Consider the following 72,089-nt stretch of genomic DNA (forward strand, 5'->3'; position numbering starts at 1 on the left):
TAGAGTTACCCCAAGATATTTTATATTGTTTGTGGCTATTGTGAAGGTTGTTGTTTCACTGATTTCTTTCTTAGTCCCTTTATCATTTGTATATAAGAGGGCTACAGACTTTTTTTATTTAGTCAATCTTGTATCCAACCACTTTGCTAAAGGTGTTTATCAACTGTAGGAATTCCCTGATAGAATTTTGTAGTCACTTATTATATCATATCATCTGCAAATAGTGATACTTTGACTTCTTCCTTTCCAAATTGTATCTCCTTAACTCCTTTTATTGTCTTATTGCTCTAGCTAGAACTTCAAGTACTATTTTGAGAGTGGACAGCCTTGTCTTATTCCTGATTTAACTGTAATACCTTTGAGTTTCTCTCCATTTAATTTGATGTTTGATGTATATTTAGGTATGTTCTTTATATTCCTGATCTCTCGAAAACTTTTATCATGAAGTGGTATTTGAAGGCCTTTTTTTTTGCATCTAATGAGATATCATGTGGTTTTTCTTCCTTTAGTTTGTTTATATGGTGGATTACACTGACAGATTTTCTTTTGTTTAATTATTCTTGCATCTCTGGGGACAAGCTGACTTGATCTTGATGGTAGGTGATCTCTTTGATGTGTTCTTGGATTTAGTTTGTCAGTATTTTATTGAGTATTTTTTTTTTGCATCAATGTTTATGAGTGAAATTTGTCTATAATTCTCTTTCTTTATTGAGTCTTTGTGTGGTTTGAATATCAAGGTAACTTTAGCCTCATAAAAAGAATTTGGTTCCTTCTGTCCTTCTGTTTCTGTTTTTTAGATTAATTTGAGGAGTACTGGACTTAGTTCTTCTTTGAAAGTCTGGTAGAACTCTGAGCTGAAACTATCCAGCACTAAGGCTTTTTTTTTTTTTTTTTATTGAGAGACTTTTAATGATTGCTTCTATTTAGGGGTTATAGGTCTGTTTATATTGTTTATCTGGTCTTGAACTCCAACCTTAATCTATGATGATCTGATAAGACACAGGGGTTATTTAATTTTTTTTCTTTTTTTCTTTTTGTATCTGTTCCAACTTGCTTTGTGACTGAGTATGTGGTCAGTTTTGGAGATGGTTCCATGAGGTGTTGAGAAGAAGTTATATTCTTTGATGTTTGAATAAAATATTCTGCTAGGTTCATTTGAGTCATAACATCTGTTAGTTCTGAACTTTGTTTAGTTCCTGTCTGGACAACCTGTCCATTGGTGAGAGTGAGTTGTTAAAAGTTTCCCACAATTAATGTGTGGGTTTTGATGTATAATTTTAGATTTATAATTTTTTTTAATGTAGGAGCCATTGTATTTGGGGCATAGATATTTTGAATTGAAACATCACCTTGATGGATTTTTCATTTGATGAGTATGAATGTCCTCCTCTATCTCTTTTGATTAATTCTGGTCAAATTAGACATTAGGATATATAGCTAGACCAGCTTGATTCTTAGGTCTCTTTGATTAGAAAATATTTTTCCAACTCTTTACTTTGAGGTAATGTCTATCTTTGACACTAAAGTGTGTTTCTTGTATACAGCAGAAGGATGGATCCTGCTTTCATATCCATTCTGTGTCTTTTTATTGGCAAATTGAAGCCACTGATATTGAGAGATACTAATGACTACTGCTTATTAATTTCTGTTATTTTTGTTGTGTTATTATTGTTGTTGGTGATGGTGGTCATGATGGTGGTGGTGGTGGTGGTGGTGGTGTGTGTGTGTGTGTGTGTTTCCCTCAGCTGTGGGATTATCTATTGTTTGTTTTCATAGGTACAGCTAACTTCCTTGAGTTGGAGTTTTCCTTTTAGTACCTTCCATAGGGTAGGGTTTGTGGATAGATATTGATGAAATTCGACTTTGTCATGAGATAATCTTGTTTTCTCCATTCGTAGTGATTAAAAGTTTTGCTGGGTATAGTAGTCTGGGCTAGCATCCATGTTTTCTTAGAGTCTGTAAGAGGTCGGTTTATCCAGGCTCTTCAAGTCTCAATTGAGTTGGGTATAATTCTGATAGGTCTGTTTTCATTCTATTTTGAAACTTGTAATATTTGGCTTGGCTTCCAGTAAAGCTTGTGTCTTCTTCTGGTGTTCCTAGGACCAGCCTGGCCTACCTATGGTGGAGCTGCTGGGGCTGTTTTTTTTTTTAAATGATTGGACTGTATATGTGATGATAACCTGTTTGTCCAACTGCTATGGATTGTGTCTGGGCCTATGAAATCTGCTAGACACCAGTGAGGGTAGTTTTAGCTGGTGTGGCATGCATCTCAGTGACTGAGTTGGGGTTGGAAGCAAGGCCCAACAGCAGCAAGCCCAGGCACAAGCTTGGATGGCCTTGGCCTGGTGAAGGGTTGTGGGGGACAGACTCCAGAGAAGAGTACAGTTCCATTGGAAGGCAGATCACTCACATAGTTTGACTTGTGTGGCCTAGGCCTGCTTAGTAGAAGTCTTCGGAGGGTTTGTGAGAAGGTCCCAGCCACAGGACTGGGGACTAGTTGGGACAGCATGGGCATGGGAAAGGGTCACCAGGGGCAGAATTTAGGGAGGGGTGCTGCTGGTGGGCGGGTCACTTACCCATTCTGGCTAGTGTGGTCTATGTCTCAGTGATGACATCTGCTGGGATTGGAGATTGGAACCCAGCAGCAGCAGCAGCAGTAGAACTAAGGACATGTTGGTCTGGTATTGGCCTGGTGAATGGTTGAGGTGGACAGAATCAGGGAAATTGGGGGTAGGTCTATTTCTGTTGCTAGGCAGGTTATTCAGTCATTCTGGTTGTGTGACATGGACGTGCTTGGTGGAAATCTTCTGGGGTTGGGAGTAGGGCCTAGATGTAGGCCTGGGGTATAGCTGGGATGGCATGGGCTTGGGGGAATCAGCAACCATTTTGTACATGCAGGAAACAGTATTTGTTGTCTATCAATAGATTAAGGCATGCTCTAAGCTCTTTAAATATATTGGAAGTTGAAGGAAACTTGAGGTGAGTAATAGATTTTCTGTCCTCTGATAATTTTCTCCTCTGATACACTACGCCCGATGAAGCAGAACTGAAAAGTTTAACAAGGTATTTTGAGGGCAAAGCAACTTCTGGGCAGGTTCACTGGTCTCAGAGATGGAGACCAGAGAAGTTTTGCACCAGAGCCAGGGCAGAAACGTTTTAGAAAACTCAGCTTGTGTCCAAGTGTGGTTAAAAAAAAAAAAAAAATCTGAGCGCTCACACAGAGGCATGGATGACCATTGACATCAGGGAGGAAACTGACATAGCTTCTAAGGATGCAGAACTGGGCTTTTGGTGCCTTTCCTTTGTTTGGAGACTCTCTGAGCTGGCAGAGTTTGGAGAGAAGGAGGGAGCGTCCTGGACCATGCAGGAGAAAGCTAATTGAACAGTGAGTCCTACTTGGAGGAAGAGGAAGCAGGTACTTAACAGACATGTTCTCACTTCAAAAAGAACAAAAGATACTATAATTTTGTTTGTTTTTTTGTTTTTATTTGCTTGTTTGTTTGTTTCTTGAGACAGAGCTTCTCTGTGTAGCTTTGGAGCCTGTCCTGGCACTCTCTCTGTAGACCAGGCTGGCTTTGAACTCACAGGAATCTGCCTGCTCTGCCTTCTGTGTGCTGGAATTAAATGTGTGCACCACCATCACCTGGCTAAGATACTATATTCTTATGCCAAATATGGGTGATCATAGCCTCAGGATTTGCATTCAGGTTGTCCCAGATAACCTATTCCAATGTGGAAATATTTTCTTGGATTTTTTTTTATAGTGACAGAAGTAAAGAAAGTCACAAATCAACATACTTTCCAAATAACTTAATGGAAACACCAGGTAAGCAGATTACAACAAAGAGAAATGTACAATAGATCCATATGATATCTGATGACATCCTTAGCCTTTTCATTAGAGGAAGCTAGTTGTCTGTTAATACATGTAAAAAGGATTTAACTGATACTCACAAGGCTGTTGGCTCAGACACAAAAGTAGGTGCATTGAGAGCCTTTGGTTTGCAGTATCCCAATTCTTCATAATCACAGCCATTCAATCAACTACTCTGTCAGCAGAGGAGCAGGATGAGGCAGCCTGGACCTGGTGCCAGAAGCGATGCACTGTCTTGTCCTTAGGTGCTTCTATTCAGACCAAGCTGGATCCTTAACTTCCCTGCAGAAGAGAATTTCATAAAGCAAAACTGGAGTTTGTTGATAAGAGGATTTTTAAAATATAGACTTAAGTGCAGGGGTTGACACCTAGGTGCTCTGGGAAAGACTAACACATATCCAAGAGCATGGGTGTGGGCTCCTGAAGAGAGTTGCACTTCTGAAGTGTCTTCTAGTGATTGTGTATACAGTTACATACGTCTGTATATACATATGTATACTGATCTTAAGCTACACCTGAAAAGCTGTTAAGAATTTTTTTCCATCAGGTGGTGGTGATACACACCTTTAATCCCAGCACTCAGGAGGCAGAGGTGGGTGGATCTCTGTGAATTCAAGGACAGCTTGGGCTGGTCTACAGAAACCCTGTCTCAAAATGAAAAAAAACAAAACAAAACCTAGAAGAATTCTCAATTGGGCATGGTAGTACACACATTTAATCCTAGTACTCTGGAGGCAGAGGCAGGTGGATTCCTGTGAGTTGAAGGTCTGGTCTACATAGTGAGTTCCAGGACTTCAGGTCAACCAGGGTTATGTAGGAAGACCCTGTCTCAAAAAATAAATAAAATAAAAAAAAATCATTTTGTGTGTGTGTGCGTTGTAGGAAGGATGTACATGCATATCTAAGAAGTCCTTCCTTTCCATTTTTACATGGACTCCAGTGATCAAATTCAGGTCATAAGGCCTCTATGACATGGTATGCAAACACTATTGCTAGCGGAGTTTGGGGGGGGGTTCGGCAAACACATTAGGTCAGCAGAGTGTCAATCTGTGTGAGGCAAGAAGGTAGTCTGGTTCAACACAATTCAGTAGATCAAATTGGTTCAAACTTCTAGAGTCTGACACCAAACAGTTTATTTCAGGCATATTTAAGCACAGCACAATTTGGAAAAGTTTCTTGATGATAATTAACTCAATCACAAGAGTCCAACAAAGCTTGAGGTGTGACTACATCAAAACTTTTTTGCAAAGTATGTGTAACATCTTCCATAAAGACGGGTTCTATAAATGTCCAGAGACCTATAAGGATGCTCCCAACTAACAATATGAATGACAGTGGAAAGGCTACATTAAATTCCCTTCCCTGATAATGAGATTGATAACTAACTTATGCCATCATAGAGCCCTCATCTAGTAGCTGATGGAAACAGAAGCAGATACCCATTGCTAAACACTGAGCTGAACTCCTGGAATCCAGTTGCAGAGAGGTAGGAGTGATAAGAAAAGGGGTCAAGAGCAGGCTACAGAAACCCACAGAGACAGCTGACCTGAACAAGGAGGGCCCCCAAACTGATAGGTGGGAAACCAGCATTGGACCAACTCAGATCCCCTGAACATGGGTCTCAGTTAGAAGGCCTGGACAGTCTAAGGGACTTCTGACAGTGAAACCAGGATGTATCTCTAGTGCAAGAAAGGACTTTGGGAACACATTCCCCATGGAGGGATACTCCCTTAGCCTAGAGGCAGGAGGGAGGGCCTAGACCCTACTCCAAATAACTTGACAGATTTTGATGATCCCTCCTGGAAGGCATCACCCTCCCTGTGGAGTGTGTGTGTGTGTGTGGTAGGATGGGAGGCGGGCATGGGAGGGAGAGGGATCCATATGTAAAATAAGAAAACAAACAAATAAAAGAATTGCTTGGTCATGGTGTCTTTCTACAGCAATAGAAACTCTAAATAAGACTGCCCCCACAAAGGACCCAATAACCCACAGATTGAGAACTGCTGCCCTAAGATTTATCTATGAACACAAGGACCTCATGCCCTCTACAACATGGCATATGGGTTAGCATCCATGAACACCTGGTCCCACCCCCTGGGGGACCTGGCAGAGCGTGTCATCACTGTGCACATGGTAGGCAATATCCTGGCCTTTGTGGCCTTATATGTGCTGCACCCCATCCCTTTAAAAGGCAGAAATCTGCCTATTCTTCCTCTTTCTCTTCTTTTTCTCTCCCACCTGCCTCTCTCTCTGTCTCTCCCTTCCTCCATCTCTCTCTTTCTCTCTCTCTCTAGTTCTCTGCCTCTGCACCTCTTTCTGTTTCTCTCTTCTCTTCCCAGGAGGCCACTTTGAACTCCCTTTCTCTCCCTCCCCAACCCCCAATAAAATTTCTATATGAGATTTTGCATGGTGTGTCTGCCTCTCACCTGCTTGTGGTTTGGATCCAACCTGCTGCCAAGGTCCCTCCTACTCCATATCATGACACTATAGTCATCTTATTTTTCTTTCTTTTAAAAACACACATACACACACACACACACACACACACACACACACACACACACACACACACACACACACGAACCAAATGTTCAAATCTTCTGGGGCATTACTCAATGTCACCACATTTCATTACATTGTATGCCCAGATTCCAGTCACAAAGCTGAAGGATTTGGTTCTTGCCCTGTTGGATTTTGGCTTTGTTCTGGTCTGATTATTCATTGTCAGATTTGTTAGGTTCCAAAGAAACTCAGGACAAATAGCTAATTGTGGTGCCTACTTAACACGAAAAACCTTCCTCTGGCCACCAGGCTCTATCAGCATTGCAAGTACCTGCTACAGAGTCCTAGCTTCTCTCAGAAATCCTTAACCCTGGCCTACACTAAGCCTGTGAGGTCTCTGAACTTCCTTTCCCTCCCCGAAGCTTCTCTTTATTATATAACCTAACCATTGTGTTCATTCACTCTCTTTGGCCATGCCCTTTCTTGATTCTCTTGGATTTTCTCCCTATCCTGTCTCTTCTCTTGTCCTTCTATTGTCTTTTCCTCCTGCAATTCCCCCCAGCACATCCCTCAGGGCTTGGTCTATTCTGCTGGCCATTTTTAGTCTGGGCTCTTCCAGATGTCCCAGGCTGTTTTCTTTCTCATATCAACAATAAAAACCTTCTCCTCAACCAACCTAGGAGTGGTCATGTCTTCATTTTCATTCAATATTATATATTGGTTTTTCTTATTATGTGTCTGTCTTATATTTTGAGCGTTTATAACTTGGATTTGATCTGAGTCTTTGGATTTTTGAAGTGTCATAATTGTTAAAGACCATGGGGACATTTAAATTTAAACTGAACACAATTTGCAATATAACCTGGCCATGAGTCTATGGGGACAAAAGTTATGACTTCAAATTAATGAGTTTAGGTGTCAGGTTGACAAACAGTGGATTTATGATTGTTAATTGTGAACTTGAAAGAATCACATATGGCAGGACTTTTGAGGAGTGGCAGTTATCTTGATTGTGTTAATTTAAATGGAAAGCATCTTCATTTTTGACAGGACTACTTCTTCAGCTGGGGATACTGGACTGTACAAAACAGAAAGAGGCCGGATTACTAGCGAGTTGAATTTCTCCTGACACAGCTTCAGGCTCCTGATGTTTTGACTTCTCATGATGATGGATCTTGATCTGCCAGCTCAAATAAACACACACACACACACACACTCTCTCTCAAATGTTTAAAACATCTAAATGTATTTATTTGTGCAGAGCTCAGATGAAAACTTGCTGGAGTTGGTTCTCTCCTTCTAGAACTATGTGGGTTATAGGGATGGAGCTTAGGCCTGGCAGCAAGTTACTTCACCTGCTGAGCCAGCTCACTCTCCACAGTCAGTATCAGAGTATTTTATCCCAGCTATGGGAAAATAAAATAAAACTCTTACCTTTAAGAATTTTTTTTCTGAGCTGGGCAATGGGGGTGCACATCTTTACTAAATCTCAGCACTTGGGAGACAGAGCCCAGCTTGGTCTTGGTCTGTTTAGTGAGTTCCAGGACAGCTAGAGCTGTTATACAGAGAAACCCTGTCTCGAAAAACAAAACAACAATAAAAATTGCAAAAAAATTTTTTTTGGATAAGGTTGCACTGTCTGCTAAGTTGCTTTTTTTTTTTTTTTTTTTTAGATTTCAAGTCTGAAAAACCATCCTCTTTTATAGTGGCGTGCACATTTCAAACCTGTTGTTCCAAGTCATTTATATTTTAATCGTGTATGCTTTTAAAGTGTACTTTAGTTCCAGGGAGAGAAAAGCAAAGGCTTGGCGGCTAGCCAAGCTTTTCGTGATAGGTGGTGTTGTGCTCACCCCTCCATCCCCCACCCCGATAATTCATGGTTTGCTTGGCTTTAGGAATGAGGCCACGCTTTAAATCCAAACTATTATTTTGACAGTGCGTGATGGGACTTTCCATGGCACATAGATTTACACACTTGAGGAAGAAACACAAACGACCGAAAGGCATTCGGTAGACTAAGTGTGTAGGTTGCGTGTTTCGGAAAACTTCTGTATTGAGCAGGGGTTGGTCCTGAGCCCATTCCCTGGGAGACAAAACTCTTCATGAAAATAATGGAGGAGAGTGAACACCGATGGGACTTGCACCCTCCGCCTTAGCCTGCCGGAGGTCGCAGCTGGGTCCCAGGCCCTGAAGCCAGACTTCCGGCAGGGCGGGGGCGGGGCGGGGGTGGAGCGAGGGCGGGGCGGTCAGGGTAGTTCTGCTGGAGACATGGCGCAGCTGGGTCGCGCGTTCTTGGCTCGGGTGCCCCTCCTACCCTGCGAAACCGGGCCTCTGAGGGTAAGGCAGTGCGGGGTGGGTGAGCGCCAGGCTCGCTTCCATAGGCGAAGGGTCCCGGGCCCAAGGAAGTGGGAAGACCCGGCCTCCTGGGAGAAGGGAGATGTAAAAGAACACGGGTGCTCCAGTGCAGGGAAGTGGGGAACGCCAGGGATTCCCGGGCACTGGCAGGTGAAACAGGCCTGGGGCCTTGGGGTTCAGGGTCAAGGCAGGCAAGGAGAGGTGTGAGGGGACAGAGGTTCCAGGACCTGGGGGGAATGTGAGGAGAGAGGAGGGGGCTCCAGGGGCTCAGTGAAGGGAAAGAGACCCAGGGTTCCCAGAACTCAGGGAGATGAGAGGGTGGAAAAAAAAAAAAAAAAAAAAAAAAAGATGCGACTCTGCTGTAAAGGGACTTTCATTTGTAAATAAAGAAGGCTGAGTGAACTCTGCTTTGTCCAATGTTGGGATGAGAAGTCAGATATTATTTTGGAAGAAGTCCCTTGACCTTTTACCTACTTTTAGCACTGGCAAGCCCTTCCTCAAAGCTAGCCTGAAGGGCATAGGTCTCAGTTCTGTGGGTAGGAAAGACAAAGAGTAGGTTAGCAGGTAGGTTCCTTTGCCTCCTCACTCACAGTGCCTTGTTTTTGTGGGATGTGACAGGATTGACTTCATTTTGTATAATGAATTTTCACAAAGCAAATGCACACAAAAATGAAATAAACCAAAAGTCAAAACCTTGTGGAAGTTGGGTCTCACCTTCTACCAATGATTCCCAGGATCCAACCCTGTTTGTCAGTTTTAGGCCTTTCTCCCACAAGTAAACAAGCACAGTGTAATAAAGTGATTTGAAAGAGTCAAAACCTAAGGCACATTGAGATTCACTTTCTAAAGGGTCATCTCATGGTGGGATCCATTTGTTTCCCAACAAGTCCCAATGGAAATAAAATATGCAAGTGAAGAAACAAGACAGGGAAAGGCGGAGAAAGAAACAAGCAGTATTTCAAGGCAATCCTTGCCCCTGACTAGCTTAAAAATCTTAAGCTAAAAAGTAGAATTTCCTTATCCAAGTAGAAAAGTCAGGCCATCAGTTGATACCCTCACACTCCCTTCAAGTTTGATAGACTGGCCATGTAGTGTTCACGTAAGAAGAATGTGGGATGGTGTGAAAAAACAGGGTACTGGGAGGCAGCAAGATGGGAAAGGCCAGGGGTCCCAGGGGTTCATAGAAGCATAAGAGGGAGAATAGGGGTCAGACATAGGCTAGAAGGGGTCAGACATAGGCTAGAAGGGGCTCCAGATGTAAAGGCAGGAGTAGGTGTGGTGATTCTTTCAAGACGGAGAACCTTCTGGAAAGTGGTCTGTTCATTTCTAGAGTTGTGTTGACACTGTTTAAAGACATCACAGTATTGTACATACAGACAAAACCTCCATGTTATTTTCTTGAGAACTTGTCCTTTCATACTGGCAGCACCTCTGTGACCTATCGATGCTGTTAGGATGGTGGTGCCAGAGTCACAGACCAGAATCCCACTCTTCCGATACCACTGGATAATTCACTTCAAGAAGGAAATTCATTTGCTTAAGAAAAATATTACGGCATAGTGGTGCACACCTTTAGTCCCAGCATGTACACGATGGGGGTGGGGTGGGGGGGTAGAGGCAGGTGGATCTCTGTGAGTCTGAGGCCATCCTGGTCCACATGGCAAGTTCCAGGACAGCCAGAGGCCATCCTGGTCCACATGGCAAGTTCCAGGACAGCCAGGGCTATATTCAGAGACCATGTCTCAAAAAAAAAAAAAAAAAAAAAAAAAAAAAGTTGTGAAGTAATAGAGGTGCCTGTCTCCTTGACACATGAAGTTTGAATTCTCTGGGGAAAGAACGACATCTGTGAACTAGGAGCTGCCAAGAAACATTATGCTTTTGAGAGTAAATAGAAGATGTTATAACTGAAACCTCTTGTGTGAGAGAAATGCTTCAATTCCTATAAGCACTATCTGTGAATGCTGTTTTAGACTGAACCTTGACATAGGTAGGCCTCAGTTCAATCCAGTGAAATAGCTAGGACTCCTGCTTAAGTGCCAAGAAAAAGAAAAAGGAAGGAAAGAAGGAAGGAAGGAAGAAAGAAAAAAAGATCTTGCCCTTAGTTTTTGTTTTATTCTCCTGGGAAAACATTTAATGTAATCAGTTCTTTATCATGAGAAGTAATTGTTGGGCTTTCTTTAGAGACTCCCTGGTTGAAAAGATAGATGGAAGTGTGGAAATAGATACAATTATGTTTCTGGAGCAATGGTTAATCACTCATGATAAGCTTTGAAATAAATTTAGTGCCACGAAAGTATGTGTATCAAAGAAATAGAATAAAAAGTCAGTGCTGTTGTATCTTGTAGTGAGGTTAAATTTCTGTAGGGAAAGTGTACAAATCACTCGTGTTTGTAGACTTGTTCCTCGTTGTTCACCACATGTCCTTTGGTTTTCATTTCAAGCAACCACTTTATTATTTTTATAAAAGTGATACCTGGTTGGTATTCATTTAAGCAATTTATATAGTTAAATAAAGTGCAGAGTAACAATTCTGTAAAAAATGAAGTTTTTCTTTATCATACTTAAAATTCTATTATTCCATCTATAATTCTGTCACATCTGGTTAGCTCACTGATTGTCCCCAGCACAGGGTCTGACACAGAGTAAACATGGAAGAAGCATTAACATGAGTGACTGTGCGCATCATGTTGTAGAGTTGGAGAATTTATTACTGTGGTTCACATAAAAATGTGTGAAATATGATAATGAGTTACTACCAGCTCCAACAGACTAAAAACATGGTATATTATAATGCACAGATGAACAAAACTGTGTACAAGGCCAAGCACACCTCCTAATCCTTGTAATCCTTTCAAGTAGTACCACCCCCTGATGACTAAGCATTCAAATATATGAGCCTATGGGGCCATTCCTTTTCAAACTATTCAAGCACATATACACAGCTGTACATACACACACACACACACACACACACACACACACATACACACACATAAATTAAAAAGTAAAAAAAGGTAGTTTCATCCTGGAGAATAACATGTATCAGCAAAGCAAAGGTCATTTCCCATTTCTGCAAGTTGAAATGATTTGATGTAGTGGTGTTTGTGTCTTAGATCATGGAAAGAAGTGCTGGAGGTTCCTGATCTAAGAATGTCGTGGTAAAATCCATCCTTGTCTGCTTGGTGACCTTGATGTTGGAGAGCTTCAGAAGAAATGCTGTCTCTTTCTTCCATTCTGAAGAAGGGAGATAACCCCAAAGTGTCACTGTTTTAATTTTATTCTTTTTAAAAATATTTACTTATCTTTATTTCATGTGTATGGTTGTTTTGGCCTTATCTATGTCTGTGCCCCAGATGTATGTCTATGTCCCTATGATTACAGATGATTTCAATCACCACATAAGTGCTGGGAACCAAACCCAGGCCTTATAAGAGTAGTATAGCATCTCTCCAGCCCTCATTTTTAATAACTTTTTTGGGGTCAGGCTTTTGCTGTGTAATCCCAGGTATTGTTTTAATATTAGGATAAAGTTTGGGGGGCTCCCACATGGGGGACCATCTTGGGCTCCATAGCAAGTGAGGGTGATGTGGCCAAGCTGGGCATGTGTGTCCTGCCCATCCTTAGGGGGCGGGCAAGCAGATTGCCAGTTTCCAACATCAAGTAGCTTCAGATTCATAGGTTCTTCTGCCTCACACTGCAGAGTGTTATAGTCCCTTGCATCTCCTGTCTTCTAGTATCTCTTTTGGAGTTTGCTCTAAGATCAGCTGTGTCTGCTGCCTAGGCTTCCTGAATCATGCTTACTTACCACCTCAGGGTGGGCTTCCAGTGCTGCCCAACAGGGAAGCTAGGTCCCAAGAGGAGGTAGGTCATAGAAGTTTCTACCCAGTGATTGTCATATGGTTTACCAGACAAATACAGCACTTCTACAGAAACTACCTGCCTAAGAGCAGAAGGGAGTTTCAATACAGCCCCTGAGATGTCCTAAAGTTGTAGACAAGAGTTTAGCCTGTATGATCGTTCAGAATGGAGGTAACTGGTGTAGTGTGAAGAGGCAGGTGGTGGTACCTAGGTTACTGGGCAACCTTTGAAGGACTTAGAGCTTCTCTGGAAGGCAGTGGAAGAGTGGAGGCCAATTATCAATCTTGCCTAATCTTCCCAGAAGAGAGGTGATGCAGGGTCAGGTAGCGACGGATACAGAGACTAGAAGTAGAGTGGTGTTCAGGAGGTTTACTGAGAGGCCTAGGTGAGTGGTTAGGGTTGGGGATAAGGAAGATGGGGCTGCTCTGAGGGGGGACTTCAGGTTGGCAGCAACATTGTCAACAGGAAGGTAATGTCACTGAAGTAAAATGAGATAGGAGGATATCAGAAGTCAGAGTAGAAGGGATGAACTGAAGGCAACATTAGTTATAGAGTGTTGATGGTATGAACCTGAAGATTTGAATATGTGGTGATGATGAAGTCCAGTTTTCTCTTTGGCCCCTGAGGTAATGCAAGCAATGAAAACACCAGTCTTCAGTGAGGACATTGGAGGGTGGATAAGAGTTAAGAGTCATTCCTGAAAAGTGAATACACTCCCTGGACTCTAGGTAGTTAAGGTACCTACTTGGAGGGGAGGTGTTAGTTCAGTCTGGGGAGGTACCAACACTGTGGGAGCTGGGTTTGAATAATGGTAGGAAGCCATTCATGAAACAAAAGGAGGCAGTAGACAGTTTGTTTTGCAAGGCTCAGCACTTTCCCTGAGTGTCAGTTTAAAAGGGAGATAAGGCACAGGGAGGGCCCAGAGGACTGACAGTGCTGAGTCTATCCACTTCCTACAGCCTGGGGAGCCATTGTAGAACCCCAAGGAAAAAAGGATGGTCTTCTCTTTAGATCCCAGGAGAGCCACACTGAGTGGGTTGGGGTGAGCAGATGCTGGAGGTTGGAGACTGTAAAGGTGACACAGAGATAGCCATCAGTATCTGAACAATTTGGAATATGAGCCTTTGATATTAGGTAGTGGATAGAGGAGAGGCAGTATGAGTTCAAACGCCTTCTCCATTGCTGGGACGAGGAAACAGTGCTGCCCTTTACCTTTTGACCTGACAGTGACTCTCCTATCGAAAACTCTTCCTTGCTGTGGCTTAGATAGCCCCACTGCACATTTCACAGCCACCCTGAGTATAGCCCTGGCCCCTTCTACCTGTGGCAATGTCCTACCTCCATTCTGTGTTATCCTATAACATGCACCAACGTTTAATATACTGTATTTGTTAATCTTAATTTGTTTATCCCATTCCCCAAAAAATCTAATCTAACCAAGGGTAGACTAGTGTATCTTTTTTCGTTATTGTTGTTCACTGTTATATTGTCATTGCCTAGAATATTGTTTGGGGCATAGTAGGTACTCAATTAAAAACTTGCTAAAAATAAGTAAGCAATGAACTTTACCATAATGTCTGTTTTCTGTCTAATAATTTTCCACATAAGCAAATTCTGTAATCCAAGCAAACCTTTTTTTAAGAACCAAGATTGTTGGTTCAAAAATGAGAGTCATGTTACTCTTGGCTGATATAATATGGAGTCAAGAAGACATATGTCAAGGGCAAACAGGAATGAAGACTCCGTTGGAGCACCTCTGACCACTCCCTAACACGTCTTTGTTTCATCTCCCTTTACTATGCAGCGCTGGGAGATACCTTGATCTGCATCTAACTGCAGGCAGATAAGAACTGTAGTAAGGATGGGAAGTATGCCCCCTAGCACAGAGCAATAACTTCTTCAAGGACTTTGGTTCATTGCCATGAAATGTGTCATTACTCAGAAATGAAATTTCTGCCTTGCTCCTGGCAACTGCAAGATTCAGCCTAGCCTTTGGAGTCTGGTGTCTAGCAATGTGTTTTCTTTTACATCCAGGCTAGTTGCAATGGCGACAAGATCTAAGCTCCTCAGAAGTTCAGAATCCCAGCACTCTGCAGTACTGTTGTAAGGTTTAGAATGGGTAGGGATGCTCAGGTGGTACACACAGTTACAGAGTGTGCTTTATCTAGCTGTGGAGATCTGGGGTGTGGGGGACACAGAGTTTGAACAATTCAGTTCTTTAAGTTTGTAGGGTCATGGTTGGCATATGGGGTGCCGGGGCAGTTCTTACTGTCTAAGAACCTTGCTTTCTACATTGGAACATGCAGAAGAGCCGATCCTATGTTACCACATATCTCCTGCTAAGAACTGTAGGTGCTATACTGAAAAGGCAGTGTCTGGACACAAAAGGACATGTGCTTGCATACAGGATTCAACTTTGTGTTGGACATTTCAAATGAAATGGCATCTAATGAATGTGGGATACTCAACCAGTGTTAAGATGTGTCTATCTCCGCAGTCTTTTTCTGATACTTTACTACAATGAGTAGTTTCTTGTGGATTGTTCCAGAATCTTTTGTGTTTGTGCCAACACAGAGGAAGATAACCTCTTCTGAAAAACACATGGTAGAGATTATGCATCACTTTCTTTGCATCTTCCTCTTAACACATAAGGCTTCACATTGTTGGCATTCAAGAAATGTTGCTGAGAAGCTGGACAACTCCAGCATGTGAGTTGTGTCCATGTTTTATGAATAGCTTTGGCTATTTTGAGCTTGTTGTAGTTCCATATCAAATTAGGATAGTCTCATCAACTTTTGTAAAAAGTGAAATAGGATTTTGATAAGGATATAATTTGTTTTCAATGTTAGCAGTAGAACCCAGGGCCTTGTACATGCTAGGCAAATCCTCTGCCACTGAACTACACCTCTTGTTCTTTGAAGAGAATGCCCCTTCTCCACTGTCTACTTAATAAGGGGGCATATTTTTGAATGTCAGGTAACTCAATCTAAGGATATTACATGTAACATTTTGATAAGTGTTGCCAAATTGATCTCCAGAGAAATAGGCACCGATGTGGGGTGGGGGGTGGATGTTTACACTTTCTCCTGGTTTTGACAGGTGATTCTACTGAGTTGAAAAAGAGTAGTTCAGGCCATTGAGAAAAATAGAGCAAAGGTTAGGAGGGGAAGGTTCTTGACAAGCTTTAGGAATGCTGCAGCAACAGTAACTCTAGGTTTTATTGTTGGAACTGGTATGAAGTAGTTTTAGAAAAGCAAGCTGAGGCCACACTAGGTGGGTGGCTTTGAAGACCTGAGTACAGTCTCCAGAACCCATATAAATCCAGGTCAAGTAGTATATACAATTCCAGTATTGGGGAGGCAGAGGTAGGAAGACTCCTGGAACATGCTGGCCCACTAGTATAGCCCAAGCAGCCATTTCCAGGCCAATGATGGACTCAGTTCCAAAGAACATGGAGGACAGCCACTGAATAATGATATTCATGGTTGATCTGTGGCAGTTGTATGCACACACTGTCATATTCACACACACACATAGAGAGGAGAGAGAGAAATGAGGTGTGTGGTTTTGTCTTTTTGGGTCTGGATGTGCCCATGGTTCTAAGGTATCCAATTTGATTGTGGAGGCCTGGTCAACAGCCTCAGTGTTAGTGGTGGAATAGCTGAGCCAATAGTTATTAATTCTAATGAATACATAATTAATTATTATTATTGATCTGTTTAACCCCAGAACTTCCCTGGGAAAATCCATTGCTTAATGAATTTTACAGATTTGAAACTGAGTTTTCTTAAAATATAATCTAGCATGTTTAGGTACTATTTTTAAAAGATAATTATTTTACATGAACTGTCAGAACCAAATTTGTGGTGCAAAAAGCAGAATAACACCAACAGTGTCCTCAACAAAAATCCCAACCCGTCTCACCTGTTTTTGTACTGATGCTTAGGTTTTGTGTAGACAAGGGCTCATCACAGGCCTTCAGGGCCCTGTAAATGAAGAAGCACCCCCAGTGAAAGGGGCATACTTACACTGTATGACTGGATGTGGGGGTGGGCAGCAAAACTTACCTCAGGTGAGCATGGCTCAGGGTTGTACTGACTCATGTAGTCTTTGTATGACTTCTGAGTTTTATGTGAATTCTCCCAGCATCTTAATATTGAGTCAAATTTCAAGACTTTGTGGTAGCTGTTAGGGTCCTTGAGAAGCCCCATAGAAGACTACCAGTCAGTCATGTATGCAGAAAGAATGTTTATTAAGATCCCAACATGTTGGGATGACAATTGGTGATGATGAGAGAAGCCCACAAACTCCTTTTAAGTAAGATTAGGGGAATTTCAGGGAGGGGAAGTTAGTCTGGGGGCTGGTTGGTGGGTTTAAACAAAAAGTTTATAGGTTGCTATAGAATTGGTTGGTGGCTTAGTTCTCTTAAGCTTGCACAAGGCTGTGGGACACCCACTCGATTGCTTGCTCCTGGGTTGCGACTTTCCCAAGAACTGCTTGTTCTATCAGTGGGTTCCAGTAAACTGAAACTAAGGCCTTGTCTGTGGAAGGGTTACTAGCAGGGTCTGTCATGACTCCTTGGTTCTTTCAGTAGCCTCATAATATACATTTGGCCTAAGATGACCACTGTGTGTATATTTTAGTTAACCTACTTACCTTAGGCTAGCAAAAAAAAAAAAAAAAAAAAAAAAAAAAAAAAAAAAAATCTTTACATTATTTAGGAATGAATCTCATCTATGGTTTTTAATGCCCTAGGGAAAGAACAAAGACAAATACTTTTGCAATTTTGAGGATAAGTGTGATCACTCCTGGTGCACGTGCTGGGTATGATATGGGAGGCTGCTGAGTACAGAAGTGGAGGGGGTGAAAGCCAGTCTTCCTAAGGCAGATTTAGAGCTCAACATGTAATAAGTAGACATTTCCAAAATATGAAGACTTTAGAAAAATTTTCAAAGTTCAGGACACCAAAGACCTACAGGGAAACCAGTGCTTATGAGAAAGGCATTATTTCTAATTGAAGAAAAAAAAAAAAACTCACTTCTAAATGTAGAAAAATCACAATGTAAAATTTGAAGATCATTTAATTAAGGCTTATTATTGTTGCATCCATTTCTCATAATTCAGAAGGACATGGGAAGATAAAGTTTTGAATTATTCAGAATTTTTCCTTGTAGAAAGAGGCATGGTCAAACCTTGGTCCTGTGAGATCCAGTTACTTTGTGAGTCTTCATAGACAACTTGTGACCAAGCAAAGAGATGGATGACTTCATGCTCACACATGTGCTGTGAGTTACAGAGGATGGTATCAATTACAATAGGAAGTCAGGGCTTTCCCTTGCAGTGGTAGGAAAGGCATTCATAAAAGTATTCTCAATCAGATCACATGAACTTACTAAGACATATATTGATGCTTCATTAACACAGTAGCGTTGCTATTATCAAATACACTTTTCCCTTTGTATGCTTCCTTTGTCAGTTAGATGGATGATAAAATGTTTTTAAATATATTTTAAATGTTTTTATTTAAGTAATTAATTATCCTTCACAAAGCATCATATTTCCTGCACAAATTAACCACAAATAAATAAAAATTCATGGCAGAGCCTTTTGAACATTGCAGTACATTTTTTTCATTATTCACAGATAGTGACAAATTTGCCAGCCCACATGTGCAGATTTTCTGATTCATCATCTTAATGGAGTCATTGTGGAGGTGGGTCTTAAGCAGATCTGCCATTTATGAAGAAAAAGATGATTGTAGGTTGCTTGGATTGTTGTGTCATAGCAAAAGGATACAGGGAAAAAAAAACAAGCCTTGTCTATTGAATTCTATAGAATTATGATGAAGAAGATGATACATAACCAGATTTGCAAATCTTGACCTTTGGTGATGATTTTTCCTGATTATGAAATAAGATCATGCTGCTCAGTAGATCTTGGAAAGGAAAAGAAGTTATCTGTAACCCCATCACTTAGCAATAATAACCAAGTACAGGGAGACTCTGAAGCCAGAGTCATTTTCATCATTTGAGTCATCTTCACTTCTTACTATTATTTTATTTACAGACTTATTATTTTTAAAAGTTTTATTTATGCATCTATGTGAGTATATGTCATGTGTTAGGGGTGCTCACAAGGCCAAGCAAAGATTGCTGGAGGCTGAAGTTACAGGTGGTTATGAGCCTAATGATGTTGGATGGGGAAACTGAACTCAGGTCCTTTGCAAGTGCATGGGCAGGTGGTTCATGGTGTGTAGCTGTTGTCTACAAGTGGCATGGGCAGATAGCACCCAGTTCACTACTTATTGTTCCCTTCTTATCTTTGTCCTAACTGTATTTTTATGGAGACTAGGTAGCCTCAGACTTGCTATGTATTTGAAGATGATCTCTTTGGTACTCTATGTATGCACTACCAAGCCTTATTTTCTGTACAGTACTGGACATTAAATCCAGGGTTTGTACATGCTAGGCAGTACTCTTGCCAACTGAGCTAATCCCCACCCCTAAGCATAGCGTCTTATTTATAATTAAGAAAATAATGTGTGTGTGTGTGTGTGTGTGTGTATAGACTTAACATCATAACATCATATCATAAATGCTGTTTTGCATAAATGCAGCTAGACATCCTTATTGTAGTCTGCTCACAATTCTAATTATTTCTTTGGGGATAAATTTGAAGATACCATGGATTATCTGATTACAGCTATGTGGCACACAGAAAAACTCTGGTAGGCAATGATAGGTCTAGAATTTTGATCTTTCCACCATGACCTACCTGGTGGAAATGTCACATCCCTCCCTTGTGTATGAATAAAACTTAAGAGAAACTTAGAAGAAAGCCAGTGACAGAGTGCCAGGGTGTTATAGGAACAGGCACCAAAGTTGGTAAACCTGTATTTGAATTTGGTTCTGCAACTTTGTTAGTAATCATAATGTCTATGAGCCTCTGCTAGGCAATGGGGTAAAAATTAACTATTTCAAGCCTGTGGTGATTAGATGGTTTGTTATCTAATCTTAGCCCATAATAACCACCACATGAATGTTGGCTTATTCTCTGTGTGTGTTTTAAATTTATTTTTATTTTATGTTCATTGATGTTTTGCCTGCATGTATGTCTCTGTTGAGGGTGTCAGACTGGAGTTACAGATAGGAGCTGCCATGTGGGTACTGGGAATTGAACCCAAGTCCATTTGGAAGAGAATGTAACCTCAGGGCTGTAACCACTGAGCTATCTCTTCAGCTCCTTCAGTGTATGTTTTGTCCCATACTTAAAGCTTGTTTTTATAATGAAAATGTGTGAGAATAGCAGTGCTTTTCACAATTCATTTTAAATTGTGAAATATAAAACTAAGTAAAATAAATATGTTTTAGGTTAATTTGAATTATTTACCCTTCATTTCAAACATAGCAGGAATAAGAATTTTAAAATAACTGTCTTCAGTAATTTAAAGGCAGAATGTGGTTTTCATCTAAATTATTATTTTCCTTTTGTTAATGGGCTGGCCTTGAACTTGTGATCCACCTGCTTCAGCCTCCTGAATGGCCATGGTTACACTCTGAAGACCAGGCTGACCTTGAACTGAGATATCAGCCTGCCTCTGTTTCCCAAGTGCTGGGATTCTGCCTGGCAAGCTGCATTGCTTTTTATACCTGAATGTAAACATAACTTCTGCAAGTGATAATGCCATTATTTACACTGGAGTACTATGTGCTGTGAACGACATTTTTTCTTTTTCCCTCTAAGTACTACTGTACTCATTTTACTTTACGACAACTAGTGAAATCCTTACAATGTCCCATGAAGATGCTTTTGTTGATCTCATTTTATGAATGAAGAAACTGAGACAAAAAGAAGTTTAAGAACTTGATTATGATTATAGGCTGTGGAGGGATTTCTTTAACTGTGTTGTCTCAGTCCCGGAACCCATGATTTTTAAACCACCTCAGTATAGTACTTAATAATTATATTCATTTAACATATTTAATTATTCAGAAAAATTACTTAAGTGCAATAATTATGGACAGTTAGAAGATTTCATCTCATTTGTAAGTATACAGCTGTACAAGTCTCAACTCACTTTTTTTTTTCCTTTTAGTTTTTCAGTCATGGAACAAAAACACTGTATCAAAGCATCGATGCTCCACAGTCTAAATTCTTCCCTCCCCTTTTAAAGCCTATGTTACCACCTAATACTTTTCAAGGAAAAGTGGCTTTTATTACTGGAGGAGGTACGGGCCTTGGCAAGGCAATGACAACTTTCCTGTCCAGCCTGGGTGCCCATTGTGTGATAGCTAGCAGGTAAGTGTCACTTGACAGTCTGTGAAGAAACTAACAGTGGTGTTCCAAAGCTATTTGATTGCATTTTGTATAAAACATTCTGTAGATTGATGAAATAAATCTCCTTGGAAAAATTCAGTTGCAATTTGAGATGTAAAAATAGTAAAAATTATGAAACTGCTTGTGTTAACGGTTTTTGTTTCCTGAATATAAAGGTGGAGTTCAAAAGGACTACATTGAGGTGGTTTTGATTTCTGTTGGGCTCCTTATCCTTATTACTAGTTCAACTGATAATTTACATTTGCCAGAGTAATGGATGCATCCCTTAGGTTTGCTTTAAGGTGGACAAGAGTTTCAAAATACATATTATGATGGACATAAAGCCAGAGGCAGAAGTTCTTATATAGGTGTTACATTTGTTTATGCTGCATTTGTTTAATTATGTAAAAATGTGTTGCTGTTTGACCTTGCCTGCCTAAGGCACCTGACTGGTCTAATAAAGAGCTGAATGTTCAATGGATAGGCAGGGATGGCAGGCAGAGAGCATAAGTAGGAGGAAAAATCTAGGCTTGAGAGTAAAAGAAGGAGAGAATGAGGGAGAAACTGAGGGACACATCCTGGGCCTAGAAGCCAGGCAGCTGCCAGCCAGACATGGAGACAGTAGGAAAATAAGATATACAGAAAGAAAGGAAGGAAGGAAGAAAGAAAGAAAGGTAAAAAGCCTTGAGGCAAAATGCAGATATAGAGAAGCAGGTTAAATTATAAGAGCTAGCAAGAAACTAGCCTAAGCTAAGGCTGAGCATTCATACCCAATAATGTTTCTATGTCATGCTTTGGGAGCTGGTTAGTGGCCAAAAAGAACACTCCTGGTACATTTGGCATTCCAATGTGGGGATGGAATTTCCACACAGAGCCTGAATCAAAAAAAAAAAAAAAAAAAAAGAAAAAAGAAAAAAGGCTTGGGTGTTCAGTAGAAACAGTGTGCTGGGTAGGGATACCTGCTGCAATGGGCATAGGCATCCCAAAGCTAGGGAGAATTGAATGCAGTTCCCATTTGAACGCAGCTCTTGACCAGGCTACTGGGCATAAACCTGATTTCTCATGGACCCGAGGAGGGGATGGGGCTACCCCCTTCCTGGACCTTAACAGTTTAAAGTTTGGTGTAGGTGTCAGAGAATGCTGCAAGTGAGCAGCTGTGGGCACTTAGTAAAGCAGGTCCAGATGGACAAAAAACCTCTAAACAGGTTCTGGTATGTTTAAAATGTGTGTAAGTTTAAGAAAGAAAAGAAAATGGGTACATACAGTCATAGAAAAAATAGTTTAAAAGTAATGAAGTCTTTAAAGAAAGAGTAAACTAATATAAAAAAGAATAAAGGTGAAAAATACACAGGGAGTCTGACCATGTGTGGTGGTATGTTGACTTTGAAGTTTTTGAATGCTGATGAGCCAACAACAGCTGCCTAGAGACATGGGATTGTAAGAGGGACTGCTGAATTAAACCAGCCTAGCTACTTTAGGGATGTCTTAACTTTAAAATGGAAGTAAAAAAAAAAAAAAAATGTATTGCATTGGGGAAGTGGTTATGCTTTTGTTTCCAGAAACAAGAGGCCGTGGATTCATTCAAAGTTATTCATTCATTCAAAGAAAGTCATTCAAAGTTAATAGAGATCAGGTTTGATGGGGGGGGGGGGAGCTCCTTGAAAATCCTGGCTACAGACATAAAGAAATAAACATAGAAAAAGCTACAAGATAGGTGATGCATATTTTTCCTGCTCAAATATAAAACAAAAAAAAAAAATCATCTTTGGCTAGCTTCTGTACAACACACAGTTCATACTTGTATTAATGTAGAATATGTATGTTACCTTTGAAAGTTTATGTTTTCAGAATGAGGAGACCAGGCATCAATGAAACAGGTGGCCCAGGTGATCCAGCATCTCAGAGTGCCTCTGTTGAGTTTTTTAGAGCTCTGCATCCAGAACAAATTCAAGGCTGCTGGCTGAGAATAGGTCTAGCCTATTCTAGACAGGACTGCAGTGGCATAGGCATCCCAGAGCTAGGGAGAATTGAATGCAGTTCCCAATTGAACGAAGCTCTTGACCAGGCTCCTGAGCATAAAGCTGATTTCTCATGGACCCGAGGAGGGGATGGGTCCCATTGTACAGAGAATGGACAACGAATGTTACAGCTAGTTTTCTGGGGACTTGGCAATTATCTCAATTTTCTCAGATTACCTAAAGATGTCTTCACCCACAGAAAACAGGAAACAGTCTAGAGAATACAACACCCCAAGAGGTGTTTTTGTTATTTCTTGGGTTTTGGGTGATTGCCATCATTTTGGGGGGATATAGGAATATAGGACAAAAGGACAACTATTAGTATCAAATATTTGACATTGATATGGATTTTGGCACATTGATACAAATTTTAAGTTATTTTGTTATACCGTATATATATTTTTCCTCTTATTTGGGCTATTGTGCTTATGCAGCTCATTTAAAAATGCAATGTAATAATTAAGAAATGCAGGTAAGTAGTTAGTCATATATAATAATCAAACTTGTAGTCATATATGGTATGTTTTCAAGGTTAATCAGATATATTTAGATAGATGGTCTTCAAACACTTCAAAGACTTACAGAATATGACATTTAAGATGTTTAATAACCTAAGGCTTTTCATAACAGTGAGACATTTCTGCTTCTGGCAGCACTAATCTATTTCATAAAATAATCATGGGCATTGAAGAACCTCCATATGGAGTTTGCTTTCATTGGCAAAGCTAACCATTTGGGTAAGAAACTGCTCTTGTCTTGGCTGCTGACAATATGTTGTACAAACTGGATAAGCAAGATACAAAGGAAAAAGACTGTCGACTTTTGCCAAGAAAAGGCAGGACAGTCCTTCAAAAGTCCTGTTTCATAGAAGAGTTTGCCAGATATTCTAGGCCCCAATATTGGGATGCCCCAATATTGAAGAGGAACTTTGGGTGACTGTCCAGACAGCCAGATATCTCTGTTGTTTTGGAAGTGGCTTGCATTGCACTTCCTGTTTGCTTAGGTAATATTACATCCTTCTGGGGTCTTTGATGGAGTTGAAGACTAGATAGTTATAGTTACGGTTTTCCTAAGTTATGATAGAAGGTAAATTAGGTACAAAACTTTGGACTCACCAAGAAAGGATAAATAATGGAGTATTTTCACTGAATTTGCCAAATACAAATGGACTTGTTATTGTAAATCTAATTTTTACTTGATAACTGTTCTTATTGTATTTAGTTTTACTATGTTAAAGTTAAAATCCCTTTTTTATTTAGACAGAATAGGGAAACGTGAAATATTTGATTGGTCTAATAAAGAGCTGAACAGCCAGTAGCTAGGCTGAGAATAGATAGGCAGGGCTGGCAGGCAGAGTGGATAAACAGAAGAAATCTAGGCTTGAGAGAGAAGAAGAGAATGGGGGAAAATAGGGATGCACCCTGGGCCAAAAGCCAGGAATTTGCCAGCCAGTCAGCCAGCCAGCCAGCCATAGAGATAGCAGGAAAGGAAAAAAATACAGAAAGAAAGAAAAATAAAAAGCCCTGAGGTAAAATATAGATGAAGGGAAACAGGATAAGTTATAAGAGCTAGAATGAGAGAAGTTGCAAACATGTGTTGTGATATACATACCCAAGAGCTGAGCATTATGGCATATACCTTAACCCTGATGCTGGGAAGGCTGAAGCATGAAGACAATGCCAGCCTGAGCTACAGGGTGAGGCCTGGTCACAAAACAAGGGCTGGAGAGATAGCTCAGTGGTTAAGAGTGTTTGCTGCTCTCACAGAGTACCTGGGTTCAATTCCCGGCACTCACATCAGGTTGCTCACAACAGCCTTTAATTCAAGCTCCAGGAGATCTAGTGCCATCTTCTGGCCTCCAAGGACACCCACACTTATGTACACATAGCCACACACATAGACATAATTAAATATAAATGTTTAGAAAAACAACATGCCTAAGAAGGTACAGATGGTCAAGGGGAGTTTTTTAAAAAGTGTTGTTAAGGAAATGGGTGATGCTGGGGATCTGAACTAGGCAGAGTTTGATTGATGGATATCAGGGTCAGGTTGCCTGGCCATCTCTCTTTGGCAGGGACATTGCGGCTGGAAACAGTCTTCTAACTGGAGACTGAAGAAGGGGGTGTGAACCCATCAAATGGAGAGAAAGCCATCTTATCCTAGCTGGGGCAAAGCTACCAGAAAGAGCACCCAGAAACCGTTCAGACGTGGGCTGGATATACAGTACCGGAATCAGTCCATCCAATTGACTTGGGGACTTAATATATCAAAATATACCAGGGAGGAAGAAAGGTTAGATCTGCAGGGACTTCCAGACACCTGGATTGGAGGAGCAAAGCATGTCACAGACATTAGATAATTCCTCTTGTGACGTGATGGTTGAGGTCTCTTGGTGACCAAGTAGAGGAGAGTGTAGGGAAGAAGACCAGAAGAAGCTGCAACTTTGGGAAGATAACACAGTATGTCTCCAGAGGAAGTTGTAGCTAGTCATCCTAGGGGCCAGGAGAGAGTGGGTTGAAGACAAGGCCTGGAGGTCAGCCTTGTCCACTTCTCTGTGTTGCCATGGAGCCAAGTGCCTATGCTCTGAAACCTTACAGTTGCAGATGTTGTACCTTCCGTTTCTCAATAAAGTTCTCTGGAACAAACAAACAAACAAACAAAAAACAGTTGTAAGAGCTAGCAAGAAACTAGCCTAAGCATTCATAACTAATAATAAGTTCCCATGTCATGATTTTGGAGCTGGATGGCTCAAAAGCAAAAGCTTGGTAGACCATCTTACTATGAAGTCTGGGTCTTTAGAGTCTTGTTAAAAACTTTGCCCAAGGCAATCAGCATGTCGTTCACAAATGCACATTTATTATTTTCTTAATGTAATGTTTTTTTTAACAATTTTAAAATATTATTTTCACTTTAATGCTATACAGTTCCCCTTCATGGATTGTGTTTTATGTTTCTTTCATGGATGTAAGACTGGACACAGTGTTATTCAAACTCAAATTTAATCTGAACCTCCTGGGGATTATAACAACAATATATTTCTTTGGTTGAAGAATGAATATAATGATTCCAATCAAGGAATCAATTGAAATTAGTAAGTAAGTCAGGTGTGGCTGCACACACCTTAACTGCAGCACATGGGAGGTAGAGGCAGGAAGATGAGGAGGAATTCAAGGCCATTGTCTAAATGCATGGAGAGTTGAAGACCAATATGGACCCCTTGAGTTCCTGTTTCCAAAACAAAATCCTTCAAATAATTTGATATGTAGATAATTCTAAAGTTGCTCATATAAAAGTGACTAATTCAGTGAATTAGTTTCAGATATATGAAAATTGTTTAAATTTAACTTTTAAAAGTGATATTGACTTGGTTTTCCTGTAAGTGTAAATTTCATACTTTAACAGAAATGGTTTTCTTTAAACTGTCAGCTTTCTATGTTTTTTAGCTTAGGAAATTAAAAAGAAACGTGTGAGAGCATTTTAAAACTCATAAGTTCCCTGTGTTTATTTCTAGGAATATTGATGTTTTGAAAGCTACGGCAGAAGAGATTTCTTCTAAAACTGGAAATAAGGTATATTGAAAAGCAGCTCTTTGAATCTGATGTGGGGATTATAATATTTATATAGTTTAATTGTACTTTTGGTTTAGGAAATCTGGAAATGGCTGACTTCTTCTCTTTCTTGTTTTGAAGGTTCATGCTATTCGGTGTGATATACGGGATCCTGATATGGTACATAACACAGTGCTGGAGCTGGTCAAAGTGGCAGGGCATCCTGATGTAAGTGTGATGGAATGAAGCCTTTCAAAGCCCCTGGGAACTCCACCAGGACACACACAGGGAATGAGCTATCAGTGAGAGCCAGGAAAATGCCGGCTCTGCTTGAAACAGAGAAAATATTAGATGGACTCTTCTGCCATTACCCTGCAGGGATACTTAAAAAACACATTTATAATTGTAGAAAAAACTTGATTTCACTTTATTTAATGAAATTATACAAAAAAATGCGAGCACAGTAGTTAGTTTCAGTGATTGGGTTTGCTTTTCCTAATAAATGTCAGCATCTCTCAGCCGATGGGAAATCATCAGAAATCCTACTGTGCTGCTTTCCACACCTGAGAGGTAATGATGCTTTGCTGTTACTTAGTTCATCTATTAGAGACAAGCTGTTTCTTCTAGCTGTCTCAGAGAGAAGACTTTTCTCTGATGAAAACTATTTTAGACAGACCTGTAATACTGAAGCTGTTTAAGAGCCCAGCAGATCCCTCACTGGGAGTGAAGAAAGGGCAACCAGTGAAGAAGTTCACTTCTTAAAATTAAAGGATGGTGTAACTGAAAACACTTCATTCTGGTGATTTGTGTATGTGTGTGGCGGTTGGGATAGGGGTTTCCTTTCCATGTAGCCCACTGTTTCAAGCACTTTCACACCAGCCTGGTCTCAGAGCCATGTCAACCCCAAATAACACACAGAGACACTATATTAGTTATGAAGCTGTTGGACTGTTATTAGCATTTCTTATTGGTTAGTCTTAAATACTAACTCATAATTACCAATATATGTATTTCTACATTGTCTTATCTTACTGAGGACACCAAACTTGTGTCCTCTCCTCCTAATATCACATTGCAACTCCTCTCTACTACATCTCCCAGAATCCTCCTTGTCTCCCAGTCCCACTTATCTTGCTTCCCTATAGGCCAACAGTGCTTTACTCATTAACTGATAAGAAGAAACATATTTACAGAATGACATCTCCCATCAGCCATGCTGGCCTGAACTTCCCGTGTACCCCCAGGCTGGCTTTTAATGTTTTCAGCCCATGTCTCAGCCTTCCTAATGCTGTCATTATAGGTCTGCACCAACACAGCTGGCTGAAAGGCATCTTACAATTATTGAAGTAAAGTGTAGTTACATGGTACATACTTTTACCTATATTTGTTGTCTCTATAGTCTACATTAATTTAAAGACAGGACTCAGTTCTCAGATTGGAAAATTACAGGTTTTTTTTTTTTTTTTTTTTTTTTTTTACAGACTCAAGAAACATAAAAACCAACCTCATGGTATTGCTTCGTAGCTGCCTGGTATATTCAGATATGCTTTCTAATACCTCAGCTTATTTCTTTTAGGTGGTGATAAACAATGCAGCAGGGAATTTCGTTTCTCCCAGTGAAAGACTGTCTCCTAATGCTTGGAAGACCATAACTGACATAGTTCTCAATGGCACAGCCTATGTGACTCTAGAAATCGGAAAGCAGCTAATTAAAGCACAGAAAGGTATATCTATCTGTTCATTCCTACTGTGTTTATTGGGTACGTTCTCAGCTGAGTCTGGGCCAAGCCCTGGCAAATGTCAAGGTGTAAATAAGACAGTTTGCACTTACACATCTCACAGTTGTAAAGACCCATGTTTGCCAGAGTTTGTAGTGTAAGTGCTTACTATTAAGCACAGTTTTTCCAGGGCTTTACTATGACAATTTCTTCCTGTAGCCAGTGATTAGATTCAGAAATAAGATGCAGTTGAGATTAACTTTCAAAACAGTAGGAGTCGAGAAAGAGGACAAGGAATCAGGAGCATCCCTGGGTAGAGGCCTGGTAGAGGGAAGGGTAGGTGTGTTTAGAAAATTAGAGAATTTGATATGGATAGAGAAGGGGAGAGAGGAGACAGGAAACAGTTGTGGGGAAGTGGCTTGATATGTAATGGAGAAAGTTCCCACAACTAAAATATGAAGTTAGTTGTCCATCAAATTATCTTTTGAAGAATACTGATTTAATGGAAAGTAGCACTGACTTCATTGTGGGGCTGGGAAGTCTGATGTTTTTCTCTTTGTCATATGAAAAGATGGTATGTGTGGGTAGTAAGGCAGGAGAAGTTTCAAAGCTCATAGAAGCACAACTTCCTCACTAGAGGAAGATTTTTAACTGGGGTGAATAGATGAAAGTGACACCTTTGAGATTGCATACATTGGAGAGATTGAGAACACTACAAAGAGACTAGATTTAAATGGATGTCACTAAAACATTTTTGTCAGAACTGTGAACCAACTTCTTTATTAAAATGTATGCCCATATAAATAGAAAATGTGTAATGCCTGTATATATACTTAAGCAAACACAAACATTTCAAGGAGGGGGAGAAAGAAATGCTAATGCTAGATAGGATGCTTTGTTTTCTAGAGCCTCACTGTGACTTTATGTAGCAGACCTTAGGCCATGTTCCATCTGAAGCAGAGGTGTACAAGATTGTACATCTGAATAATTTGGGGTCAGGACTTGAAGCTTGGGCATTTTCTCGGAGTAGGTTGAGCACAGGGCCAAGGGCCAAGACTCTCAGTGACTGGTGTGGAGGGAGGAAGATATTATACATGACCTTTTCCTCCTCTCTGGTTCAGAAACTTTTATCTAAGAAATTCAATAACTTCTCCCCAGTGTGGGTAACTCCCAAACTGGCTTGAGTAGTGATGATCAAAGGAATGCAAGAGTAAACAGGATATTGGAAAGGCACAGCTTTTTAAAAGTTGTTAATAAACTCCGTCCTTCCCCAGCACCCAGAACAATGCTCGTTACCCATTTCCCCCATAACAAAATGGACGGTGATTGGGATCAGGACTTTGTGACACTGTTACTTTAGTCACTGGTTTATTTCTTCCTGATGATAGATAGACTTGGGAAGGGAGATGGGATTGTGGGCTGACTCTACCTGTCTGCTGTTATTTTTTGTCTCCTTTGTCTCATTGGCTCTGTGTGTTTCTTTCTCTCTACTTTCTGGTCCTGTCTCTGTTTCTTTCTCACTCACATCTCTTTATTTATTTACTCTTATTTTACATACCGATCCCAGTGATCCCAGTTCCCTTTCCCTCTTTCCCTCTCTCCCTCCCTCCCATCCCCCTTCCCATCCCATCCCACCCCTACTCTACAAGAAGGGTGGTGCCTTCCAGGAGGGGTCAACAAAATCTGTCAAGTCATTTGGAGTAGGGACTAGGCCCTCCCTCCTGTCTCTAGGTTAAGGGAGTATCCCTCCATGGGGAATGTGCTCCCAAAGTCCTTTTGTACACCAGGGATACATCCTGGTTCCACTGTTCGAGGTCACTTAGACTGCCCAGGTCTTCTAACTGAGACCCATGTTCAGGGGATCTGAGTTGGTCCAATGCTGGTTTCCCACCTATCAGTTTGGGGGCCCATTAGCTCCTCCTTGTTCAGGTTAGCTGTCTCTGTGGGTTTCTGTATCCTGTTCTTCTCCTCCCTCTCTGCATCTGGATTCCAGTTCGGCTCAGTGTTTAGCTATGGGTGTCTGCTTCTGTTTCCATTAGCTACTAGATGAGGTCTCTATGATGGTGGATAAGTTAGTTATGAATCTCATTATCAGGGAACGACATTTATGGTAGCCTTTTTACTGTTGCTCAAGTTGTTAGTTGAGGTCAGTCTTGTAGGTCTCTGAACATTTCTCTAGAGTCAGTTTTCTCTTCAAACCTATAATGGCTCCCTCTTTTATGGTCTCTCTCTCTCTTTCTTTCTCTCTCTCTTTCTCTCATCGATTCCTCCCCCTGACTCAATATTCCTAGTCCCACATGCTTTCCTCTCCTCCCCTGCTCTTTCTCCTAGCCCCCTCTCCACTCACTCAGGAGATCTTGTCCCTTCTCCCTTCTGCGAGGGACCCTGTATGGATTTCTTAGATTCCTCCTTGTATCCTAGTTTCTCTGGTGGTGTGAATTATAGGCTGGTGATCCTTTGCTCTATATCTAAAATCCATATATGAGTGTCACTCACATCTCCTTACATAGGTTCTTCACATTTGGTTCTCCGTTGATCTCCTTTTTTTTTCCCCTGACTCATCTTTGGCACCCTTAGTTTTCTGACTGACTCACTTCTCATTATTGTCTTTCATTTTAACACAGACTTCAGTCTATTTTTATTCATCACACTGGATTAAAATTCTATGGGCTTCATTATAAATGTATTAGGTAAGACTTTTTAAAAGATGGAAGCCTTGTGTCTATTCTTCCAAGATTCCTGTCAGTTGAGGCTGTGCCCTGACAGTTTGTGTTCTGGGACGGAGAAGCTGGGTACTATGGGTCTAACCTTGGACTGGATTAGCAGTTGAGGCTTTCAAGTGCTCATGATCTTTTAAGCACTGGGTAAGCCTGGATGTTAGTTCTGGGGGAAGCAATGCATGTAATCCTTCATCAAAACTATGTAGGCAATCCAAAACCTAGGAAGTCAGACTAGGAATGTCATGGGGTAGTCACCTAATGAAGATGAAACACCAGCTTTGGGTGCACTGTTACTTCTTAAGGGGCAGAGGAGGGCACAACAGGTGGTTGAGGGTCAAGGGCAGAGTAGCTACAGTTGGAGGCACAGCTGGTGGCAGTGCAAAGTTAACAGCTAGAAATAAAAATGCGTATGACATTGCTTGTCCCTGTATTGTACTGGGGCCACGACATCTCCACACTCTTTGTCTTTTACACAAGGAGATTTTTGGAGGCAAAGCTGTTTTCAGAGATCTAAAAGGCTGAGTCTGATATGTAGGAGTTTGAGAATGGCTAACATAACCATGCTTATTTATATATCCTCAAAGAGATACTCCCCTACCCTCCTCCACCACATGCTCTCTGGGCTGAGCTACATCTTGTTTCTGTCCTCAGATATGTTGACAGAAAGAAACTTTGTGTGGAGGAGAACTTAGGGACGTGCACGTCAACATGCTTTCTTTGCAGTCCTTCAAGTCTAAGCCTCCTCCTTCCTTCTTTCCTCCTGTTGTTTTGAGACAGTGTCTTATTATGTAGCTCAGCCTGTCCTTCAAATCTTGCTCAGCCTTGAAAGTTTGGGGATTACAGGTGTATCACCATAGCCCATTTTCAGGTAAAGAGTAATTAAAATGTCTTGTAAGACTATATTTTATTCTTTTATAGTTTTTCACATCTAGTGTTATATGTAAGAAGTAGACAAATCTGTGTTTTCACAATCTAGAATACTTTCCCATCTTTTAATTCATTTACTTTACTGGGACTCTACTATGTCCCAGATACTGTTGCTACTTACTTGTAGTGTCACTTTTTACTCCAACTTTATACAATCAATTTAAGCAATAAAGAAACAAACAAACAAAAAACTAAAAAAAAACAAAAACAAAAACAAAAACAAAAAACCCATGCCTTCTGTTTACCTACATACTTACCCACTTCTGATATGTTATTCTTTAGACCATCTGGATTTCTGTCTAGTATTAATTTTGTTTAGCCTCAAGGCTGTCTTTAAATTCATTCTGATGCAGATTAGGGGCTAGGAATTCTCTCTGCATTGGTGTATCCGAAGACAGCACGTTCAATTTAAGTACATTTTTTTTTTTGTTGGTTATGAAATTCAAAATTGACAAGATTTTTGATTTGGAATCTTAGAGGTGTCACTGCCTTCCATGTGGTCCCTGACAAGGACAAGGGCTGGGTGAGGATGGTTACTTGTGTGACCTTACTTGCCCTCTCCTAGTTTCTGCCTTTTATTTAGCCCTCTTGGCATTTGTTTGCCTCCTAGGAAATTTTTTTTTTTTTTTTGCATATAGAGTATTTTTTATTTAATTTTATATAACAAAGTCCAATTAAATGAAAACAAACATTTATACACAATATTTGGGAATTTGGGCGTCGTTCTTTCCAAACTACTTCCTGCTGGTAAGGGGCGCTGTCTTGGGGGATTCGAAGAAGATTCAGATATCCTAGCTGTAGTCTGTAGGGCTGTTTTGTCCAGCTGTTTGGAATGTAGGATCAGCATGTACTCTGTTTCAGGCGGTCTGGTGTGATCAAACCACATTAGTCTGGAAGGAATCCACATCTTTTCATTTTCTGTGGAAACAAAAATAGAAATACTTTTCCCCAGTAACTTGTTCTTCAACTTAAATTTTGGAGTCAAAGCGTTTTTTTTTTTTTTTTTTTATTATTATTATTATTTTACATGTCGATCCCAGTTCCCTCTCCCTCCCTCCCTCCCTCCCCCCAAGCCCTCCCTCCCTCCTTCCCTCCCTTTTGCCCCTCTCTACCCTCTCCCATGCACTCTAAACACCCTCCCCTCCCAACCCCCCACCACAATACAATATGTAGGGGAATGCCATCCAGTTGGGGTCATGTAGATCTGACAGGTCCTGTGAAGTAGGGACTAGGGCTTCTCTCCTATCTCTAGAATAAGGCAGTTATCCCTCCATGGGGGATATGTTTGCAAAGTCCTTTTGTGCACCAGGGATACATCCTGGCTCCACTGTCTGAGGTCTCTTAGACTGCTCAGACCTTCTGGCTGAGACCCATATTCAGGGGGTCCGAGTCAGACCGCTGTTGGCTTCCCAGCTATCAGTCTAGTGGCCCTTAGCTCCTCCTTGTTCAGGTAAGCTGTCTCTATGTACTTCTACCGCATGGTCTTGTCCTCTCCATCTGCTTCTGGGTTCTAGTTTGACTCAGTGTTTATGTATGGGTGTTTGCTCCTGTTTTCAACAGGCATTAGTTGAGGACTCCATGGAGAAGTTAGTTGTTGATCTCACTCTCCGGGAAGGGCATTTATGATAGCCTTTCCACGGAAGCTGAGATTGTTAGTTGGGAGCAGTCTTGTAGTTCCCTCGACCTTTCTTTGTGTTCAACTTTATCTTCAAACCAATATTGGCTCCCTCTTTTATGTTCTCTCTCTCTGTCTCTGTCTCTCTCTCTTTCCTATTTTCCATTCCTAACCAGGCTCAATCCTCCTAGTCACACATGCCTTCCTCTCCTCCCTCTCATTTTCTCCTACTTCTCTCTCCATTAGCTGTCCTCCCCCACTATACCTGAGGTCTGGGGGACTTGTCCCTTCCCAGTTCTGTGAGGGACTTTATATGAATCTCTTAGAATACAACTTGTATCCTATTTCCTCTGGTGATGTGAATTATAGGCTGGTGATCATTTGATCTAGGTCTAAAATCCATATATGAGTGAGTACATACTGTGTTCCTCTTTTTGTGACTGGGTTACCTCATTCAGGATGGTTTCTTCAAGTGCCATCCACTTGCCTGCGAATTTCAAGATACCATTATTTTTTTCTGCAGAGTAGTATTCCATTGTGTAGATGTGCCACATCTTCATTAACCATTCTTCAATTGAAGGGCATCTAGGTTGCTTCCAGGTTCTTGCTATTACAAATAGTGCTGCTATGAACATAGTTGAACAGATGTCTTTGTTGCATTGATGTGAATCCTTTGGGTATATGCCTAAGAGGGGGATTGCCGGGTCCTGTGGTAAACTAATTCCCATTTTCCTGAGGAACCGCCATACTGATCTCCAAAGTGGCTGTATGAGTTTGCACTCCCACCAGCAGTGGAGGAGTGTTCCACTTTCTCCACATCCTCTCCAACATAAGTCATCACTGGTGTTTCTAATTTTAGCCATTCTGGCAGGGGTAAGATGGTATCTCAAAGTTGTTTTGATTTGCATTTCCCTGATAGCTAAGGATGTGGAGCATTTTCTTAAGTGTCTTTCAGCCTTTTTGATTTCCTCCATTGAGAATTCTTTCTTCAGTTCTGTACCCCATTTTTTAATAGGGTTATTTGGTGTTTTGTTGACTAGTTTCTTGAGTTCTTTGTATATTTTGGAGGTCAGCCCTTTGTCGGATATAGGATTAGTGAAAATCTTTTCCCAGTCAGTGGGCTGCCGTTTGGTCTTGTCAACTGTGTCCTTTGCCTTACAGAAGCTTCTAAGTTTGAAGAGGTCCCATTTATTAATTGTTTCTTTCAGTGTCTGTGCCCCTGGAGTTATGTTCAAGAAGCGGTCTCCTATACCAATTTGTTCAAGGGTACCTCCTACTTTCTCTTCTAAGAGGTTCAATGTGGCTGGATTGATGTTGAGGTCTTTGATCCATTTGGACTTGAGTTTTGTGCATGGCGACAGACATGGGTCTATCTGCAGTCTTCTACACACCCTCATCCAATTGTGCCAGCACCATTTGTTGAAGATGCTGTCTTTGCCCCATTGTATCATTTTAGCTGTTTTGTCGAAAATCAGGTGTTCATAGGTGCATGGATTAATATCAGGATTTTCAATTCGATTCCATTGGTCTACCTGTCTATTTTTATGCCAATACCAGGCTGTTTTCAGAACTATAGCTCTGTAGTAGAGCTTAAAGTCAGGAATGGTGATGCCTCCTGATGTTCTTTTATTGTATAGGGTTGTTTTGGCTATCCTGGGTCTTTTGTTTTTCCATATAAAGTTAATTATTATCCTTTCAAGGTCGGTGAAGAATTGTGGTGGGATTTTAATGGGGATTGCATTGAATCTGTAGATTGCTTTTGGTAAGATTGCCATTTTTACTATGTTTATCCTACCTATCCAAGAGCATGGGAGGTCTTTCCATTTTCTGGTATCTTCTTTAATTTCTTTCTTTAGAGTCACAAAGTTCTTATTATATAGATCTTTTACTTGTTTGGTAAGCGTTACACCAAGATACTTTATGTTGCTTGTGGCTATTGTAAAGGGTGATGTTTCTCTGATTTCTTTCTCTGCCTCTTTGTCGTCTGAAAAAAATAGGGCTACTGATTTTTTTGAGTTTATCTTGTATCCTGCTAGTTTGCTGAAGGTGTTTATCAGCTGTAGGAGTTCCCTGGTAGAGTTTATTGGGTCGCTTATGTAAACTATCATATCATCTGCAAATAGAGACAGTTTGACTTCTTCCTTTCCAATTTGGATGCCCTTGATCTCCTTTTGTTGTCTTATAGCATTAGCTAGAACTTCTAGTACGATATTGAAGAGATATGGAGAGAGAGGACAGCCTTGTCTTGTTCCTGATTTTAGAGGAATTGGCTTAAGTTTCTCTCCATTCAGTTTGATGTTGGCAGTTGGTTTGCTGTATATTGCTCTTATTATGTTTAGGTATGTTCCTGTTATCCCTGACCTCTCTAATACCTTTATCATGAAAGGGTGTTGAATTTTATCGAAGGCTTTTTCTGCATCTAGGGAGATAATCATATGGTTTTTCTTTTTCAGTTTGTTTATATGGTGGATCACGTTGATAGATTTTCGTATGTTAAACCATCCCTGCAATCCAGGTATGAAGCCTACTTGATCATGGTGGATGATTTCTCTGATGTATTTTTGAATTCGGTTTGCCATTATTTTATTGAGTATTTTTGCATCGATGTTCATCAGGGATATTGGTCTGTAGTTTTCTTTCTTAGTTGTGTCTTTGTGAGGTTTGGGTACCAAAGTTATTGTGGCCTCATAAAAAGAGATTGGCAATAAACCTTCTGTTTCTATCTTGTGGAACAGTTTGAGGAGTAGTGGTATTAGTTCTTCCTTGAATGTCTGGTAGAATTCTGCACTGAATCCATCTGGCCCTGGACTTTTTTTTCGTTGGAAGGCTTTCGATGACTGCTTCTATTTCATTTCGGGTAATAGGTCTATTTAAGTTGTTTGTCTGTTCTTGATTTAATTTTGGTAAGTGATAGTTATCCAGAAACTTGTCCATTTCCTTTGAATTTTCAATTTTTGTGGAATACAGATTTTCGAAGTATGACTTGAAAATTGTCTGGATTTCCTCTGTGTCTGTTGTTATGTTCCCCATTTCATTTCTGATTTTGTTAATTTGCATGTTCTGTCTCTGCTTTTTCGTTAATTTGGATAAAGGTTTATCAATCTTGTTGATTTTCTCAAAAAACCAACTCTTTGTTGCATTGATTTTTTGTATTGTTTTCCTGGTTTCTATTTTGTTGATTTCAGCCCTCAAGTTGATTATTTCCTGGCGTCTGCTCCTGTGGGTGAATTCCGCTTCTCTCTGTTCTAAGGTTTTCAGTTGCGCTGTTAATTCATTTATGTGACTATCCTCTGTTTTCTTCATATGGGCACTTAGTGCAATGAACTTCCTCGTAGCACTGCTTTCAAGGTGTCCCATAAGTTCGGGTATGTTGTATCCTCATTCTCGTTGAATATTAGAAAGTCTTTAATTTCTTTCTTTATTTCTTCTTTGACCCAGGAGTGGTGCAATTGCACATTGTTCAGTTTCCATGAGTTTGCAGGTTTTCTGCTATTTGTATTGTTGTTGAATTCCAATTTTAAAGCATGGTGGTCCGATAAGATACAGGGGACTATTTCTATTCTCTTGTATCTGTTGAGGTTTGTTATGTCTCCTAGTATGTGGTCGATTTTAGAGAAGGTTCCATGTGGAGCAGAGAAGAAGGTATATTCTTTTGTCTTTGGATGGAATGTTCTATAGATGTCTGTTAGCCCCAGTTGAGACATAACTTCTGTTAATTCTTTTGTTTCTTTGTTGAGTTTCTGATTTGTGGTCCTGTCTAGTGTTGAGAGTGGTGTATTGGAAGTCTCCCACTATAAGTGTGTGAGGTTTTATATGAGCTTTGAGTTTTAGTAGTGTTTCTTTTACGAATGTGGGTGGCTTTGTATTAGGGGCATAGATGTTCAGAATTGAGACTTTGTGTTGATGGATTTCTCCTGAGATGAATATGAAATGACCATCTTCATCTCTTTTGACTAGTTTTGGTTTGAAGTCTAGCTTGTTAGATATTAGGATAGCTACGCCTGCTTGCTTCTTATTTCCATTTGATTGGAAAATCTTTTCCCAACCCTTTACCCTGAGGTAATGTCTATCTTTGGAGCTAAGATGTGTTTCTTGTATGCAGCAGAAGGATGGATTCTGTCTTCGTATCCATTCTGTTAATCTGTGTCTTTTTATAGGTGAGTTAAGACCATTAATGTTGAGGGTGAGTAAGGACCATTGATTGTTGATGGTTGTTTGATTTAGGTTTGTTGTTGGCAGTGGTATTGTGAATATATTTGTTCTGCTTCACCCTAGGTTTCTGGTGTAGTTGGATTATCTGTTGCCTACATTTTTGTGGGCGTAGTTACCTTCCTTGGGTTGGAATTTTCCTTCCAATACTTTCTGTAGGGCTGGATTTGTAGATACATATTGGGAAAATCTGGTTTTGTCATTGAATATCTTGTTCTCTCCATCTATATTGACTGAGAGTTTTGCTGGATATAGTAGCCTAGGCTGGCATCCGTGTTCTCTTAATACTTTTAGAACATCTATCCAGGACCTTCTGGCCTTGAGGGTTTCCATGGAGAAGTCAGGTGTAATTTTGATAGGTCTGCCTTTATATGTTACCTGTCCTTTTTCCTTCGCTGCTCTTAATATTTTTTTCTTTATTCTGTATGCTAGGTGTTTTGATTATTATATGTCGAGGGGTCTTTTTTCTTTGGTCCAGCCTATTTGGGGTTCGGTATGCTTCTTGTACTTTCATGGGCATGTCCTTCTTCAGATTTGGAAAGTTTTCCTCGATGATTTTGTTGAATATGTTTTCAGCACCTTTGAGCTGGGCTTCCTCACCTTCCTCTATGCCTAATATTCTTAGGTTTGGCCTTTTCATGGTGTCCCACATTTCCTGGATATTGTGTGTTAAGGATTTGTTGGATTTATGGTTTTCTTTGGTCGATGAATCTATTTCTTCTAGTTTATCTTCTGCGCCTGAGATTCTCTCTTCCATCTCTTGAATTCTATTGGTTATGCTTGTGTCCGTGGTTTCCGATTTTTTGCCCAGCTTTTCAATTTCCAGCTTTCCTTCCATTTGTGTTGCCTTTATTTTCTCAATTTCGGTTTTCAAATCTTGAACCGTTTCCTTCACCTGGTTAATTGTTTTTTCTTGGCTTTCTGTACTTTCCTTAAGGAATTTGTTCATTTCTTCCACTTTTTTGTTTGTTTTTTCCTCTATTTCTTTAAGGGATTTTCTCATATCTTCTTTGAGGGCCTCTATCATTTTTATGATGGTGATTTTTAAGTCATACCCTTCTGCTTCCTCTGCTTTGTTGTTGTGTTCCATTCTAGTTGGTGTAGATTCCCTAGATTCTGGTGGTGTCATGTTTGTCTTTCTGTTGTTAGGTGTTCTCTTGTATTGCCTTCTTCCCATAGTTTCTTCCTGTAGGTGTTGGTGGTGTCTCTTCCCTCTCTCTATGGTCCTTCCCAGATGGGCTTATGTGGATCAAAGATTCAATGTCTGTATCTCTGTGTGGTCCAAGCTCTCTAGGAGGCTTCTCTCTGGCCAATAGCCGGGAGAAGAGGACGAGGGCTGGACTGGAACTTGAGAAGGTTTTGCAGGGTAGTGGGATCTCACTGGAAACTGGCGCTCTCCAGCTGAGACCTCGTTCTTTGGCAGGGCCCGGATTTGGGGGTCAAGGATCTTGCCTGCAGGAACTCCAAGTGGACCCGCAGAGATAGGCGGATCTCTGGGAGGGGCCTGGGACTCCAGCAGAGGACTGGAGGCGGGGTCAGGGACCAAGCCGGTGGAAATTACAGGTGGTCCCACGTGGATAGTCAGGTCTCCTTTGTTCGGAGTTGCTCCGAGAGGTCTCCGAAGTAGGGTGGACTGTTGGCTCCACCCTCTGTCCCAGTGCTCAACCAGAGCGGCAGGACCGTAGGTGGGGTAGGGCACAGGGTGGGGGGGGGTAGGCTGGAGGTTGGGATGGGTGGGGGTGTATCAGAGCTCCAAGGGTGCTCTCAAAGGGGACCGGAGACAGGAGCAGCAGGATCAGGGGCCAATCCAGGGAGTTCAGGCGGGGGAGGGGGGTAAAGAGGTTGAAGGGGACAGGGAGCCCCGATTGGGCCCAGACTCACCTCTGGCCAATAGCCGGCAGAAGAGGACGAGGGCTGGGCTGGAACTTGAGAAGGTTTTGCAGGGTAGTGGGATCTCACTGGAAACTGGCGCTCTCCAGCTGAGACCTCGTTCTTTTGCAGGGGCCCGGATTTGGGGGTCAAGGATCTTGCCTGCAGGAACTCCAAGTGGCGCCTCCTAGGAAATTTATAGCTTTACCAGATTTGATTTTTTTCAGTCTATAGTTCTTCCTTTCAGAACTACAATTACACATATGCAATGCTAGAATATTTCATAGCCACTTGATGTTCTGGCTTTTTGTTTGTTTTTAACAATTTTTCCTGTGAACTTTGTATTGGATAGTTTTTATTGTCTTATCTTCATGGATGATCTTCTATAGCTAAGTTTATTGATTTAATTTCAAAATTTCAGATGTTACATTTTTTTGCCATAGGTGTTATTTGTTTCTATTTTTAATTATTTTTAGAATTTCATTTATTTATTTGTGTTTGAGTATGGACATTTTTGCACGTGTGTGTGAAGTATACTGCAGTGAATACATGAAGTCAGAGGTCAACATTTAGGGCAGTTTCCCTCTTTCCTCTGTGTGGGTCCAGGGCTCAAACTCCAGTTCTCAGGCTTGACGATGGACTCCTTTTCCCAGAGGCCCACATTTAGCTTTCTTTGAACTCCTTTTACGTGTTATAAAGGTGCTTATATGCCAATTGTATCTTTAGGTCATTTTTTGTACTCTTTCTATTGCTTTTTCTCCCATTCCTAACTCAGTATAAGTCTTGAAGTTTCCTTGGAAGTGTGTTGAGCCTTACCTTAGGAAGCAGTTACTCTAAATACAGGATCATTTTATGACTCATCCTTTAAGTTTAATGGGTGGGCAGTGTAGCTTTTCCCTTGAATATTCATTAAGTTGCTTGTCATCCTGGTGTCTCCCACCCCTCTGTGAAGTCTCCAGATGCTATTGAGCTCACAGCTGCAATGACAGTTGCTCTATGTCAGATCCCATGGATGCTTAACCTCAGGTGCGTAGTGGGGCATCATTGCATGCTCAGGAAGAGTTATCAAAAGTAATTGGGCCCTGCTGTGTCTCAGAGATGCTTTTAACTTTGAAAATCTAAGATGACGTTAGGCTTCTCATCTGTGGATGACTCCTTGTCTACTGGCCGTCAGGTATCTGGCAATGACAGTATCAGTATCATGTCTTTTGTACAGTTTTTATGATATTAATAGCAGTTCACCATGTCTAGAGGCAGAAGTCGTTGATCATTTTATTTTAGTTCTGATTTCTTCATATTGAGGTAATGCTTGGGTACGGATGAGTCTCTGTACTGACTTGCCAGGAACAGGAGGGTGCAGACTGGCCATCCCAAAGACAGTAAGATTAGGAGCAAGATGTCACACTTCTCTTAGATTACTCTTTCAGTGATAAGGACCAGTAACTTAAAAAGAAGAATAAGCCCTCCTTTTTTGCACAGGATTCCATTTTTATCAACCATGTTTCTTTGATAGGAACTGATGTGGCTGTTTTGTTGATAAAGTGCCCTTTCACTTCCCAGGAGCTGCATTTCTTGCTATCACTACTGTCTATGCTGAGAGTGGATCAGGCTTCGTAATGCCAAGTTCTTCAGCTAAATCAGGCGTGGAAGCCATGAATAAGTGAGCATTACCGTGTTAATTGTGTTGCTGAAAATAGATAAAGTTCTCTGGTCTCCATCCAGAGAAAGGTAAAAAAGACTGATTTGGAGTCGACTATGTTTGATCACATGCCACAGGACTGCTTTTAATGACCTGGACTTTGATTAATGCTTTCAAACTATCTTACTAGGTACCCTGTAGTCTTATGAAACTTGATGAATCTTATCTGTTGCAAAGTTACAGTGTATTAAGGTTATAATGTACAAAACTTTTCCTTTTATAAACCTCTCAGGAGGAATATTTTCCTGGGTTTTATACTAAAATCAGTTGCACTTGTGAACAATTAGTATGCTATTTCTCATGGGCACTGCAAACTCCATGACTGACTAGGCTTATCATTTTCACAAAGTCATGGTAAGAGTATGCAAATCTGTTATTATATAAAACACGTTAGGGTGTGTGTGTGTGTTGAAACTTGTTTCTTTACATAGCCACCTATCCTGAAACTCATTCTGTAGACCAGGCTGGCAATACACTCACAGAGATCCACCTGCCTCTTGAGAGCTGGGACATAAGGTGTGCACTACCACTGCTTGGCTACATAAAACACATTAATGCATTACTCTTAGCTGCCTTTTTAGCTTCATATGTTTCCTCGTCTGCTTTGCCCCTCCTTTCTTACCTTCCTTATTTGCATTATTTGTATCTTTTAAGGTAACTTAAATCTCCCTTTGCAACTATGTTAAGTACATATTTGTGCAAATATACACAGGTGCCAGTGCCATCTATTAAATATGATCGTGTTGAAAAATAGACCATTGAATGTGTTTCTAAACAGGTTGCTACAAGGTTCCATTGTCACTTTTAGGGTTGTATTTTGGTTTAAGACATTCAGAATTTTTAGTCTGATTTCTTTTGAAGCCCAGTTTAACAATTATGGTAAAGCCTAGTTAAACAAGGCTGTGTTAATAATTTAAACCTGTGCAATCCATGTCTTGCTTAGTTGATAAATTTGTGATGCTACCTGAAGACATTTTGATGTAGTTCATAGGCTATAAGAAAAAGTAATAGCCTTTCTAAATGTAAGCTGGGGATGAGCCCAAAGTTCTTATGTAAACCCACCCGGCTGGCTTTGAACTCAGAGAAATCCACCTACCTGTGTCTCCTGAGTGCTGGGATTAAAGGCATGTGTCACTATGCCTGGCATATTAGATTTCTTGTAAACTGTAGATAGTAGGCGTAGGACTCAAGACACTAAAATGTAAGTGTTAAGTTTCATAATAGAGGAGGTAAAGATGCAGCCATGACCTAGACCCCCTTGACAAATTAGCACCATGATCTTGAGGAAATGGTTTCATTTTTCTGTGCCTCAGTTACCTGCCTATTTGAAACATAGAGAGAAATACTAGCACTTACCTGTGGGCATGACTCCTGGCAGGCAGTGAATGTGCAGCGAACACTGGTTAGTCGTGCTTGAACATGCAGTACAATATTTCACAATGTTCTTTGTTTAGTTTTTAGGAGTCTTTAGCAGCTGAATGGGGGTAGATATAGAATGCAATTTAGTATGTTATCTCCTTTGATTTATTTTTAGGTCCCTTGCAGCTGAGTGGGGTAGATATGGAATGCGATTCAATATAATTCAGCCGGGGCCTATAAAAACCAAAGTAAGTTTTGACATATTAATAACACTTTGAATGGTTAAGGAATCAAAGAGTGGTGGATACATTCTGCTGTGTGGGGACTTTCCAGGGATGCCTAGAAAGAGTAGGTGAAACTGGAATGAATATATACATACATGTAAATATATATTAATAAAGTATAATAAAACTAATGCAGAACTAACTGAAGGCTGAAGCATATAGTTGGAGTGATGTCTTCTGCACACTGTCCCAGAAGAACTATAGTCACAGAAGCCTCTTTTCTGTATTCCAGTGACTAGGAGACTTCGTCTGCTTCATGTATTTATTTGCCTTGTGTTTCTTTATTTTTTTCAAAGTTTTTAAAATTACTCAGTTTTATTTTATGTGTGAGTGTTTTGTCTGCATGTACCTCTGTGTACCATGTGCATGTTTGGTGCCACAGAGGTCAAAAGAGGTCAGTAAATGCTGTGAACCACCATGTAGGAGCCCAGAATTGAACTGGGTCCTCTTTAGGTGTAACAAGTGCACTTGACATCTGAGCCATCTCTTTGGTCCCCACATTGAATTCTTTGTGTGCCCACAAAGGTATTGGGAAAGATGTGAGAGCTTTTGTGTCAGAGTACTTCCTAAGAAGGGGACCTATAGTGGAGAAGTGGGGATATGCTTGTACCTGAGTAATAGATATTTCATGTGGGAGAGAGAAAAAGGAAGCTGAAGGCCAGAACTTTCCTGGCCTTTAGTCTGTGCTGCTTTGAATCTGCCATGGGAGAACTGCAGGCTTACCGGGCACCTCCAGGGGGAGCACTCTCACCTGTGTTAGAAGGAACTCCATCACCTCTGCTTAAAGGTCTAGAAGAGAAGGAACTCATTTTCATGAGTTCATGGCCATTGAGCTTACCTTCTCACCTTGCTGTGTTCCACACATCAGACACAAACAAAGCACAGACTGGCCAGTGTGATTACTTCTCTTTCTCAGATAGAGTTGGAATTAATAGACCTGTTTTCCCTTTTCTATTTTTATTTTTGAAGACAAGAGGAAAAAGGAAGTTCTCTTAAGCATTTCATATTTGAATAAGTTTATTCAATGAAATGATAATCCCACTATCTCCATTTTACAATGTAATCTCTTTTGAATGTATTGTTTGTTCATCCTTTTTTTTTTTTTTTTTTTAATAATTTATCCCAGCACTTGTGAGGCAGAGGCAGGTGGATCTCTGTGAGTTCGAGACCAGCCTGTTCTAGAGAAGCTAGTTCCAGGAACTGGAGTTACAGACAGTTGTGTGCTGCCATGTGGGTTCTGGGAATTGAACCCAGGTTTTCTGGAAGAACAGTCAGTGCTCTTAACCACTCAGCCATCTCTCTAGCTCTGTTCATTTGATCTTTAAAAGTGACTTGTTGAGATAGGAGAAATGAAAAACTAAGATAACAGCAATCTTGATGGATATTTTTCTTTTAAAGGGTACATGTAGGTAAAATGACCTAGTTTGGCTGACAGTGAATGTGAAAAATTTGGTGACATTCTTTTTATAGTGTCTAAGGGGTGAATAGCATACTATAGTACAAGTAGTATTTTAGGTAAAATTGAGAAATTAAATATATCTACACACACACACACACACACACACACACACACATACACACACACACACGCCTGCACACACACACACATGCGCACACACGCGCACACACACACACAATCTTATACATACAGACAAACACTAACTTAATTTTTCATTTTTCATTGCTAAGGGTGCCTTTAGCCGTTTGGACCCAACTGGAAATTTTGAGAAAGAAATGATTGAAAGGATTCCCTGTGGTCGGCTGGGGACTGTGGAGGAACTTGCAAATCTAGCCACTTTTCTTTGTAGTGATTATGCCTCTTGGATTAATGGGGCGGTAAGCCTTGCTGTGTGTCTTCACTTTGGGGGGTTGCTGTGGGATCTCCTATTTTGGAATCAGTCCTAATAATGTTAAATATAAATATGATTTAAAATATTTAGTTAGCTGCAAATAACATATTTATGTGTTATTCTCTTAAACATTTATTCCTTGATAAGTTAATTTTATTAAGTTCAAGTTGCCTTGGTAGACATTGTTTAAGATGATCTTTAAGGGTAGAATGTTGTTGAAAAGAGCATTCTAACCAGAACACATTAATTTAGATTATACCTCAGATTTATCCTCTGAAATTTGAGCTTTGATCGAAGCTACCAAGGAGACTCCATTCATTTAGGTTGTGAAGGTGGATGATGGTTGAGAGACTTTTCAAAAGGAGTGCAAGGGTTTGTGCTATCTTTTTCAGGTCATTAGATTTGATGGTGGAGAGGAAGTATTTCTGTCGGGTGAATTCAACTCTCTAAAGAAGGTAATGTATTTGTTCCATACACTACTACTACAAGCCATGATTGTGGGCTTTAAACCGTGTGTTTAACAATTGACATCATTTCCCTTTCTCAGGTCACCAAGGAGGAGTGGGACATAATGGAAGGACTCATCAGGAAGACAAAAGGCTCCTAAGATCATTTAGTCTTCATCTGGAGCAAAAGGGACTAGAGTCAATACAGATGGACTGTGGTCTGCTTGTTTTCAGGGTTAATAAATGTTTGCTTTGATTATTTCTGAAGTGCCTGGAATCAAACTCAGGTGTCTGGTATGATAGTCTGTTACCTCTGAGCTGCTCCTCAGCCCTAATAAATGGTTAGTCAGTGGTCGAGTGCATACAACATGCCAGATCAAGAGTGGCCACTGTGTACTGAAGAATAAATTGGGCAGGATATCTTGCCTTCAAAACATGGTAGAACTAAAAAGGAGTAAAGATTTTTAAAAAATTATTCTTATGTCAGTGAGGTGGCTCAGTAGGTAAAGGCAGGTGCTGCTAAACCTGATGACCTGAGACCAATCTCGGGGACCAACGTGGTAGGAAAGCACCAACTCCCCAGAGTTGTCCTGTGACTGCTACACATTACACATGCACTGTTACATGTGCATTCCCCCAAACATTCTTATACACACACACACACACACACACACACACACACACACACACACACACACACAGAGTAAAATTATTTTCCACAGCCTCATCCATATATACAAATGGTTTGTTTATATTCACACTCTCCCATTATTCTCTTTGGTCCCTCTTACTCTCTCTCTGAACCTTTTTTTTTTTTTCTGTCTACTCTTACTTTCATGGCTGTTTCCATTAGCATGGATGGCAGGTTATTTCCTGACATAAGGCGGGCTTATCAATGGCCATATCACTGAGGAAAATGACCCTCTTCCCCCATCAACCATTAACTGCCTGAACTGGCTGAGTTTGAGTCAACTTGACATAAGCTAGAGTCATTAGACAGGAAGGAGTCTCAGTTGAGGAAATGTCTCTATGAGATCCAGCTGAAAGGTATGGTGTATCCCTGGGTTGATGGTTCTGGATTCTATAAGCAAGCAGACTGAGCAAGCCAGGAGAAGATAGTAAGCAGCTTCCCTCCATGGCTTCTGTATCAGTTCCTGCCTCCTGAATCTTGTCCCATTTGGGTTCCCGTCTAGACTTCCATGTAAGCCAAATAAACCCTTTTCTCCATAACTTGTTTTCTAAACTAATTGTGTCTGATACATTGCTAGATGTTATTACACAGGATTTAGATGTGGGAGAAGTAATTAATATTGCTTTCAGAGTTAGCAAGTATAGTGATTAATAATATGAGAGAGCATTCAAAGATTTCTGTGGGTAGAGAAAAACAAAAGCTATAAAACATTTTTGCAAACAAACAAAAAAGCCAGGTGTGATGGCCCATGGTTTTAATCTCAGGGCTTGGGAGGCAGAGGCTGGTGGATCTTTGTGAGTTCGAGGCCAGCCTGATCTACAGAATGAATTTTAGCACAGCCAGGGCTATTACACAGAGAAATCCTGTTTCAAAACAAAACAATACAAAAATATTAATATAAGTTTCTTATTTGGGCTGACTAACTTATTACAAATATTATTATTATTTGATTAGAATCAAATAAAAAGAAATTCACAGTCTTAAGCACACAGAGTTAGAATTTTGACCCAGTGTTTTTAAAAGTATATTCTGCTTTCATAGCAACTGCTATGACTGATTGCCTCCATTGTCCTTGCTAAAGAAGGAAACAGCTTTTATCATGAATAGATCTGTGGAAGACTCCAGAATTTCTTCTTGTTATGTGTAAGACCTGTATGGGAAGTCTATGTGCTGACAGTTAATTATGTCCAGAAATGATGTTTATCATTCAGTAAGTACAGACACAGGATTCTTGTTTGGTTTGGAGTAAGGCCCTGGATGGTTGCTGCTGCATTGTCAACCACTGAGCTTATGTAAGATGCCAGTAAGATGCCTGCACATACTCTTAGTGCACACAGCTAGCCTTCCCTCCTCTAACATCTGGCTCTTCTTACCTCTCTCTTATCTATATTTTCTGCTTTAAAATCCTCAATACTTCTCAAAGTTTTGCTAGTCCTTGCTCACGAGGGAACAACAGCAGCATCTCTGTGCCATGCTTTGTGGCTGGGGTGGCCAGGATTCAACCAGGAGCCTCCCATGCTGAGGGCCATGCTATCATGGAGGCCATGCCCATCTGCGGTCATGGTGACATACAAACCTGGGTTGCTGCTGAAGACCATGTCTGTGACTGTGGTTCTACCACACCCAGGGGTTCTGTTGATGTCTAGTGGCCCATGTTGCCACCAAAGGCCACAGGAATGCTCAGGGTCAAGGCTATAATCTGTGGCCATGTGGGTGTCTGAGGGTTATGCTGCTGACAGGGCCATGTTGATCTGAGTGGTTTGCGCTGGCACCTGGACCATGGTGTCATCAGGACTGTTGCATATCTGGGTCCATGACCCTGGCCTGTGTTGCCACTCTGGCCCTGATTGGTGTCTGGGCCCAAGTTGCTGTCAAGGGCCATGTCTGGGTCTGTGGTCCTGCTGTACCTGGGATCTTTGTTGATGTTCATGGCCCGTGTTACCACATAGGAACCATGTGTATTGAAATCTGAGGATCATGCTAAGCTGGCACTGCCCCTCACTGGTTGTGTGATAGCTATTCCTGCCCTTCACTGAATACTGCAGCAAGAGAGCTGGTCCCCACATTAAGTAATGATGGCCCCACCCCTCACCATGGGTGTGCACCTCACCTGGCCAGCACACAAGAACTGACCCTGTTGTAGGGGATATAGGTGAGCCAGCCCTGGGGGTATAAGAGCAGGATAGCTCACCCCACCTTTTCCCCTACAGCAATCAGGGGAGAGGGCCCTACATCTCGCCTGGACAAGAAAATGGAGCTGGCTCTGGTGGTGTGAGTGCAGGTGAGCAGGTCATCTTATCTATGAACTGTTGGAACATATGAAGGGGACGAACCTGCAGATCCAAAACTGGAGGATCTCCGTAACAGGACGACAGGATATCCAAGAGGAGTCTCAGTGAGAGCCCATTATTATTGGTGTCAGCAGAAGCCAGAGGTCTTGAGCTGGACCAGTGGCTCATGGCAATAAACACAAGTACAGATGAAAAAACTAAGGGGTAAACTGTGGCACAGTGGGCCACACTACAACTTCCCTTTTTTTTAACCTTTTAAATTTTGTTTTGTTTTTTGGGGGAGGAGATTGCAATGACAGAAGTGGGATGTTGGGGGGGATGGGGAGATGGGTGGGATCAGGATACATGTATACTGTGATATCTGAAAAAAAATTTAAAAATAAAAATTTCTTTTTTTGCAGTATATAACCTTGTTCAGGTTTCATTTTCTTTCTTTTTTTTTTTAAAGATTTATTTATGTATGTGTGTCTGTACACATGTGTGGGTACACAAAGGAGCCAGGAGAGGAATCAAATCTCCTGGGGTTGTTAAGTTCAAGGTGGTTGAGAGCTATAGTTCTCACATGTGGGTGAACTGGGATCCTCTATAAGAGCAGTATGTACTCCCAGCCATTGAGGCATTTCTTTAGGCCCTACTTTCTTCATCAGCAAAATACTAGATTATGATATCTTCTTCATGGGGTTATTATGAAGTGAAGGAAGATAAAATTTCAAAATATGAAACACGTGAATGAGAAATTGGCCTTCCCACCTTTTATTGGCCTTCCCCCTTTTTTCTGTTTAATTATATCTTATTTTTGATATTTAAAATAATTTTTAAATTTAAATGTATTTTGATCGTATTCTTCCCCTCCAAGTCCTTCCCCACTCTTCCTCCCTTCTCTCCCTCCCCAACTTTAAGTTTTTTCTCAAAAAAAAAAAAAAACCCAAAACCTCAACACAACAACAAAATCTTCTGAAACAAAGAAAACACACCCACAAAACCCAAAACAACAAGTAAAAACATACCAAATAAAAACACACTAAAAGTCTGTGGCGTTCATTATATGTTTGTCAACTACTGAATGTCAGGTTTGTCCTAGGGTGGTTGACACACCCAGTGTCACTCTATTGGAGAAAACTGAATTTTTCCTCTCCCAGCAGGCATAAGTGACAGTTCAGTTGTTAACTTTTACTCTAGTTAGGTTAGGTTTTCATTCATTTAAAAAAATACGACAAAATAATACATAATTAGATGAAACAAAAACTATCACATTGAAGCTGGACAAGACAAAGCAACAGAAGATAAAGAACTTACTGGAAGGCATAAGAATTAGAGACCCATTGTTTTTTCTTACCCAGGGAATACTACACAAGAAGCCATAATATTTACACAGACGATCTGCTGCAGCCCTGTGCAAGCCCTGTCCATGCTATTCTAGTCTCTGTGAGTTCATTTGAGCTTTGTTCATATTGATTTAGGGGCCTTGTTTCCTTGGTGTCCTTCATCCCCTCTGCTCTCACACTCTTTCCACTTCCTCTTCCTTGGGCTTCCCCTGAGATCTGAGGGGAGGGATTTGATGGATACATCCTTTTTATAGCTGTGTGTTTTGAGGTCTCTCTTTGAGTAATGTCTGACTGCGAGTCTCTATATTTGTTCCCATCTGCTACAGGAGGAAGATTTTCTGATGAGTAAGGCACTGATCTATGAGTACAGCAGAATTATTATTAGGTGCCTATATTCCCCTCTTTTCTTTATACCAACACCATTTGGTTTTCACCTAGCTCCCTGGGCTATATAGTCTCATGTCCTTGGTTACCAAATCAGTATTGGGTATGGGTTCTATCTTGTGTAGTGGGCCTTAAGTCAAATCAGTTAATGGGTTGGTCACCCCCTCAAAACTTTGTGGCACCATTACCCTAGTCTATCTTGCAGACAGTACACCATTGCAGATTAAGAGTTTGTAGCTGCCTTGGTGTTTAGGTTTCTCCTTTGAGAGTGTGATCTAAATGAAATCACCAAATAATGGGGGAGACAGAGTTCCAACTGGACATCTCTTGCAACCAAACAGAGCTTCCAGGACAGAGATTGGGTTACATTTAATTGAATGGTTGTCCAAAGGGGTCCCATGGGAATCTTCAAACAACCCAGGCTGTTGCCAAGACTATAGGTTGTTTTCCACAAACTGACACCCCAGGTCCCATTGCTGAAAATAACACCTACATAATTCATTGAAGATAGGGGTGTTGATCAGGTGCCTACATAGAACCTTTGCTCCTACTCTAGCATCTTTGGTATGGGAAGGTACTTGCTTATTTTAAAGACACATTTACCATAAAAACACTAATAACACCAAAGAATAGAGAAAGAAATTTTTTTTAATTTCCTCAAGAAAACATGTTAATATCTGAGAATGTTTGTTCTTGGCCCTTCCTTTTTTATTTAGTTGTTTTTATAAAAGCATAACGTAATTTACCCAAAAAGTCTATTTCAGCCCCTACTCTACAGCTAACTACCCCTAACAATTATCTTTAATAGCTTTTTTTGCCCCCAGAATACACTTTTGTTTCTTAAAACAACAACTTTGTTATCATTATTTTTTATTTTCCTAGTTTTTTCAAACATGTTGACTTTCTTCCATGGATGATGACTTAGTTTCAGTCTATTCCATATTGTTCTTCCTCTCTCCATTAACCAAATACACACACATGCACACACACACACACACACACACACACACACACACACACACACACACTCCCCTCTTCTGATCCATTAATTCTACCAATATATCCACAACCCTGTTTTTGTTAGATGGATATTGTACTTACCTTTTTGTGATTTACAAAATATTTCTTCCTTCCAATGTTTTCTTAATTACCTCCCTTTATTTTCATAGTTCAGATTATATTGTAACCTAGGAAAAACTTAAAATCTAGCTTTACTTGGCTTCTTTTTTACTTTAAAAATCACTGAAATAGGGGGATGGTAAGTTGGTTCATTTAGTAAAGTGCCTGTCATGTGACTGTGAAGACCTGAATTTGTCCCTCCAGTACCCACCCCACCTTTGAAAACTAGGTATCACAGCATGAACCTGTAATTACAGCACTAGGGCAGTGGAGACAGGAAGATGCCTGGGGTTTTGCTGGCCAGCCAGATTAATCAATTGATGAACTTCAGGTTCAACGAGAGACCCTGTCTTGGAAAATAAGGTTAAGAGCAATGGAGAAAGACACCCAACATCAACTTCTGCCTTTCATGTACACAAACACACATGTCCATTTGCACACACAAATGATGAACCTGTTTCTAACTTACTGTTTGGGTAATATTTCCACTTAATTCTGTAGGTAGTCATGTTAAACATTTATGAAATTTTGTATGAGACATTAATAAGAGATTGACTTCTTCCAAAGTGACCTAATTCCTTCCTTTTTCCAAGACTGAAGACACCCAATGTTAAAATATGTCCAGGATTTAGAGGGACATCTACAGATAAACAGCTAGTAGATTTCACAGGTCTAGCAATGCCTAGAAGCTTTTAGTTATTGGTACTTCCCTAACCTAAGCCTGCCTTCTGTCCTGTATACAGGGATATAAAGAGCTTGAAGTCTCAAATGAATGAAGATAGCATTTGTTAACCATAGCCTTCCATTTTTGGGGGGAGGGTTGCTGGTTTTCCTAATCATTCTTTTTTGGAAAGAGCTCAGGCTGGCCTCAAACTTGCTATGTAGCCAAGGAAGACTTCAGACTTCTGATCCTCCTATCTCCACATCCCTAGTGCAGGAATAGCTGGGAGGTAACACCATACTCCATGTTTATCATCCAGGGCTTGCTGCTTATTAGACAAGCCCTATATGGAGTTGTATTCCCAGTCCCCAAATTAATCTTTTCCCCTGTCCCGACAATTTGTTCTCAAGTCTTTACCATTTTTGTTGTTTCGCTTTATTTTTTGAGACAGGGTCTCACTATATAGCTCTGGCTATCCTAGAACTCACCATGATGACCAAGTTGGTCTAGAGCATTGGGATTTACAGGTATGTATCACCACACCCAGTTCCTTAGCCTGTTTTGAGTGGCAAGGTGTTAAACCTAACCAGTGACAACACAAAAAGTCAGATTCTGCTTCTTAAAAATATAAATATGATATGTATTCTGAGGTTCATATGTATCAATTTATTTTTAGAACTGCTTTCTTTTGTAATTAAAATATTTTTCCTCAAGATACTTGGTGGTTATTCCTTATCTAATGGGTTTTAAATCATTCGTATTTTCATTGATAAACTACAAATGGATGTTTAAGAGAGACAATTTGATATCTTGATGTATTTGTACAATGTGGAATTGTTTAAATCCAACAAATATCCAACAAACAACTTATCTATTGTCTGGTGACCTATAGAATTTTTATGGTAAGATTTTTGAAGTTTACTTATTTTGAAATGTGCTATCCTTTATCAGGACTGTGGCCATTTTGCTGTGTAGTAGATCTTAAAATGCTCCCCCTGTCCATCTGAAATCCTATGGTCAACTGTACATCTCCCTGCATCCTGTCCAAACACCTAGAAGTCAACGTTTTACTCTCAATTTCATTACTTCACCTGTTACACTACACATATAACCATGATCATATAATACATTTCTTTTCCAGTATTGTAAACAAAGGTGGACCTTTTAAATATATAAATTATTTTTAGAATTTGTTCTTCATAATGGATTATTAGAGATTGTGTGTGTGTGTGTGTGTGTGTGTGTGTGTGGTCATGGGCTCAGGTGTGGGTGCACCCTGCGTATGAATAAATATGTGTTGGTGGAGTTCAGAAGGTGGCTTCAAACATGCCTCAAGAATGACCCACCTTGTTTTTGGGACAGGGCCTCTTACTTGAACCGGATGTACATTTTAATCTAGGCTGGCTGGCCAGCAAGCTGCAGGGATATGGCTGATTCTGCCTTGCCATGCTGGATTGTAAGGGCACACCATGTTCTTTGATTCTTATGTAGGTGCTGAGGATAGAGCTCAGGTCCTTTTGATTTGGTGGAAATTACTTTATTATCTGCACCAACTCCCCAGCTTCTCCATATTGAACAAAGAGTAAGAATCTTTAGCACAGTATAATATTTACACAAATTTGTTCTAAAAATATGTATGGATTTATAATCCTTGAGCAGTGAAATGCCTGCTATCAATGAAAACTATTTACCTATTTGATAAAGAACAAATCATAGTTAACTTAAGAATGCGTTTAGTGATTTGGTTCAGTGTTAAAGTGCTTAGATAGCATATGAATTTGACTACATTTTTATAGCTGAGAATTTTGTGTTTTACTTGTTGACAATAATATATTTGAGATTTTTAATTTACATGAGTTTGCATACTTTTTACAAATCATTGAGTTTTCTAATTATTACAGGTGACTATGAGAGATGGGCAAAGGACTAAAAGTTACAAGTATGGAAGAAGTGATCCAAAGACAGATCATGGAGATTCCCATGCTAAGATATTTTCATGAATGAAAGAGAGAAAACTATTCATGGATAATCAGACTGGCCACCCTTGAGCTGTAACTACATGTTTGTCACCTTAAGAATTATTATAGTCACTCTTCTTGGTTCTTTTGGTAAGAATCATTTTATTGAACCAATGGAAATGTTAATACTGCCTATTAAAGCAGGATTATTGGTAGCAATGTCACTCAAAATTGCCATGTGAAAATCTTAGAAATGATAGAGTGAAAGTCATTGTTTCTTTAATGTTATTGTAGAACCTGATGCAGTAAAAGCACAAGCTACTGTGCATAGAACTGTGTAGCTAAAGTCTTAGAACATAGCCTCACACTCTTTGTTTTATGGAGGAGGCTATTGCCAAGACCTAGGCAAGTTATGTGGCTTGTACCATGTCACATAGTCAAGCTCACACCTGTGATCCAGTTAGACCTCTCATGAGTTCCTAACTTAAAGATATCAATGGGGTCTAAGATATACTTATAAAATCTTTAAAATGGAAAAGGCCCAGTTTTATAAACTTTTTAATTTAAGAAGAATATAAACAATGAGTCATCACAAAATCAACATGACACACAGTGTTCTGAGATAAAATATTACCAAGATTCCGGAAACCCCTCCTCAGTTCCTCATGAGGAATTGCTACCTCCTCTTTGTGACTAACCACTATCTTGACATTTGGTATAATAGTTACACAGCTTTTGAAACATATAGCTCAGTTTGTGCTGGTCTGTTTCTGACCTTATTCCTGACCTTATTCTGATCTATAACATTCCTTTTAATGTATGGAGTGTGTATGTACCACAGTTTGCCAGTTCAATTGTTGATGGATGTCTCATTTGTTTCTAGTTGAGTCCCTGCTTAATACAATGTAGTTTTGAGCATGTCTGTTGGGTGAAAATACACGTTTCTCCAATAGCTTGATAATGTGTAAGTGTAATTTCTGGGCTATGGAATTTTAGTGAACTATGTCCAAATTTAGTAGATATTGCCAAATAGTTTTCCAAAGTGTTTATACTCTAAGCTTCTTCCATTATGTAATGGGGGAATTTCCACCATACCACAACCTCATAACCATCTTAGGAGCAGGAGGTAGAATTCCTTTATTTATTTATTTTTAATTTTTTTTCTTTTCTTTTTTCTTTTTTCTTTTTTTGGTTTTTTGAGACAGAGTTTCTCTGTATTGCAGAGTTTCTCTGTAGTGCTTTGGAGCCTGTCCTGGAACTCATTCTATAGACCAGGCTGGCCTAGAACTCATAGAAATCCACCTGCCTCTACCTCCCAGGTGCTGGGATTAAAGATATGCTACTAACACCCAGCAGGATCCCATTTTAAAGTTTGTGTTTCTTATGATTAATAAAATTGGTTAGTTTTTGTTTGTTGGATGATGAAATGTTCTCTTGTGAGATACCTACTCAGCTATATTAGCAAGCTCTCAATTTTTTATACTTTAATACTGATATTTATGAATAACCTGTATTTTGGCTATATTCTTTTGCCTGTTACTTTTGTTGTATTTTTTTTCACTCTTTGTAGTGTGTGTGTGTGTGTGTGTGTGTGTGTGTGTGTGCATATGTGCACTCGCATGTGTGAACAGATGCGCTTCACTTATTAATAAGATATGGCTTTTTAGTGTTTCCTCTAAATGGCTAAAAACTATTTCTGTGTCCAGAGTATTGAAGGTACTGTCAGTGTTATCTGCATACCATTTATATTTAGTTTGGAATGAAGCTTGGAATGCATTTCATTCAAGGCTTTGAAGCAGACATTGTGCCACTGGTTTTATATTCACACTTCTAGATTTATATTCTTTTTTTTTCTTCTTCATGTTCTCTGCCCAATAGAAGGGTCTGTTGCATATGTGTAAGTTGAGTTACTATGGTGTTAGAATTTTAACAGTTTTCAGGAACATGAGTACACCATGATGGTCTTGCTACCAGAGTTGTGATCGTTGTTGGTGTCAACATTTGGAGTGTCTTTTGAGAAATGCTACTTCCAGTGTTGGGTATGTGGCCCACATCTGTAATCCTGTCACTAAGGTAATGAAGGAAGAGGATCAGAGTTCAAAGCCAGCATATACTACATGGTGAGACCCTGCCTCAAAAAAACAAAACAAAACAAAACAAAAAAACACAGATGAATGAGGAAACACAATCCCTCCCAAAACATAAAAACAATGCCAGAAGAGCTACTACAATCATATTTTTCTATTGTAAGTTTTGTTCTATCATTATCATAAGATACCAAACTTGATATCATTTTAATGTCTATTTTGTTGACTAGTCATTTTTCGTAAATGAAATTTAAAACATCTTTGTATGTTTCTATTTCCTTTAAGATCTTGCATGAAAAAAATATGTGATTAAATCACTTAAGGAAAAAGAAATCTTTAAATATTTGGATCTTCTGGTATTTCTTTGTTGGTTAATCTTAAAATTTCCCCATACCTCTAAGTCATATAGTCATTCACTGGACAAAGTTTGTATTAGAGACCTTAGACAATGATGATTCAAAATATCTACATTTCTACCCTAATCAATAACAGATCACATGCCAACTAACACCTTGGGGCAGAAACAAATCTGAAAGAGTAATGTAATTTTCTTTATTCTTAGTAGTTATATTCAGTCTAATGTCACTGCTTCCAAATATATGCTACAGCAAAGCAAATCTATTGCTCCCTCCCATTCTGGGATATGGTGATTTTGTTTGTTTTTTGTTTCTTTTTGATGTGTGGCAGATCTCTTTTTATTCATTCTTGAGGGAAAAACTCCACACATTTTTTTTTGTTGTCATTTTTATGAACTGGGAAAAAAGTTCTTAATAGGAAAAGTCAAGTTGACCTAAGCCTTCATTAATTCCTTAGTGACAACTATAAATTTCATAGACTCTATCCCTCTTTTCTGCTTCACAATAAGCAACCCAAGGTCATTAATCATTATTTTTAACCTATAACATATATATATATATATATATATATATATACATACATATATATATATATATATATATATCTGAGCTACATGTGGGTCAGTGAAGGTTTTAGAATATCATTTGCTGGATAAGATAAAGTATTATATACTAGAATTTCTCTTCTGATCCTGTCTTGAACTCTTCTGAAACTCTGCAGATAGAAATAGAACTACTTTGAATGCTGATCTCAATATGAAATATAGAATCCACAGAATATACAAAAGTTTTGATGAAATAACATTCAATAATCAGGTTGCTATGAATCTTACATTAAAATTCAATTACATAGTAAAAATAGAGTAGTTATAACTAGAAAAAATATTTTCAGAGGCAGCAGACACCTTTGTTGGAAATGAAGAGTTCTACATAGAAAATCCATGAAGTATGCAAGCTAGACACCAGGATACTCAGTACATTGAATTTAATCAGAGAGTACACACAGAATATTACATAAAACAGCAGTTTTCTAGAATAATTGTCATCTGGAAACACATGAAAATAATTTAGAAAATGGACTAGTCATATTCTCTGGCAATAGACTTCTTGGAAATATAGACATAGAATCAGACAGATTTCTTTGTCATCTGGCTCCGTTCCCTTGTCACCAAGCCATCTTGAGTCAATAGTGTGGTTTCTATTCAAGCAGTAGACATGTCACTGTTCAGGAAACTAAATCTCTATGGAGACTGCTTTGTATTAAAGGCATAATTAACTAACTATTGATATTTGGTGCTTCAGATTCAGAAGCACATCCCTCTACTAGATGGAGACAGCATAGAAGTACTTTGTGGGATAGTCCTATGATTGTCTAAAATAAAAACGCTTGGATTGTCATGAGTTATTCTTCTACTTAGTGACAGATATATATTTACACATCTGACACTAGAATATTTTAGATGAATCCTGGTAGAATTTTTAGGGAAATCCAAATATTCAGCTGCATTTGTGAAAGCAAAATCATGTTAGATTCATTTTTAATGGATTGTACTGACTGGCCTAAGCATGGACTTTCTTCTTTTCAATTATATGATTACAAAAACTGTACATTACAAACAGTATAGAAACAAGCAGAAAAGAATGTGTCTCGCATCCTGGATAATTCTCTATATGCAGTAGAATTTACAGATATAAAAGAAAATACAGCCTACTCTTTTATAGCGCAGCACAGTTATGTTTTAGATACAATGTATCACTAGCAAGTGGTTGTGGCCACCAACTCTAGTTGTCCCCAGCAGAGAGAATAAGGGCAAGATCTGTTCGGTACAGCTTCCCTCCATCCGACAAGGCCATTATGTTCTTCTTGTATGTAGTAATATTATTAATATCCAGTTCCTGTATAGGACATAGATAGGATTGTAATCCAATTAAATATAGAAGTTAGTTCACTGGCCAGTAATAAAATGTGAGAAACTGTTTGTTCCATCAACCCATTAAGAAAAGATAAGGATTAAGTTCCCTTCTAAATGTGAATAATTGCTAGGTTGTTTCTAACCCAAATCTGTTTGTCACAGTTTACTGATTTATGCTGAACTCAGTGTGAGTTCAGGATTAAAGTCTGCTCCTGCTCCTTTGTAAATTCTTTGAGTGTAGTCTTCTGGGTAGCTCCCTAAAGTCTGTTTGGGAAGTGAGTTGTATGGCAACCAAATTACCTGTTTGTTCTTCTCACACAGATCCTTCAGTAAAGCATCCAGTTCATTTTCATCTATGTATCCGTTGCCATCCTGAGGGAGGAGGAATAAAACAGTACACATTGGAAGAAACTGCAGTCCAGTAAAGCTCTGTTGGCAAGTGTCCTAACCAAGTGTGTCTTGCCCCTAACACGGTGTGTTTTGCTCTATCATAGTTGCAAAATAGGTGAGCACTTTCACTAATGAATAGATTGAAATTTTCAAAGCACCTTTACATTAAGTATTTTGCTTTATGCTAGAGGTATTTTCAATTGAAATAAGAAGATAAAACTAAATACATTTTTGAGACAAAGCAAAACACTGTAGCTTTCAGAAGCTGTGGCCGGCTTACTGACACACCATCAGGCAGCTGTTATATAGAGTCTTGGTCCAGGAATAAAGAAAATAGAAGCCCAAAGCAGGAACTATCAAACTCATGAACAGCTTTTCCCTTACCCACAATTTCCCCCACTTTAATGTGGGAAACTTGTGTGGAGTGCTCCCCTTACTTAATTTCCATTCAACTCTACCAGGGAATATCATTATTGTCTCCTATTTTCAAACAAGTTCGTGGCTTGGAGGATTTGGTCCTTTTTCACAGCTCAGATGTCGTAGGCTGGCATCTGATTAAAGTTGTGTGATGTGAGATATGATACAAATTTTCTGTGGAATGAATGAGTTGGTTGTATAATTTCAGTTGCCCATGGTTTTTAATAACCATGAACCCTGACTTTGAGGCTTTTATTATTTCTTAATTTTTATTTTCTTATTATGAGCACTTTCCAGGTTCTCCTCACGAGTGAAATTATAGATCACAAGAGAACTGAGAAGGAAGATAGAGTAATATGATTTTTTTTTTGTTTTTTCAAGACAGGGTTTCTCTGTATTGCTTTGGAGACTGTCCTGATGATATGATTTTTAAATATAGAAAATTATCAAGATAAAAAGATGTTGGCATTAATATGTCAATTAGGTAAAGGCATAAAATATAAAAACCAGTTCCACTTCTAGACATTACCAATAAACTATATGAAAAGGAAATAAAATCCTTTTGCAATATTCTAAAATTTGAATAAACTGCTTAAGAGTAAACTTAGCAACAGAAGTAAAACACATGTACACTGATGGTTGTAAAGCTCTGATGAGAGAAATCAAAGATGTAAGCCAATGCAGAAGTACCAGTGCTTACATGTCAGAAGACTTAATACTGTTATAGCGTTCATACCATTTAATTGTAAAGATCAATGTGCTCCCTTCCAAAACCCCAGTGGTATTTTAAGAAGAAATATGAAATACACAATTAAAATTCACACAAAACCACAAATGGTCCAAAGCTGAAATCGTTTACAGAAAAAAAAAAAAAAAAAAAAAAAAAAAAAAAAGATGAAGATGAAGGCATTGGGCTGGTAAGATGGCTCAGGGGCTCAGACAGGCTATGGCATGATTTCCTTCCCCAAACAAACAAATAAAACAAGCAAACATGAAGAAGGCAGAAGTTTCCAATTTCAAAATATAGTACTCAAGTACTCAGTTGCAATGAGCAAAGCATCATGGTAATTACTTAGAGACTTGTATATAGACTTATGGAATGGTACAGGGGGTTCAGGAACTGGTCCACATGCAGAGAATCAGCTGACCTTTCAATGGGGAGCTGTGTATAAGGACAAGGACATTTTCTTCAACAAAAATATGGGAAAACTGTGTATCCACATGCAGTAGGGGAATAAACTGGACTCCTGTCTTTCATGTGAACAAAATTAACTCAAGGCAAATATTTAAATCATGAAGTTACAAAACTCCTAGAGCCAGGAGTGGTGGTACACATCTTTAATCTTAGCTCTTGTGAGGCATAAGCGATAGATCTCTACACAAGGCCATTGTCTTTTATATATCCAGGTCAGCCATCATGGGACCCTGTGTCAAAACCAAAACCCAAACCAGACAATGTTAACAGAAACTTCCCCTAAATATAAAATAGGGAGACCTTTATGACATTGGTGTTAGCACTGAGCTTGTGGGCTATGAGCCCAGAGCACAGACAACAGGAAGACAGTAGAGCTCATCATGAAAGCTGAAAGAGGCATTCAGAATGAAAGCCAACCTGCCAACTTGGAGAAGATAGCTGTAAACCATATATCAGGTAAAGGTGCTACCTTGTCTTACCTAAAGGGAATGTGATATTAAAATATGTAAGGAATATCTATAATTAACTAGCATAAAACAAATTTGATTAAAAAATGAGCTAAAATGTGAATAGATACTCCTTCATGGAAGACATATTTGTCTAACCAGTTTATGAAAAGGTGACCAGTGTTACTGACCATCATAGAAATGCAAATTAAAACAAATCATCTCACAGCTGCAAGAATCATTCTTACTAGACAAATAGAGGAAGTAGGTGTTGGTGAGGATATGAAGAAATTGGAAATATTTGTATACTGTTGATGGAAAGCCAAAATGATATAGCAAGATGGTATGGTGCAGCAAAAAATTAAAAATAGAACTAACATATGATATAAAGCAAAACACCATGATTCTGCCTTTTCCCCCCAAAAGACCAGGATCTTGAAGAGATAGCACATTCCATGTTTATTGCAGTGGTTTCACAATAGCTAAGATGTAAAAACAACCTAATGTCCATGGGTGAATAACTAAAGTATATGTATAAGGAGATTGTAAATATACATACAGCACAATATTATCCAGCCACTCTTCAACATACTATTATATAGGCAAACCTTGAGAACATGCAAGGTGAAATAAGCTTGTCAGAGGAGGGCAGTTACATGAACCCACTGATGAAACTCATGGGAGCAGTAGAAGAGCTGATATCAGGGAAGGGGTTGTGGAAGCACACAATCATCCATGGGTGTAAGGTGAGGCAAATCATTTCTACAGAATGGTTACACAGCCTTGCTTCTATAGTTAATAAATATATCTTATACTTAAGATCTTAAGAGGACAGATTTCATGGTAAGATTTTTTTAAGGAAAAAAGGAAAGAAAATACTATTACCTGATCATATAACTCAAAAGCCTTATTGAACTCTTTCCCACACATTTTGATTCCCTAGGAGGCAGAGAGAGAGGCTCAGTTAAAATGAGATTATTTCAGCTTGTTTTTCTTGACAAATCTCACCCTTTTGACTTCTTAAGAAAAACATTACTTTTTTTGTATAGAAAAGCCAACTACCTGGAATTTAAGAAGGAAATTTTCCTGCACTGGTAGTAACCTTTTGAGAGAAAAATATCGTATTAATAGTTTGGACTTTTAGATGAGGGCCCGTTTATTCTGATAACACATATGCAGTTCAGAAACTTACCTGGCCATTTCTGTCAGTTCCAGCTTTCCATCATTATTTGAATCAAATAGTTTCAGCTGAAAGACATTGCCAATGTTTGGGCCATTGAGTTATGAATTATTGAATGAAGGGAACAAATAATTAAAAAATCAAACATCTTGAATGACTGCAGTTCAAGCTCTCACACTGAATTATGTCCTCAGTCTGCTTTATTTTTAAAGCAAAAAATTCAGCAAAGCAGTAAGTAGGTAATAAGTCTAAGTTATTTTGATAATTTCAAATTGTTTAATTTTCCACTGGGAAATTTAACAATACTTAACAATATTGTACTTACATATCACATACTGAGGTACACGCACACATAAATAGCATCTAGGAAGCAGTCACAATTTTAGAAAGCAATAATGAAGTTAATGTTAATACTAAATATGCCAAATGTAGCATACACACACACACACACACACAAACGTGTGTGTATGAGAAAAGGGTTAAGGTAAAGACTATACCTAGAGATTTAAAGAGGTCTTTCCAAGGGAAAAAGAAAGACTATTCTATGGTTTGAGATGGTCTAAGAAATCTTTGTTGGAAGTATATCCGTTTTCATGGGTCTGTATTGAGACAGTATTTTATAATCTATTGACCATAAATTCTAATATTGTTGTACTGTCTACCAAGATACTGGACAACTAGATCACAGAGTTTCATGCCCATAGGGAAATAAGTTTCTTCACCTATATACTTAAATTTTAATTAGTTTTTCATTAATTTGCTTCCTGGATTGGAATTGGTTTATGACATTTAATCAGATCTACTGGGCCAGTCCAACAGGGGGAAGCTCCCTTCTGAGTTGTTTTTGAAAGGCAGCTTCAAATTTCTACCTGGAAAGGCGACTTTGCTTTAAATAGAATCCCATAAGATTGAGACAAATCAGAAAATTAATAAATGTAGGTTATTGTCTACTTCTCAAAGACAGGGACAGAGAGAGCTTAGGTCTTGCCTTCATGACACAGCAAGAGCATCCTACTTGTTTGCTGCAGCCACTGCAGATGGAACTGTATTGGGGAGTAAAAGACTGAAAGTAGACCTCAGCAGCACTGAATAGAACAGAAATGCTAGAAGATTGTTCCTCAGGATACCTCAAAATCTAATACAGCGCAGAAGTAATGTTTTATGATTTATTCACTTAACCCATGGGGTAAGAACTCATAATCACTTTACAGTATATATAGAAAATATAAACACATATATGTACACACACACACACACACACACAGTTTGTTTTCCTTAACTCATTCCTAACAATGAGTTAAGATTTGCAAACTACCTACTTGAGACAAAATACCTTTATAAATGTTTATTTTATCTCCAACCTCATTAATTGATTTGCATTATGTACTTTTGTATAAAGAGGTTTTTGGCTATATTACTCATATTTTATAACAAATCTTGTTTATACAATTATCAAAACATCAGGCTTAAGGTGTGTTCAGATCTCATCCATAGCACTGATACATTCATTATTCCAAAAGTCAAAGGAAAAGAAACTCATTTTAAGCAATTTAATGAACAAAATAACTAGCAGTTTTCATTAAACTCTAGAAAAGTCTATGATTTTCTAAACAGTGGTAAAAACAAGTTCAGAATTTCTATGAACACAGGGCAATGTCACTTATCTTTTCAAGTTCAGTCTTACCATGAGGTCTGTGTACTCAGCTAGTTTTGTATCATCCACGGTCTTGTTTGCTTTCTCTAGCAGGTCTTTTAGAAAGTTCTGTCGAGAAAAAGAGTTCTCAGGAAATTTCATGTCATTGATAATGTGCAGTCTGCAACAGAATATACCTGGATGAATTTAAATAAACCCTCTTTGGTAGAACCAGGTGAGGAAAGGACTTTGGAAGTCAGGTGGGCCTTGTGGCATCCCAGTAATGGAACTACCTTTGCTAGGCACAATACCTGCCTCTTATGAGACCCAATTTGTTATAGTCAGAGCTGTGTTGGCTTTTATGATTGCAGTTAAAGGGTGATGTGAATTGTGTGAGAAAATCTGAATTAAAACATTAAAAAAAAAAAAAAAAAACAGCCCAATGGTTGCTTCTCTTCAGCTGTAGTCATGTGATCTTCCTGATAGAAGACCACTCTAACTTGTGTGAAAATGTTCAGAAAGCTAGTTGGAAATATATCTTCAATTTAACATGTATTTTCTGCTGCACCCCAGGCCATGTTTTACTATTTGCAGTTATGCTGGTCTCCAAATGTCCTGATGGTTAGCTTTCGGGCATCACAGGGTCTACACGATCTTTGTTCAAATGTTTCTACTGACTGTACAAACTACACAGTTGGTAACACTGAATCCTTGAGAGACATAAGACTCATATTAAAACAGAGATTAATGTAGGAAGGGTGAAAATAATGATTATCAACTCAACATTTGGAACTTGGGAGTGAGTTTAATTTTTGTTTTACATCAATAAATGCTTTACAAAGTCTTGCCATAGAAATGTCAGTGTAATGGTGAGGGCTGTAATAGCCTTTCATTTTCTCCACTGATGTTCATTTGTAACTCTTTCATTTACTCAGAAAACAAATTAATGCAGATATGGGAACTGAGAATATTCCATGCCCAGAAAGTCTTGGAGGGCTATTTTTGACAGTGCTCTGTCTTCTTTAAAGAGAACTAGCTCTGCTAGCATGACTGGGCTTCACATTTTTCAAGGAAGGGCCCTTTCTTGGTTTGATACATTTATTTCCACTGTGAACACTCTGCTTCAGATCCAAAGTGAAGCATGGAAAATTCAAAGTTATCTGGTGGGGATGAGTTTTATTTTTGAGCCTTCTGAGTTTTTTTTTTTTTTTTTTGTCAGAGATTAATTGGGTTAAAAAGCCTCATCAGACACTGAAATGGTGGTCACAAAAATAGCCTTGGAGAAACCTTGGGACACTAGGATTCAAAGTCATGTCTGAGAGCAAGTGATGTTTTACTCTATTATGGATCTTAAAATTAGCTTTCTTTCCTTAAAATTAGCTTTCTTGAAAGATCCATTAAAAAAAGAATGCCAACTTATCTTGAAAATTCTCTAGGGGGGAGGACTGCTATTTAGAATTTCCTTTCTGAGAATAGAATTTAGAACAAAGAGGGAGACTTTGAGAATATTTTGAGGTCAGTATTGAAGTGAGCTAAGGTTTCCATTATGTACTGTGATGTTGTTTTACAAATCATTCTTTTAGTCTAAAAGAATAAAACCACAATGGCTACCCTGTCACCATGTAGTATCTAGGTGTGGAGCAGTTTCTAAAAGACATTGTTTTCAGAAACTTTATATCAAAAATGTTGGCATTTTAAAGAGGCTGCAGTTGAATCTGTTACAGGAGTTTCACAGTGGCACATCCCTAAAATGCTATCTTTCTTAAACCATGTTGAACTCTGATTAGGAAAACAATGTCTCCATTTCCTCACAACGCAGCCAGAAGCGGCTCCTAGTGACTGAAGCTTGAGGCACACACAGTGCTGTAGAAAAAGAACATTATTGATGTTAACAGACACTCTAGGGGCCAAGCCTAGCTTCTCTTCCTAGGCAACTGTGTGATTTTCAAAACTTCCCCGGCCATTCTGACCTTCTGTCTCTCCATGTATCTGGAGTCTTAGTAAACGGCCTTGCAGATTCCTGAAGAATAAATGGTGAGATGCATACCAAATGCAGTACTATTCTGTGTCATAGAAGGCACATATTCAGAAGCTGAACAAATATTAACTTGCTTTCCTTTTAAAACTGATTTTGTGTGTATGTGACAGTGTGAGTGTGCACAGATGCTATGGCATGCATGTGCAGGTCAGGGAATAGATCTCCTTCCACCCTGTGGAGTCCAGTGAAGCAAACTCAAGTTGTCAGGCTTGCTAGTGGGTGCATTAACCCACAGAGCCATCTTACTAGCCTTTGCTTCCATTTAAGCACTCTGTATTTTGAAGTTAGAGGAAATAGGGCCTTTCTGACTAAGAGATCTTCTGGTTGGCTGGAGGAAATGAGGTGGACGATTAGTTCCCACTCCTGAATTGAGTGTAATATCCTTTGTGATGCTTTGCACTTCACAGAACGCTGTGCAGCATCTTAGACTCCACAGTACATCGGACACCACAGTATCATTACCCCTGCTTTAGAGATGACAAATATGTCCTGCCCTTACTTTAATTCAGATTTCTTTTCCTTATAAGCCTCTCCCCCATGACCTCCTCATTACTTCTGTGAGATATGACCTGATAGATTCATTTTCAAAATTTCAGTTTTCCACAGTCTAGTTGTATAATTATGTTGTCAAGAGGCAGCTGGTCATATATTATGTCTAAGGTCTTGGATATGGATGAATCTGGGATTAAACATTACAGCCCTGTTTCTTATTTCTGTATGGCCTTCAGTAGACCTCTTAACTTTTTTTCAGGCTTTTTGTCAGTAGGGTAATGCTTATCTCATATAATATATGCAAATATGAAATAAATATGCATAAGATACAACACATGTCTCTGTCATTTGTTTTGAAAGAAAAATGTATTTAGGCATTCAATTTATAAAATAAAATTTCAAATTTCAGCAGAGAGTGGAAAACTATTTACTTGGCATAGTTAGCCATCTCTCTCTATCTGTCTCTGTGTGAACATACATCTTTCATCCATCTATCTTATGTAACAGCTTAGGTACACCACAGAAAATGCTAATTTATTGCACTGATGAGCAGAATCTCAAAAAGCACTTGAAGTCTGTCTTTCGATCTGGTGTTTCTTTAATGATGTGAAGAGTGGGTGCAAATGTGCCATTGCTCAATGTAAGTTTCTTTTGTGGGAGGTTTTTTAAAAAAGCTATGAATCCTTAGCAGTTCATGATTGCATCTGCAAAGAGCATGCCTCGATTCTCTCACCTTCAGTTCCTCAGTTTCTATGAAGCCACTGTGGTCAGTGTCATACTTTCTCCAAGTCTGCAAGAAATTTGGAGACAGAAAACCAGATTCAAATAAATAAACCAAAAGAACCCACCAACTAACTTACTTTTACCTTTCTTACAGGATGGATGAGTTTTACCTTCATGAATTCCTCACAGGACTTCAGTTGCTGGCATCGGAAAAGCAGAAGAAAATTCTCTTCTGTGGGTAAGACATGAGCCAACTGGAAAAGATGGAAAAGCAGAGATGAGGAGCCTGAAAAGGAGCCAGGCCATCACCTGCTGCTTCAGTTTTGCCTCAACATGCTCTGTGAGCAGTGGCATTGGCTGAGAAAGTGGGAGCAGATAAGCATCAACTGACTAATAGAATAGGAGAAGATATAGTTCTCTTTCCCTTTCTGATGCTTTGCTTCTGCAAAATGCTGAGGCACTTTCTAATACCTATACCTGAGGATCTGGCTTCCCAGTTGAAGACATGACTGTAGTGGACCACTTTTCACGTGCTGCACATACGTGCACCTACATGCTGCATAAGATCCATGCCACCCTTCAGGTCTTGGCTCTTTCAGCATGTACAGGATGTCATACACTATGTATGACTCTAAATTTCATGTGAAATGAGAAATTGTGAGGAACATGCATACAGGTGGAAGGAAGGAAGAAAAAATATACGTGGCTAGTTCTGGAGAGAAACACAATGGAGATTAACCAAAGACAACTGCAAAACATTAGAAAGAGGTAGAAAAACACATTGCCACAAACAGGGTGACTTCGACAGTAATAGGGACACTCTTAAATTGTGATCTCCTCTCAGGGAACATGTAGCTGCTTAAATCCTTGAATCCAGGGCTCAGATAAATTTTTTTTCTTCCTTGCGTGACTCCGTGACATTTCACCTTAGATCTCCTTCTGTAACTTCAACACCTCTCCCTCCCTTTATTTCCCCATCTCTTTCTCTTTCCTTGCCTCCCTCCTCTGCCCCCTCTTTTGAGGAATAAAGAGCCACAGATCCCATTTTAAGACTAATGTAATCTATTGCATGTGGAGAAGGAGGAGCGGGATTGATGGCTCTACTGCTGATGTGACTACTATTTCTGGCTCTGCTGCTAATGAGCTGTGGTACCCAGCAACTTCCCCAGCTGTACTGGCCCTCAGTATCTTCATCACTAGGAAAAGGAAATGAAGGAGAATGAATGTCCCCAGCTCAAAATGTGTGCTGTTGGAATTACTGACTCTTCACCATTAAGGAATGAATCTTCATATGCAACATTTGACTAATTTTCAGCAGTATCTCAATTCCCTGAAGTATAGACCTAAACCTTCATCCTTGGTTCATACACTTTAAACCTGTCTAGACCAGAGCTACTTAAATTTCTCCCAGTTATCACCTCATTTCTCCCGAGAAAATTTTATGTGACCCCAGGCATATATAATATAGACATAAAAAACAAAAACAAAAAATATTTAGTGATAATAAACCATAACAATTTAGTTTAAAATAATTCTTTTATATAATTTTACCATTTATTAAAGATGAACTCGTTTTTTTTTAATAAAAACAAAGATTAAATCTTGGCTGGATGCTTGATACTGCAGGATGCAGAACATCTTCAATCTTTCAGAATTGATCTATCTGTGACAATTCCATGAAGTACAGTAAAATTGTCACTGCTCTGAACAATATTTCACATAAGTGCATAATATAAAATGGCAGTGCCATGTTTTTACACCATTATAGAAAATGTTGAAAATTCTGTCCTAATCACAAACTAAAATTAATTTAACAAATTTTTGTGAAATTCAATTTGACATATCTAACAGAAAAAGTTAAAAATCAAGTATTGTAACACAATGCAAAGATATAATAATTTGTTGCATGCAATGGAATGACAGTAGGAAAATATTAGAAGACTCTGTTTTCCATAATTAAAGTATCATGCCTCTCTAAGAGCAGAAAAGTTCATATGTACAGTAAAAGAGACTGCAATTCACAGCATATACCAGTCCTAGCTGGGGTGTTTTTGGTAGTGCTTGTTGGTGTTGCATGGTGTGACAAATGTTCAGTGCCAGATGAACATGTGTGTTGAGCACCAAGGTCACAGTGAAGTTGTGCAAGGTGAGTGCTGCCAGGAACACCTTGGGTTCACTACACTTTCAAGTTTGAATTAATTTTTGTTTCTTTGTGTGCTCAGAAGCCTTCTACTGTGATCATATTGTTTGTGACCATATTTAGGTCACTATCCTCAATTTAAGAAGCTGGAGATGGAATTAACATTAAGGTCAAAAGATGTCCCAAACAGTCATATAAATCATTGGAAAGATCATCACACGTACTTAAAATTTTTCCAATCTTTTAAGCCCATCAAAGTTTGAAGGTTAATGTAAGCCATCATTGGGTTGCTTGTACCCTATGTGCAAGCAACATCATCTTTCCTTATAGCTGTGTAATATGTTCTTTAAAGCATCTTGCTTTTAGATCTTTGAAAAAATACCTCAAATTATAACAGTTATGTTCATAGTCTTTATGTATGGGGTTAGATTAAAGTAAAAGACAAAATAAATAAACCTTGCTAGAATATTTAGTATGATTCAGTTAGAAAACATCTTGGGTAGATTATATTGAATCTAAACTTGAAAACAGGGCTTTTGGAATTTTAGAAATTAAATGAGGTTTTGGTCTATAAATATACTTATATCACTGTAGTGTGAGATAATGTATATACTTCAGGTATCTTAGTACTACATTCAAGTATTGTCTGTATACTTACTTTCTTTACCCATAAAATTCTGCCCCACAGAAATAAGACAGGTGAATGTAATTCTAAGCACAAACTTTTGAGTTGAGGATGCTAAGATATAGATTGAGTCATCTGCTCTGGTGACTTGCAGACTCTGAAACTCAGTTAAAATTGATGAATATTAATAACAAGTCTGCACCCTATGCTCCTTGATTGTAGTAGTAGGATGAATTGGTTGTTCCTTTCCTCTTGGAATGCAAACATAGCATTTGTTGGTGATTGCTACCAGTGGTTAGGAGAAGCCATGCTTCATTTTACTCATTGAAATCTAGAATTCATCTTCCTTGTGAGTTTTTCTTTCCTTTGCATCTGTATGTGGGCCCCTTGTAGAAAGTTGATATAAATGATTTTCATTATTAAAGAATCATACGTTAGGCCCAGAGAGCAGATCTCTAATGAAGCTAAGGGTGAATAGGAGAAAGGGAGAACTGGACACAGAGATGGTCATCAGAGAGAGGAGAAACAGCCATGCCCCTAAAACCCAGTGTAGAAGACTGAAGACATTTTAGAGAATGTTTCTTTCAGGACTTCAAGAGATGTGAAGAAGGAGGAAAGCTTTATCCAGGAAAGGGGTGAGAACAAAGAAGTAACAAAATAGAAATTCTAGGTTTTAGAGAATGTGGAAACATGTCAGTGATGAGACAAGTTGACCAATAGAAGTTGATGGTAATGGTATATGTTGGAAGATTTTGTGTGATTCTCAAAGTCTATTCGTTTCATGTCACAGCTGTGATTAACAAAAGCACCCGTTTAGGACTGGAATAGCCAATCTCAACTCTTCCTTAGCTTATTGGTGTGCTTTAATGCTTGGAGTGAAATCTCCCCCAGGCCATTTCAGGAGCTCAGAGAATTCCTTGTCTGCACCATGTGCCCATCTAGAGTCAACTCAGCATGTCAGGTGCCTAGAACACATGTTTGTGATTTCTTGATGAAAATTAGAAATACTTCACCGACATGATAGAGTCAACAACCCTTACTAATATCATTTTCTGAATTTTATGAAATATCTGTTGCCTTAAACTAAGAAATAATGACTTCTTTTAAAAAGTATACTTCTGAAAAATCCACCTACTATTTACAAATAGAAAAAGAAAAGGAATATACTACTAAGTAATGATTATATGTAAGATTAGGGAAATTTACCCACCTTTGTTCTGTAAAGTTTATGTAACTCACATACAGATCAGAGATTTCTAGGGTGTTAAATATAAATAGAGTCATACTCTCCTCCTTTTTGTTTTGTTTTGGTTTTTTTCAAGACAAGGTTTCTCTGTGTAGCTCAGGCTGTCCTAGAATTCACTGTGTAGACCAAGCTAGCCTCAACTCAGAGATCTACTTGCCTCTGTCTCCTGAGTACTGGAATTAAAGAAGTGTACCACCATGCTCACAGTTCTTTATGGATGATACAGATGCATATTTCTTTGTGCATGCTGTTTTGTTACTAATTATAAAAATATTGATTGTATCTATATATAAAATGTTCTTTATAAATCTTATTAAACTGTTAATTTTATACTCATTATAGCACTATCTTATTTAAAAACAAATGAATTTTACATGCATAAAATATCATTGAAAGACAAAAATAGCCATTTAAAAAGCAATGCATATGTATTGATGATATGTCTCCGAAGTGAATAGAATGACTTCCTTTTCTAGGTGAATTATACAATGTGGTGGTTCTAGGTTGTCTGTTGGTCCTTTTGTCAATGCATAGGAATAATTATTCAAATCATTACTCAGATCATAGTTCAAATCATTATTCACATGAATGTGGAGATTCTCTATCTGTAGCAATTAAGACAAGGGCTAGAATGTGCCAAAGGTCTTTGGCTTTATTCTTAGATTTGCTAAGTCACTGATTTTCACAGAAGTTCCCAGTTCTGGTTTCAAGATCGTTGGTGACCTTTTTAGTCACTGTGTCACCTGTTTTCCCTTTCTTGAACTCCCCAATGTTTAATGCTGGAAAAGTAGAGTGAAAAAACCATATGTGTCAGTTGGAAGGAAGGAGGTAGACAAGGGGAAGGGTAGTTATTTAAAAATTAATATTGGATTTCTTCTAGGTCCGTCCCTTTGAAAATGTCAGGCTATTACTTTGAAAAGAAATTTTAAAAATAAAATAAAAATTACTGGCTCTCAAAGAAAGAAAAAGTGGACTGAATTAAGGGAGTGAATGGAAGGCAAGATAGATAGCTATGGGTACAGACAGAATTCCATAGGTCTTTATTTATGGAATTGGTTGCTTGGCATTGAAAATGGAGAAGAAACATCTTTCTACACGTCTGTGTCCTTGAGGATACCATTAACATTTTGCTACTATTTCCTTGCCTAGCAACCGGCATCAATAAATATTTTACTGATGCAATGAATGGTGGTAACTGTATCTGGAGTCAGCTGCAATCACATACAAGTAAAGCTCCTTTGGACATAATTCAGTTTATTACTGGGCTATGGATAGGGGCTCTTGTAGATATTGGGCAATCCTACCCAGATCTGTTTCTGGGGCCAGGAGTATTGCTGTGCAGGCAGTTTCCCCTTTGAGGAATTGTCTGGGCTGAAGATGCCTGTCTGTCCAAAGAGACTGTGTCTCATGATTAATCCACATAGGACCCTAAAAACCTCACAGTCTTAGTCAAAACTTGGGAAATCTCTGAAGGGGCACACCCACTTCAGAGATCATTACAGAGATAGTCTCAAATAAAACTTGGTGGGGGCCAGCATCCCTCAGGGTCCAGGCCCTCTGTCTTTACTCTCCTTCAGGAAGTGATGCCCAAGTACTTACTTCCTAATGAAAT

The 72,089-nt window shown here is 39.3% G+C and overlaps 2 protein-coding genes across 2 annotated transcripts in view; one reads left to right on the forward strand and one right to left on the reverse strand.

Annotated features, from left to right (window-relative positions):
* The first annotated feature begins 8,613 nt into the window (after positions 1-8,613).
* On the forward strand, positions 8,614-45,434 carry LOC127229279 (2,4-dienoyl-CoA reductase [(3E)-enoyl-CoA-producing], mitochondrial). The gene is made up of 10 exons (XM_051194348.1): positions 8,614-8,713; positions 20,685-20,887; positions 26,435-26,492; positions 26,613-26,699; positions 28,048-28,195; positions 41,090-41,189; positions 42,763-42,835; positions 44,561-44,707; positions 45,114-45,176; positions 45,269-45,434. The coding sequence occupies exons 1-10, from the start codon at positions 8,645-8,647 to the stop codon at positions 45,326-45,328; spliced, it is 1,008 nt and encodes a 335-aa protein (XP_051050305.1). The 5' UTR covers positions 8,614-8,644; the 3' UTR covers positions 45,329-45,434.
* An 11,573-nt stretch (positions 45,435-57,007) lies between these two features.
* LOC127229287 (calbindin) overlaps positions 57,008-72,089 on the reverse strand; it is a 23,607-nt gene continuing 8,525 nt past the window's right edge. The window contains exons 4-11 of the mRNA XM_051194361.1: positions 66,637-66,720; positions 66,477-66,533; positions 63,265-63,342; positions 61,593-61,648; positions 61,463-61,502; positions 61,286-61,339; positions 58,253-58,324; positions 57,008-57,935 (exon numbers count right to left, since the gene is read on the reverse strand). Of these exons, the coding sequence (XP_051050318.1) occupies positions 57,822-57,935; positions 58,253-58,324; positions 61,286-61,339; positions 61,463-61,502; positions 61,593-61,648; positions 63,265-63,342; positions 66,477-66,533; positions 66,637-66,720 (555 nt within the window). The 3' untranslated portion in view covers positions 57,008-57,821. The remainder of the gene's footprint in view (positions 57,936-58,252; positions 58,325-61,285; positions 61,340-61,462; positions 61,503-61,592; positions 61,649-63,264; positions 63,343-66,476; positions 66,534-66,636; positions 66,721-72,089) is intronic.

The sequence above is a fragment of the Phodopus roborovskii genome, unplaced genomic scaffold (assembly GCF_943737965.1).
Source record: "Phodopus roborovskii unplaced genomic scaffold, PHOROB, whole genome shotgun sequence".
Taxonomy (NCBI): domain Eukaryota; kingdom Metazoa; phylum Chordata; class Mammalia; order Rodentia; family Cricetidae; genus Phodopus; species Phodopus roborovskii.

What these genes read in the sequence shown, in the direction of transcription:
- LOC127229279 (XM_051194348.1), top strand. Translation starts at nt 8,645, where the DNA reads ATGGCGCAGCTGGGTCGCGCGTTCTTGGCTCGGGTGCCCCTCCTACCC. An exon ending in GCGAAACCGGGCCTCTGAGG is followed by an intron (nt 8,714 to 20,684) that starts GTAAGGCAGTGC and finishes TTTTCCTTTTAG; the next exon opens with TTTTTCAGTCATGGAACAAA. An exon ending in CATTGTGTGATAGCTAGCAG is followed by an intron (nt 20,888 to 26,434) that starts GTAAGTGTCACT and finishes GTTTATTTCTAG; the next exon opens with GAATATTGATGTTTTGAAAG.